The 72,089-nt window shown below is 32.5% G+C and overlaps 2 protein-coding genes across 2 annotated transcripts; one reads left to right on the plus strand and one right to left on the minus strand.

Annotated features, from left to right (window-relative positions):
• Window positions 1–49,009: 49,009 nt before the first annotated feature.
• LOC144837284 (uncharacterized) lies at window positions 49,010–56,610 on the minus strand. The gene is made up of 4 exons (XM_078692334.1): window positions 55,551–56,610; window positions 49,747–54,410; window positions 49,381–49,395; window positions 49,010–49,063 (listed from the first exon to the last, which is right to left on the minus strand). Exons 1-4 carry the CDS (start codon window positions 56,608–56,610, stop codon window positions 49,010–49,012), a joined length of 5,793 nt encoding a protein of 1,930 aa, XP_078548460.1.
• Window positions 56,611–59,413: 2,803 nt separating this feature from the next.
• On the plus strand, window positions 59,414–61,534 carry LOC144837285 (fibrocystin-L-like). The gene is made up of 4 exons (XM_078692335.1): window positions 59,414–59,420; window positions 59,789–59,926; window positions 61,006–61,254; window positions 61,406–61,534. The coding sequence occupies exons 1-4, from the start codon at window positions 59,414–59,416 to the stop codon at window positions 61,513–61,515; spliced, it is 504 nt and encodes a 167-aa protein (XP_078548461.1). The 3' UTR covers window positions 61,516–61,534.
• The last annotated feature ends 10,555 nt before the right edge of the window (window positions 61,535–72,089 follow it).

The raw sequence follows: 72,089 nt of genomic DNA on the forward strand, positions 1-72,089 counted from the left end.
GTTTTGAAGCTATTCTAAGCACTTTGGTGTTTTTGTGTTAAAATGTTTTTTCAAAAATCATAAAATGGTCTAAAACGTCTCCAAATGCGATTTGAAGCTATTCTGTACACTTTGATGTTTTGTGTGAAAAAGTTTTGTCGAAATGCTCAAAATGGTCTAAAACGTTTTTAAATACGATATTAAGCAATTTTGTGCACTTTGAGGTTTTTGTGTGAAAAGTTTTATTGAAATCCTCAAAATGGTCTAAAACGGTTTCAAATGTGATTTTAAGCACTTTGATGTTTTTGTGTAACCAAGTTTCATCGAAATGCACAAAATGGTCTAAAACGTCTCCAAATGCGATTTGAAGCTATTCTGTGCACTTTGATGTTTTTGTTTGAAAAGTATTATCGAAATGCTCAAAATGGTCTAAAACGGTTTAAAATGTGATTTTAAGCACTTTGATGTTTTTGTGTAACCAAGTTTCATCGAAATGCACAAAATGGTCTAAAACGTCTCCAAATGCGATTTGAAGCTAATCTAAGCACTTTGGTGTTTTTGTGTTAAAATGTTTTTTTCGAAAATCACAAAATGGTCTAAAACGTCTCCAAATGCGATTTGAAGCTATTCTGTACACTTGGATGTTTCGTGTGAAAATTTTTTGTCGAAATGATCAAAATGGTCTAAAACGTTTTCAAATAGGATATTAAGCTATTTTGTGCACTTTGATGTTATTGTGTGAAAAGTTTTATCGAAATGCTCAAAATGGTCTAAAACGGTTTCAAATGTGATTTTAAACACTTTGATGTTTTTGTGTAACCAAGTTTCATCGAAATGCACAAAATGGTCTAAAACGTTCCCAAATGCGATTTGAAGCTATTCTGTACAATTTGATGTTTTTGTGTAACCAAGTTTCATCGAAAATCACAAAATGGTCTTAAACGTCTCCAAATGCGATTTGAAGCTAATTTGTGCACTTTGATGTTTTTGTGTGAAAAGTTTTATCGAAATCCTCAAAATGGTCTAAAACGGTTTCAAATGTGATTTTAAGCACTTTGATGTTTTTGTGTAACCAAGTTTCATCGAAATGCACAAAATGGTCTAAAACGTCTCCAAATGCGATTTGAAGCTATTCTGAGCTATTATGTTTTTGTGTGAAAAGTATTATCGAAATGCTCAAAATGGTCTAAAACGGTTTAAAATGTGATTTTAAGCACTTTGATGTTTTTGTGTAACAAAGTTTCATCGAAATGCACAAAATGGTCTAAAACGTTTCCAAATGCGATTTGAAGCTATTCTGTACACTTTGATGTTTTGTGTGAAAAAGTTTTGTCGAAATGCTCAAAATGGTCTAAAACATTTTCAAATACGATATTAAGCTATTTTGTGCACTTTGATGTTTTTGTGTGAAAAGTTTTATCGAAATGCTCAAAATGGTCTAAAACGTCTCCAAATGCGATTTGAAGCTAATCTAAGCACTTTGGTGTTTTTGTGTTAAAATGTTTTTTCGAAAATCACAAAATGGTCTAAAACGTCTCCAAATGCGATTTGAAGCTATCCTAAGCACTTTGGTGTTTTTATGTCAACAAGTTTTTTCGAAATCACAAAATGGTCTAAAACGTCTCCAAATGCGATTTGAAGCTATTCTGTACACTTTGATGTTTTGTGTGAAAAAGTTTTGTCGAAATGCTCAAAATGGTCTAAAACATTTTCAAACTCGATATTAAGCTATTTTGTTCACTTTGATGTTTTTGTTTGAAAAGTTTTATCGAAATGCTCAAAATGGTCTAAAACGGTTTCAAATGTGATTTCAAGCACTTTGATGTTTTTGTGTAACCAAGTTTCATCGAAATGCACAAAATGGTCAAAAACGTCTCCAAATGCGATTTGAAGCTATTTTGTACACTTTAATGTTTTGTGTGAAAAAGTTTTGTCGAAATGCTCAAAATGGTCTAAAACGTTTTCAAATACAATATTAAGCTATTTTATGCACTTTGATGTTTTTGTGTGAAAAGTTTTATCGAAATGTTCAAAATGGTCTAAAACATCTCCAAATGCGATTTGAAGCTATTCTGTACACTTTGATGTTTTGTGTGAAAAAGTTTTGCCGAAATGCTCAAAATGGTCTAAAACATTTTCAAATACGATATTAAGCTATTTTGTGCACTTTGATGTTTTTGTGTAGAAAGTTTTATCGAAATGCTCAAATTGGTCTAAAACAGTTTCAAATGTGATTTCAAGTACTTTGATGTTTTTGTGTGACCAAGTTTCATCGAAATGCAGAAAATGGTCTAAAACGTCTCCAAATGCGAATTGAAGCTCCTCTGTACACTTTGATGTTTCGTGTGAAAATTTTTTGTCGAAATGCTCAAAATGGTCTAAAACGTTTTCAAATAGGATATTAAGCTATTTTGTGCACTTTGATGTTTTTGTGTGAAAAGTTTTATCGAAATGCACAAAATGGTCTAAAACGATTCCAAATGCGATTTGAAGCTATTCTGTACACTTTGATGTTTTGTGTGAAAAAGTTTTGTCGAAATGCTCAAAATGGTCTAAAACATTTTCAAATACGATATTAAGCTATTTTGTGCACTTTGATGTTTTTGTGTGAAAAGTTTTATCGAAATGCTCAAAATGGTCTAAAACGGTTTCAAATGTGATTTCAAGTACTTTGATGTTTTTGTGTAACCAAGTTTCATCGAAATGCACAAAATGGTCAAAAACGTCACCAAATGCGATTTGAAGCTATTTTGTACACTTTGATGTTTTGTGTGAAAAAGTTTTGTCGAAATCGTCAAAATGGTCTAAAACGTTTTCAAATACAATATTAAGCTATTTTATGCACTTTGATGTTTTTGTGTGAAAAGTTTTATCGAAATGCTCAAAATGGTCTAAAACGTCTCCAAATGCGATTTGAAGCTATTCTGTACACTTTGATGTTTCGTGTGAAAAATTTTGTCGAAATGCTCAAAATGGTCTAAAACGTTTTTAAATAGGATAATAATCTATTTTGTGCACTTTGATGTTTTTGTGAGAAAAGTTTTATCGAAATGCTTAAAATGGTCTAAAACGGTTACAAATGTGATTTTAAGCACTTTGATGTTTTTGTGTAACCAAGTTTCATCGAAATGCACAAAATGGTCAAAAACGTTTCCAAATGCGATTTGAAGCTATTTTGTACACTTTGATGTTTTGTGTGAAAACGTTTTTTCGAAATGGTCTAAAACGTCTCCAAATGTGATTTGAAGCTATTCTGTACACTTGGATGTTTTTGTGTGAAAAGTTATATCGAAATGCTCAAAATGCTCAAAAACTAAAACGTTTCCAAATGCGATTTGAAGCTATTCTGTACAATTTGATGTTTTGTGTGAACAAGTTTTTTCGAAAATCACAAAATGGTCTAAAACGTCTCCAAATGCGATTTGAAGCTAATTTGTGCACTTTGCTGTTTTTGTGTGAAAAGTATTATCGAAATGCTCAAAATGGTATAATACGATATTAAGCTATTTTGTGCACTTTGATGTTTTTGTGTAGAAAGTTTTATCGAAATGCTCAAATTGGTCTAAAACAGTTTCAAATGTGATTTCAAGTACTTTGATGTTTTTGTGTGACCAAGTTTCATCGAAATGCAGAAAATGGTCTAAAACGTCTCCAAATGCGAATTGAAGCTCTTCTGTACACTTTGATGTTTCGTGTGAAAAATTTTTGTCGAAATGCTCAAAATGGTCTAAAACGTTTTCAAATAGGATATTAAGCTATTTTGTGCACTTTGATGTTTTTGTGTGAAAAGTTTTATCGAAATGCTCAAAATGGTCTAAAACGGTTTCAAATGCGGTTTGAAGCTAATCTAAGCACTTTGATGTTTTGTGTGAAAAAGTTTTGCCGAAATGCTCAAAATGGTCTAAAACATTTTCAAATACGATATTAAGCTATTTTGTGCACTTTGATGTTTTTGTGTAGAAAGTTTTATCGAAATGCTGAAATTGGTCTAAAACAGTTTCAAATGTGATTTCAAGCACTTTGATGTTTTTGTGTAACCAAGTTTCATCGAAATGCACAAAATGGTCTAAAACGTCTCCAAATGCTAAGCTAATCTAAGCACTTTGATGTTTTGTGTGAAAAAATTTTGCCGAAATGCTCAAAATGGTCTAAAACATTTTCAAATACGATATTAAACTATTTTGTGCACTTTGATGTTTTTGTGTAGAAAGTTTTATCGAAATGCTCAAATTGGTCTAAAACAGTTTCAAATGTGATTTCAAGCACTTTGATGTTTTTGTGTAACCAAGTTTCATCGAAATGCACAAAATGGTCTAAAACGTCTCCAAATGCGATTTGAAGCTATTCTGTACACTTTGATGTTTCGTGTGAAAAATTTTTGTCGAAATGCTCAAAATGGTCTAAAACGTTTTTGAATAGGATAATAATCTATTTTGTGCACTTTGATGTTTTTGTGAGAAAAGTTTTATCGAAATGCTTAAAATGGTCTAAAACGGTTTCAAATGTGATTTTAAGCACTTTGATGTTTTTGTGTAACCAAGTTTCATCGAAAAGCACAAAATGGTCAAAAACGTTTCCAAATGCGATTTGAAGCTATTTTGTACACTTTGATGTTTTGTGTGAAAAAGTTTTTTCGAAATGGTCAAAATGGTCTAAAACGTCTCCAAATGCGATTTGAAGCTATTCTGTACACTTGGATGTTTTTGTGTGAAAAGTTATATCGAAATGCTCAAAATGGTCTAAAACGGTTTCAAATGTGATTTTAAGCTATTTTGTGCACTTTGATGTTTTTGTGTAAAAAGTTTTATCGAAATGCTCAAAATGGTCTAAAACGGTTTCAAATGTGATTTTAAACACTTTGATGTTTTTGTGTAACCAAGTTTCATCGAAATGCACAAAATGGTCTAAAACGTCTCCAAATGCGATTTGAAGCTAATCTAAGCACTTTGATGTTTGTTTGAAAAAGTTTTGCCGAAATGCTCAAAATGGTCTAAAACATTTTCAAATACGATATTAAGCTATTTTGTGCACTTTGATGTTTTTGTGTAGAAAGTTTTATCGAAATGCTCAAATTGGTCTAAAACAGTTTCAAATGTGATTTCAAGCACTTTGATGTTTTTGTGTAACCAAGTTTCATCGAAATGCACAAAATGGTCTAAAACGTCTCCAAATGCGATTTGAAGCTAATCTAAGCACTTTGGTGTTTTTGTGTTAAAATGTTTTTTCGAAAATCACAAAATGGTCTAAAACGTCTCCAAATGCGATTTGAAGCTATTCTGTACACTTTGTGTGAAAGAGTTTGTCGAAATGCTTAAAATGGTCTAAAACGGTTTAAAATGTGATTTTAAGCACTTTGATGTTTTTGTGTAACCAAGTTTCATCGAAATGCACAAAATGGTCTAAAACGTCTCATAATGCGATTTGAAGCTATTTTGTACACTTTGATGTTTTGTGTGAAAAAGTTTTGTCGAAATGGTCAAAATGGTCTAAAACGTTTTCAAATACAATATTAAGCTATTTTGTGCACTTTGATGTTTTTGTGTGAAAAGTTTTATCGAAATGCTCAAAATGGTCTAAAACGTCTCCAAATGCGATTTGAAGCTATTCTGTTCACTTTGATGTTTTGTGTGAAAAAGTTTTGTCGAATGGCTCAAAATGGTCTAAAACATTTTCAAATACGATATTAAGCTATTTTGTGCACTTTGATGTTTTTGTGTAAAAAGTTTTATCGAAATGCTCAAAATGGTCTAAAACATCTCCAAATGCGATTTGAAGCTATTCTGTACACTTTGATGTTTCGTGTCAAAAATTTTTGTCGAAATGCTCAAAATGGTCTAAAACGTTTTCAAATAGGATATTAAGCTATTTTGTGCACTTTGATGTTTTTGTGTGAAAAGTATTATCGAAAAGCTCAAAATGGTCTAAAACGGTTTCAAATGTGATTTTAAGCAATTTGATATTTTTGTGTAACCAAGTTTCATCGAAATGCACAAAATGGTCTAAAACGTCTCCAAATGCGATTTGAGGCTAATCTAAGGACTTTGGTGTTTTTGTGTTAAAATGTTTTTTTCGAAAATCACAAAATGGTCTAAAACGTCTCCAAATGCGATTTGAAACTATTCTGTACACTTTGATGTTTTGTGTGAAAAAGTTTTGTCGAAATGCTCAAAATGGTCTAAAACGTTTTTAAATACGATATTAAGCAATTTTGTGCACTTTGATGTTTTTGTGAGAAAAGTTTTATCGAAATGCTTAAAATGGTCTAAAACGGTTTCAAATGTGATTTTAAGCACTTTGATGTTTTTGTGTAACCAAGTTTCATCGAAAAGCACAAAATGGTCAAAAACGTTTCCAAATGCGATTTGAAGCTATTTTGTACACTTTGATGTTTTGTGTGAAAAAGTTTTTTCGAAATGGTCAAAATGGTCTAAAACGTCTCCAAATGCGATTTGAAGCTATTCTGTACACTTGGATGTTTTTGTGTGAAAAGTTATATCGAAATGCTCAAAATGGTCTAAAACGGTTTCAAATGTGATTTTAAGCTATTTTGTGCACTTTGATGTTTTTGTGTAAAAAGTTTTATCGAAATGCTCAAAATGGTCTAAAACGGTTTCAAATGTGATTTTAAACACTTTGATGTTTTTGTGTAACCAAGTTTCATCGAAATGCACAAAATGGTCTAAAACGTCTCCAAATGCGATTTGAAGCTAATCTAAGCACTTTGATGTTTTGTTTGAAAAAGTTTTGCCGAAATGCTCAAAATGGTCTAAAACATTTTCAAATACGATATTAAGCTATTTTGTGCACTTTGATGTTTTTGTGTAGAAAGTTTTATCGAAATGCTCAAATTGGTCTAAAACAGTTTCAAATGTGATTTCAAGCACTTTGATGTTTTTGTGTAACCAAGTTTCATCGAAATGCACAAAATGGTCTAAAACGTCTCCAAATGCGAATTGAAGCTATTCTGTACACTTTGATGTTTCGTGTGAAAAATTGTTGTCGAAATGCTCAAAATGGTCTAAAACGTTTTCAAATACAATATTAAGCTATTTTATGCACTTTGATGTTTTTGTGTGAAAAGTTTTATCGAAATGCTCAAAATGGTCTAAAACGTCTCCAAATGCGATTTGAAGCTATTCTGTACACTTTGATGTTTTGTGTGAAAAAGTTTTGTCGAAATGCTCAAAATGGTCTAAAACATTTTCAAATACGATATTAAGCTATTTTGTGCACTTTGATGTTTTTGTGTAGAAAGTTTTATCGAAATGCTCAAATTGGTCTAAAACAGTTTCAAATGTGATTTCAAGCACTTTGATGTTTTTGTGTAACCAAGTTTCATCGAAATGCACAAAATGGTCTAAAACGTCTCCAAATGCGAATTGAAGCTATTCTGTACACTTTGATGTTTCGTGTGAAAAATTTTTGTCGAAATGCTCAAAATGGTCTAAAACGTTTTCAAATAGGATATTAAGCTATTTTGTGCACTTTGATGTTTTTGTGTGAAAAGTTTTATCGAAATGCTCAAAATGGTCTAAAACGTCTCCAAATGCGATTTGAAGCTATTCTGTACACTTTGATGTTTTATGTGAAAAAGTTTTATCGAAATGCTCAAAATGGTCTAAAACATTTTCAAATACGATATTAAGCTATTTTGTGCACTTTGATGTTTTTGTGTAGAAAGTTTTATCGAAATGCTCAAATTGGTCTAAAACAGTTTCAAATGTGATTTCAAGCACTTTGATGTTTTTGTGTAACCAAGTTTCATCGAAATGCACAAAATGGTCTAAAACGTCTCCAAATGCGAATTGAAGCTATTCTGTACACTTTGATGTTTCGTGTGAAAAATTTTTGTCGAAATGCTCAAAATGGTCTAAAACGTTTTCAAATAGGATATTAAGCTATTTTGTGCACTTTGATGTTTTTGTGTGAAAAGTTTTATCGAAATGCACAAAATGGTCGAAAACGATTCCAAATGCGATTTGAAGCTATTCTGTACACTTTGATGTTTTGTGTGAAAAAGTTTTTCTAAAACGGTTTCAAATGTGATTTCAAGCACTTTGATGTTTTTGTGTAACCAAGTTTCATCGAAATGCACAAAATGGTCTAAAACGTCTCCAAATGCGATTTGAAGCTATTTTGTACACTTTGATGTTTTGTGTGAAAAAGTTTTGTCGAAATGGTCAAAATGGTCTAAAACGTTTTCAAATACAATATTAAGCTATTTTGTGCACTTTGATGTTTTTGTGTGAAAAGTTTTATCGAAATGCTCAAAATGGTCTAAAACGTCTCCAAATGCGATTTGAAGCTATTCTGTACACTTTGATGTTTTGTGTGAAAAAGTTTTGCCGAAATGCTCAAAATGGTCTAAAACATTTTCAAACACGATATTAAGCTATTTTGTGCACTTTGGTGTTTTTGTGTTAAAATGTTTTTTCGAAAATCACAAAATGGTCTAAAACGTCTCCAAATGCGATTTGAAGTTAACACTTTGGTGTTTTTATGTCAACAAGTTTTTTCGAAATCACAAAATGGTCTAAAACGTCTCCAAATGCGATTTGAAGCTATTCTGTACACTTTGATGTTTTGTGTGAAAAAGTTTTGCCGAAATGCTCAAAATGGTCTAAAACATTTTCAAATACGATATTAAGCTATTTTGTGCACTTTGATGTTTTTGTGTAGAAAGTTTTATCGAAATGCTCAAATTGGTCTAAAACAGTTTCAAATGTGATTTCAAGCACTTTGATGTTTTTGTGTAACCAAGTTTCATCGAAATGCACAAATTGGTCTAAAACGTCTCCAAATGCGAATTGAAGCTATTCTGTACACTTTGATGTTTGGTGTGAAAAATTTTTGTCGAAATGCTCAAAATGGTCTAAAACGTTTTCAATTAGGATATTAAGCTATTTTGTGCACTTTGATGTTTTTGTGTGAAAAGTTTTATCGAAATGCTCAAAATGGTCTAAAACGTCTCCAAATGAGAATTGAAGCTATTCTGTTCACTTTGATGTTTTGTGTGAAAAAGTTTTGCCGAAATGCTCAAAATGGTCTAAAACATTTTCAAATACGATATTAAGCTATTTTGTGCACTTTGATGTTTTTGTGTAGAAAGTTTTATCGAAATGCTCAAATTGGTCTGAAACAGTTTCAAATGTGATTTCAAGCACTTTGATGTTTTTGTGTAACCAAGTTTCATCGAAATGCACAAAATGGTCTAAAACGTCTCCAAATGCGAATTGAAGCTATTCTGTACACTTTGATGTTTCGTGTGAACATTTTTTGTCGAAATGCTCAAAATGGTCTAAAACGTTTTCAAATACGATATTAAGCTATTTTGTGCACTTTGATGTTTTTGTGTGAAAAGTTTTATCGAAATGCTCAAAATGGTCTAAAACGTCTCCAAATGCGATTTGAAGCTATTCTGTACACTTTGATGTTTTGTGTGAAAAAGTTTTGCCGAAATGCTCAAAATGGTCTAAAACATTTTCAAACACGATATTAAACTATTTTGTGCACTTTGATGTTTTTGTGTAGAAAGTTTTATCGAAATGTTCAAATTGGTCTAAAACAGTTTCAAATGTGATTTCAAGCACTTTGATGTTTTTGTGTAACCAAGTTTCATCGAAATGCACAAAATGGTCTAAAACGTCTCCAAATGCGATTTGAAGCTATTTTAAGCACTTTGATGTTTTTGTGTAACCAAGTTTCATCGAAATGCACAAAATGGTCTAAAACGTTTCCAAATGCGATTTGAAGCTATTCTGTACATGTTGATGTTTTGTGTGAACAAGTTTTTTCGAAATGCTCAAATTGGTCTAAAACGGTTTAAAATGTGATTTTAAGCACTTTGATGTTTTTGTGTAACCAAGTTTCATCGAAATGCACAAAATGGTCTAAAACGTCTCCAAATGCGATTTGAAGCTAATCTAAGCACTTTGATGTTTTTGTGTGAAAAGTTTTATCGAAATGCTCAAAATGGTCTAAAACGTCTCCAAATGCGATTTGAAGCTATTCTGTACACTTTGATGTTTTGTGTGAAAAAGTTTTGCCGAAATGCTCAAAATGGTCTAAAACATTTTCAAATACGATATTAAGCTATTTTGTGCACTTTGATGTTTTTGTGTAGAAAGTTTTATCGAAATGCTCAAATTGGTCTAAAACAGTTTCAAATGTGATTTCAAGCACTTTGATGTTTTTGTGTAACCAAGTTTCATCGAAATGCACAAAATGGTCTAAAACGTCTCCAAATGCGATTTGAAGCTAATCTAAGCACTTTGGTGTTTTTGTGTTAAAATGTTTTTTCGAAAATCACAAAATGGTCTAAAACGTCTCCAAATGCGATTTGAAGCTAATTTGTGCACTTTGATGTTTTTGAGTGAAAAGTATTATCGAAATGCTGAAAATGGTCTAAAACGGTTTAAAATGTGATTTTAAGCACTTTGATGTTTTTGTGTAACCAAGTTTCATCGAAATGCACAAAATGGTCTAAAACGTCTCCAAATGCGATTTGAAGCTAATCTAAGAACTTTGGTGTTTTTGTGTTAAAATGTTTTTTCGAAAATCACAAAATGGTCTAAAAGTCTCCAAATGCGATTTGAAGCTATTCTGTACACTTTGATGTTTTGTGTGAAAGAGTTTTGTCGAAATGGTCAAAATGGTTTTCAAATTCAACATTAAGCTATTTTGTGCACTTTGATGTTTTTGTGTGAAAATTTTTAACGAAATGCTCAAAATGGTCTAAAACGGTTGAAAATGTGATTTTAAGCACTTTGATGTTTTTGTGTAACCAAGTTTCATCGAAATGCACAAAATGGTCTAAAACGTCTCCAAATGCGATTTGAAGCTATTCTGTACACTTTGATGTTTCGTGTAAAAAATTTTTGTCGAAATGCTCAAAATGGTCTAAAACGTTTTTAAATAGGATAATAATCTATTTTGTGCACTTTGATGTTTTTGTGAGAAAAGTTTTATCGAAATGCTTAAAATGGTCTAAAACGGTTTCAAATGTGATTTTAAGCACTTTGATGTTTTTGTGTAACCAAGTTTCATCGAAAAGCACAAAATGGTCAAAAACGTTTCCAAATGCGATTTGAAGCTATTTTGTACACTTTGATGTTTTGTGTGAAAAAGTTTTTTCGAAATGGTCAAAATGGTCTAAAACGTCTCCAAATGCGATTTGAAGCTATTCTGTACACTTGGATGTTTTTGTGTGAAAAGTTATATCGAAATGCTTAAAATGGTCTAAAACGGTTTCAAATGTGATTTTAAGCTATTTTGTGCACTTTGATGTTTTTGTGTGAAAAGTTTTATCGAAATGCTCAAAATGGTCTAAAACGGTTTCAAATGTGATTTTAAACACTTTGATGTTTTTGTGTAACCAAGTTTCATCGAAATGCACAAAATGGTCTAAAACGTCTCCAAATGCGATTTGAAGCTAATCTAAGCACTTTGATGTTTTGTGTGAAAAAGTTTTGCCGAAATGCTCAAAATGGTCTAAAACATTTTCAAATACGATATTAAGCTATTTTGTGCACTTTGATGTTTTTGTGTAGAAAGTTTTATCGAAATGCTCAAACTGGTCTAAAACAGTTTCAAATGTGATTTCAAGCACTTTGATGTTTTTGTGTAACCAAGTTTCATCGAAATGCACAAAATGGTCTAAAACGTCTCCAAATGTGATTTTAAGCACTTTGATGTTTTTGTGTAACCAAGTTTCATCGAAATGCACAAAATGGTCAAAAACGTTTCCAAATGCGATTTGAAGCTATTTTGTACACTTTGATGTTTTGTGTGAAAAAGTTTTTTCGAAATGGTCAAAATGGTCTAAAACGTCTCCAAATGCGATTTGAAGCTATTCTGTACACTTGGATGTTTTTGTGTGAAAAGTTATATCGAAATGCTCAAAATGGTCTAAAACGGTTTCAAATGTGATTTTAAGCTATTTTGTGCACTTTGATGTTTTTGTGTGAAAAGTTTTATCGAAATGCTCAAAATGGTCTAAAACGGTTTCAAATGCGATTTGAAGCTAATCTAAGCACTTTGATGTTTTGTGTGAAAAAGTTTTGCCGAAATGCTCAAAATGGTCTAAAACATTTTCAAATACGATATTAAGCTATTTTGTGCACTTTGATGTTTTTGTGTAGAAAGTTTTATCGAAATGCTGAAATTGGTCTAAAACAGTTTCAAATGTGATTTCAAGCACTTTGATGTTTTTGTGTAACCAAGTTTCATCGAAATGCACAAAATGGTCTAAAACGTCTCCAAATGCTAAGCTAATCTAAGCACTTTGATGTTTTGTGTGAAAAAATTTTGCCGAAATGCTTAAAATGGTCTAAAACATTTTCAAATACGATATTAAACTATTTTGTGCACTTTGATGTTTTTGTGTAGAAAGTTTTATCGAAATGCTCAAATTGGTCTAAAACAGTTTCAAATGTGATTTCAAGCACTTTGATGTTTTTGTGTAACCAAGTTTCATCGAAATGCACAAAATGGTCTAAAACGTCTCCAAATGCGATTTGAAGCTATTCTGTACACTTTGATGTTTCGTGTGAAAAATTTTTGTCGAAATGCTCAAAATGGTCTAAAACGTTTTTAAATAGGATAATAATCTATTTTGTGCACTTTGATGTTTTTGTGAGAAAAGTTTTATCGAAATGCTTAAAATGGTCTAAAACGGTTTCAAATGTGATTTTAAGCACTTTGATGTTTTTGTGTAACCAAGTTTCATCGAAAAGCACAAAATGGTCAAAAACGTTTCCAAATGCGATTTGAAGCTATTTTGTACACTTTGATGTTTTGTGTGAAAAAGTTTTTTCGAAATGGTCAAAATGGTCTAAAACGTCTCCAAATGCGATTTGAAGCTATTCTGTACACTTTGATGTTTTTGTGTGAAAAGTTTTATCGAAATGCTCAAAATGGTCTAAAACGTCTCCAAATGCGATTTGAAGCTAATCTAAGCACTTTGATGTTTTGTGTGAAAAAGTTTTGCCGAAATGCTCAAAATGGTCTAAAACATTTTCAAATACGATATTAAGCTATTTTGTGCACTTTGATGTTTTTGTGTAGAAAGTTTTATCGAAATGCACAAATTGGTCTAAAACAGTTTCAAATGTGATTTCAAGCACTTTGATGTTTTTGTGTAACCAAGTTTCGTCGAAAAGCACAAAATGGTCAAAAACGTTTCCAAATGCGATTTGAAGCTATTTTGTACACTTTGATGTTTTGTGTGAAAAAGTTTTTTCGAAATGGTCAAAATGGTCTAAAATGTCTCCAAATGCGATTTGAAGCTATTCTGTACACTTGGATGTTTTTGTGTGAAAAGTTATATCGAAATGCTTAAAATGGTCTAAAACGGTTTCAAATGTGATTTTAAGCTATTTTGTGCACTTTGATGTTTTTGTGTGAAAAGTTTTATCGAAATGCTCAAAATGGTCTAAAACGGTTTCAAATGTGATTTTAAACACTTTGATGTTTTTGTGTAACCAAGTTTCATCGAAATGCACAAAATGGTCTAAAACGTCTCCAAATGCGATTTGAAGCTAATCTAAGCACTTTGATGTTTTGTGTGAAAAAGTTTTGCCGAAATGCTCAAAATGGTCTAAAACATTTTCAAATACGATATTAAGCTATTTTGTGCACTTTGATGTTTTTGTGTAGAAAGTTTTATCGAAATGCTCAAACTGGTCTAAAACAGTTTCAAATGTGATTTCAAGCACTTTGATGTTTTTGTGTAACCAAGTTTCATCGAAATGCACAAAATGGTCTAAAACGTCTCCAAATGTGATTTTAAGCACTTTGATGTTTTTGTGTAACCAAGTTTCATCGAAATGCACAAAATGGGCAAAAACGTTTCCAAATGCGATTTGAAGCTATTTTGTACACTTTAATGTTTTGTGTGAAAAAGTTTTTTCGAAATGGTCAAAATGGTCTAAAACGTCTCCAAATGCGATTTGAAGCTATTCTGTACACTTGGATGTTTTTGTGTGAAAAGTTATATCGAATTGCTCAAAATGGTCTAAAACGGTTTCAAATGTGATTTTAAGCTATTTTGTGCACTTTGATGTTTTTGTGTGAAAAGTTTTATCGAAATGCTCAAAATGGTCTAAAACGGTTTCAAATGCGATTTGAAGCTAATCTAAGCACTTTGATGTTTTGTGTGAAAAAGTTTTGCCGAAATGCTCAAAATGGTCTAAAACATTTTCAAATACGATATTAAGCTATTTTGTGCACTTTGATGTTTTTGTGTAGAAAGTTTTATCGAAATGCTGAAATTGGTCTAAAACAGTTTCAAATGTGATTTCAAGCACTTTGATGTTTTTGTGTAACCAAGTTTCATCGAAATGCACAAAATGGTCTAAAACGTCTCCAAATGCTAAGCTAATCTAAGCACTTTGATGTTTTGTGTGAAAAAATTTTGCCGAAATGCTCAAAATGGTCTAAAACATTTTCAAATACGATATTAAACTATTTTGTGCACTTTGATGTTTTTGTGTAGAAAGTTTTATCGAAATGCTCAAATTGGTCTAAAACAGTTTCAAATGTGATTTCAAGCACTTTGATGTTTTTGTGTAACCAAGTTTCATCGAAATGCACAAAATGGTCTAAAACGTCTCCAAATGCGATTTGTAGCTATTCTGTACACTTTGATGTTTCGTGTGAAAAATTTTTGTCGAAATGCTCAAAATGGTCTAAAACGTTTTTGAATAGGATAATAATCTATTTTGTGCACTTTGATGTTTTTGTGAGAAAAGTTTTATCGAAATGCTTAAAATGGTCTAAAACGGTTTCAAATGTGATTTTAAGCACTTTGATGTTTTTGTGTAACCAAGTTTCATCGAAAAGCACAAAATGGTCAAAAACGTTTCCAAATGCGATTTGAAGCTATTTTGTACACTTTGATGTTTTGTGTGAAAAAGTTTTTTCGAAATGGTCAAAATGGTCTAAAACGTCTCCAAATGCGATTTGAAGCTATTCTGTACACTTGGATGTTTTTGTGTGAAAAGTTATATCGAAATGCTTAAAATGGTCTAAAACGGTTTCAAATGTGATTTTAAGCTATTTTGTGCACTTTGATGTTTTTGTGTAAAAAGTTTTATCGAAATGCTCAAAATGGTCTAAAACGGTTTCAAATGTGATTTTAAACACTTTGATATTTTTGTGTAACCAAGTTTCATCGAAATGCACAAAATGGTCTAAAACGTCTCCAAATGCGATTTGAAGCTAATCTAAGCACTTTGATGTTTTGTTTGAAAAAGTTTTGCCGAAATGCTCAAAATGGTCTAAAACATTTTCAAATACGATATTAAGCTATTTTGTGCACTTTGATGTTTTTGTGTAGAAAGTTTTATCGAAATGCTCAAATTGGTCTAAAACAGTTTCAAATGTGATTTCAAGCACTTTGATGTTTTTGTGTAACCAAGTTTCATCGAAATGCACAAAATGGTCTAAAACGTCTCCAAATGCGATTTGAAGCTAATCTAAGCACTTTGGTGTTTTTGTGTTAAAATGTTTTTTCGAAAATCACAAAATGGTCTAAAACGTCTCCAAATGCGATTTGAAGCTATTCTGTACACTTTGTGTGAAAGAGTTTGTCGAAATGCTTAAAATGGTCTAAAACGGTTTAAAATGTGATTTTAAGCACTTTGATGTTTTTGTGTAACCAAGTTTCATCGAAATGCACAAAATGGTCTAAAACGTCTCCAAATGCGATTTGAAGCTATTTTGTACACTTTGATGTTGTGTGTGAAAAAGTTTTGTCGAAATGGTCAAAATGGTCTAAAACGTTTTCAAATACAATATTAAGCTATTTTGTGCACTTTGATGTTTTTGTGTGAAAAGTTTTATCGAAATGCTCAAAATGGTCTAAAACGTCTCCAAATGCGATTTGAAGCTATTCTGTTCACTTTGATGTTTTGTGTGAAAAAGTTTTGTCGAATGTCTCAAAATGGTCTAAAACATTTTCAAATACGATATTAAGCTATTTTGTGCACTTTGATGTTTTTGTGTAAAAAGTTTTATCGAAATGCTCAAAATGGTCTAAAACATCTCCAAATGCGATTTGAAGCTATTCTGTACACTTTGATGTTTCGTGTGAAAAATTTTTGTCGAAATGCTCAAAATGGTCTAAAACGTTTTCAAATAGGATATTAAGCTATTTTGTGCACTTTGATGTTTTTGTGTGAAAAGTATTATCGAAAAGCTCAAAATGGTCTAAAACGGTTTCAAATGTGATTTTAAGCAATTTGATGTTTTTGTGTAACCAAGTTTCATCGAAATGCACAAAATGGTCTAAAACGTCTCCAAATGCGATTTGAGGCTAATCTAAGGACTTTGGTGTTTTTGTGTTAAAATGTTTTTTTCGAAAATCACAAAATGGTCTAAAACGTCTCCAAATGCGATTTGAAACTATTCTGTACACTTTGATGTTTTGTGTGAAAAAGTTTTGTCGAAATGCTCAAAATGGTCTAAAACGTTTTTAAATACGATATTAAGCAATTTTGTGCACTTTGATGTTTTTGTGAGAAAAGTTTTATCGAAATGCTTAAAATGGTCTAAAACGGTTTCAAATGTGATTTTAAGCACTTTGATGTTTTTGTGTAACCAAGTTTCATCGAAAAGCACAAAATGGTCAAAAACGTTTCCAAATGCGAGTTGAAGCTATTTTGTACACTTTGATGTTTTGTGTGAAAAAGTTTTTTCGAAATGGTCAAAATGGTCTAAAACGTCTCCAAATGCGATTTGAAGCTATTCTGTACACTTGGATGTTTTTTTGTGAAAAGTTATATCGAAATGCTCAAAATGGTCTAAAACGGTTTCAAATGTGATTTTAAGCTATTTTGTGCACTTTGATGTTTTTGTGTAAAAAGTTTTATCGAAATGCTCAAAATGGTCTAAAACGGTTTCAAATGTGATTTTAAACACTTTGATGTTTTTGTGTAACCAAGTTTCATCGAAATGCACAAAATGGTCTAAAACGTCTCCAAATGCGATTTGAAGCTAATCTAAGCACTTTGATGTTTTGTTTGAAAAAGTTTTGCCGAAATGCTCAAAATGGTCTAAAACATTTTCAAATACGATATTAAGCTATTTTGTGCACTTTGATGTTTTTGTGTAGAAAGTTTTATCGAAATGCTCAAATTGATCTAAAACAGTTTCAAATGTGATTTCAAGCACTTTGATGTTTTTGTGTAACCAAGTTTCATCGAAATGCACAAAATGGTCTAAAACGTCTCCAAATGCGATTTGAAGCTAATCTAAGCACTTTGGTGTTTTTGTGTTAAAATGTTTTTTCGAAAATCACAAAATGGTCTAAAACGTCTCCAAATGCGATTTGAAGCTATTCTGTACACTTTGTGTGAAAGAGTTTGTCGAAATGCTTAAAATGGTCTAAAACGGTTTAAAATGTGATTTTAAGCACTTTGATGTTTTTGTGTAACCAAGTTTCATCGAAATGCACAAAATGGTCTAAAACGTCTCCAAATGCGATTTGAAGCTATTTTGTACACTTTGATGTTGTGTGTGAAAAAGTTTTGTCGAAATGGTCAAAATGGTCTAAAACGTTTTCAAATACAATATTAAGCTATTTTGTGCACTTTGATGTTTTTGTGTGAAAAGTTTTATCGAAATGCTCAAAATGGTCTAAAACGTCTCCAAATGCGATTTGAAGCTATTCTGTTCACTTTGATGTTTTGTGTGAAAAAGTTTTGTCGAATGGCTCAAAATGGTCTAAAACATTTTCAAATAGGATATTAAGCTATTTTGTGCACTTTGATGTTTTTGTGTAAAAAGTTTTATCGAAATGCTCAAAATGGTCTAAAACATCTCCAAATGCGATTTGAAGCTATTCTGTACACTTTGATGTTTCGTGTGAAAAATTTTTGTCGAAATGCTCAAAATGGTCTAAAACGTTTTCAAATAGGATATTAAGCTATTTTGTGCACTTTGATGTTTTTGTGTGAAAAGTATTATCGAAAAGCTCAAAATGGTCTAAAACGGTTTCAAATGTGATTTTAAGCACTTTGATGTTTTTGTGTAACCAAGTTTCATCGAAATGCACAAAATGGTCTAAAACGTCTCCAAATGCGATTTGAAGCTAATCTAAGCTATTTTGTGCACTTTGATGTTTTTGTGTGAAAAGTTTTATCGAAATGCTCAAAATGGTCTAAAACGTCTCCAAATGCGATTTGAAGCTATTCTGTACACTTTGATGTTTTGTGTGAAAAAGTTTTGCCGAAATGCTCAAAATGGTCTAAAACATTTTCAAACACGATATTAAGCTATTTTGTGCACTTTGGTGTTTTTGTGTTAAAATGTTTTTTCGAAAATCACAAAATGGTCTAAAACGTCTCCAAATGCGATTTGAAGTTAACACTTTGGTGTTTTTATGTCAACAAGTTTTTTCGAAATCACAAAATGGTCTAAAACGTCTCCAAATGCGATTTGAAGCTATTCTGTACACTTTTATGTTTTGTGTGAAAAAGTTTTGCCGAAATGCTCAAAATGGTCTAAAACATTTTCAAATACGATATTAAGCTATTTTGTGCACTTTGATGTTTTTGTGTAGAAAGTTTTATCGAAATGCTCAAATTGGTCTAAAACAGTTTCAAATGTGATTTCAAGCACTTTGATGTTTTTGTGTAACCAAGTTTCATCGAAATGCACAAATTGGTCTAAAACGTCTCCAAATGCGAATTGAAGCTATTCTGTACACTTTGATGTTTCGTGTGAAAAATTTTTGTCGAAATGCTCAAAATGGTCTAAAACGTTTTCAATTAGGATATTATGTGTGTGATATTTTGTGCACTTTGATGTTTTTGTGTGAAAAGTTTTATCGAAATGCTCAAAATGGTCTAAAACGTCTCCAAATGAGAATTGAAGCTATTCTGTTCGCTTTGATGTTTTGTGTGAAAAAGTTTTGCCGAAATGCTCAAAATGGTCTAAAACATTTTCAAATACGATATTAAGCTATTTTGTGCACTTTGATGTTTTTGTGTAGAAAGTTTTATCGAAATGCTCAAATTGGTCTAAAACAGTTTCAAATGTGATTTCAAGCACTTTGATGTTTTTGTGTAACCAAGTTTCATCGAAATGCACAAAATGGTCTAAAACGTCTCCAAATGCGATTTGAAGCTAATCTAAGCACTTTGGTGTTTTTGTGTTAAAATGTTTTTTCGAAAATCACAAAATGGTCTAAAACGTTTTTGTGTAACCAAGTTTCATCGAAATGCACAAAATGGTCTAAAACGTCTCCAAATGCGATTTGAGGCTAATCTAAGGACTTTGGTGTTTTTGTGTTAAAATGTTTTTTTCGAAAATCACAAAATGGTCTAAAACGTCTCCAAATGCGATTTGAAACTATTCTGTACACTTTGATGTTTTGTGTGAAAAAGTTTTGTCGAAATGCTCAAAATGGTCTAAAACGTTTTTAAATACGATATTAAGCAATTTTGTGCACTTTGATGTTTTTGTGAGAAAAGTTTTATCGAAATGCTTAAAATGGTCTAAAACGGTTTCAAATGTGATTTTAAGCACTTTGATGTTTTTGTGTAACCAAGTTTCATCGAAAAGCACAAAATGGTCAAAAACGTTTCCAAATGCGAGTTGAAGCTATTTTGTACACTTTGATGTTGTGTGTGAAAAAGTTTTGTCGAAATGGTCAAAATGGTCTAAAACGTTTTCAAATACAATATTAAGCTATTTTGTGCACTTTGATGTTTTTGTGTGAAAAGTTTTATCGAAATGCTCAAAATGGTCTAAAACGTCTCCAAATGCGATTTGAAGCTATTCTGTTCACTTTGATGTTTTGTGTGAAAAAGTTTTGTCGAATGGCTCAAAATGGTCTAAAACATTTTCAAATACGATATTAAGCTATTTTGTGCACTTTGATGTTTTTGTGTAAAAAGTTTTATCGAAATGCTCAAAATGGTCTAAAACATCTCCAAATGCGATTTGAAGCTATTCTGTACACTTTGATGTTTCGTGTGAAAAATTTTTGTCGAAATGCTCAAAATGGTCTAAAACGTTTTCAAATAGGATATTAAGCTATTTTGTGCACTTTGATGTTTTTGTGTGAAAAGTATTATCGAAATGCTCAAAATGGTCTAAAACGTTTTAAAATGTGATTTTAAGCACTTTGATGTTTTTGTGTAACCAAGTTTCATCGAAATGCACAAAATGGTCTAAAACGTCTCCAAATGCGATTTGAAGCTAATCTAAGCTATTTTGTGCACTTTGATGTTTTTGTGTGAAAAGTTTTATCGAAATGCTCAAAATGGTCTAAAACGTCTCCAAATGCGATTTGAAGCTATTCTGTACACTTTGATGTTTTGTGTGAAAAAGTTTTGCCGAAATGCTCAAAATGGTCTAAAACATTTTCAAACACGATATTAAGCTATTTTGTGCACTTTGGTGTTTTTGTGTTAAAATGTTTTTTCGAAAATCACAAAATGGTCTAAAACGTCTCCAAATGCGATTTGAAGTTAACACTTTGGTGTTTTTATGTCAACAAGTTTTTTCGAAATCACAAAATGGTCTAAAACGTCTCCAAATGCGATTTGAAGCTATTCTGTACACTTTGATGTTTTGTGTGAAAAAGTTTTGCCGAAATGCTCAAAATGGTCTAAAACATTTTCAAATACGATATTAAGCTATTTTGTGCACTTTGATGTTTTTGTGTAGAAAGTTTTATCGAAATGCTCAAATTGGTCTAAAACAGTTTCAAATGTGATTTCAAGCACTTTGATGTTTTTGTGTAACCAAGTTTCATCGAAATGCACAAATTGGTCTAAAACGTCTCCAAATGCGAATTGAAGCTATTCTGTACACTTTGATGTTTCGTGTGAAAAATTTTTGTCGAAATGCTCAAAATGGTCTAAAACGTTTTCAATTAGGATATTATGTGTGTGATATTTTATGCACTTTGATGTTTTTGTGTGAAAAGTTTTATCGAAATGCTCAAAATGGTCTAAAACGTCTCCAAATGAGAATTGAAGCTATTCTGTTCACTTTGATGTTTTGTGTGAAAAAGTTTTGCCGAAATGCTCAAAATGGTCTAAAACATTTTCAAATACGATATTAAGCTATTTTGTGCACTTTGATGTTTTTGTGTAGAAAGTTTTATCGAAATGCTCAAATTGGTCTAAAACAGTTTCAAATGTGATTTCAAGCACTTTGATGTTTTTGTGTAACCAAGTTTCATCGAAATGCACAAAATGGTCTAAAACGTCTCCAAATGCGATTTGAAGCTAATCTAAGCACTTTGGTGTTTTTGTGTTAAAATGTTTTTTCGAAAATCAAAAAATGGTCTAAAACGTCTCCAAATGCGATTTGAAGCTAATTTGTGCACTTTGATGTTTTTGTGTGAAAAGTTTTATCGAAATCCTCAAAATGGTCTAAAACGGTTTCAAATGTGATTTTAAGCACTTTGATGTTTTTGTGTAACCAAGTTTCATCGAAATGCACAAAATGGTCTAAAACGTCTCCAAATGCGTTTTGAAGCTATTCTGTACACTTTGATGTTTCGTGTGAAAAATTTTTGTCGAAATGCTCAAAATGGTCTAAAACGTTTTTAAATAGGATATAAATCTATTTTGTGCACTTTGATGTTTTTGTGAGAAAAGTTTTATCGAAATGCTCAAAATGGTCTAAAACGGTTTCAAATGTGATTTTAAGCACTTTGATGTTTTTGTGTAACCAAGTTTCATCGAAATGCACAAAATGGTCTAAAACGTTTCCAAATGCGATTTGAAGCTATTCTGTACAATTTGATGTTTTGTGTGAACAAGTTTTTTCGAAAGTCAAAAATGGTCTAAAACGTCTCCAAATGCGATCTAATTTGTGCACTTTGATGTTTTTGTGTGAAAAGTATTATCGAAATGCTCAAAATGGTCTAAAACGGTTGAAAATGTGATTTTAAGCACTTTGATGTTTTTGTGTAACCAAGTTTCATCGAAATGCACAAAATGGTCTAAAACGTCTCCAAATGCGATTTGAAGCTTTTCTGTACACTTTGATGTTTCGTGTGAAAAATGTTTTTTCGAAAATCAGAAAATGGTTTAAAACGTCTCCAAATGCGAATTTAAGCTATTGTGTACACTTGGATGTTTTTGTGTGAAAAGTTATATCGAAATGCTCAAAATGGTCTAAAACGGTTTCAAATGTGATTTTAAGCTATTTTGTGCACTTTGATGTTTTTGTGTGAAAAGTTTCATCGAAATGCACAAAATGGTCTAAAACGTCTCCAAATGTGATTTGAAGCTAATCTAAGCACTTTGGTGTTTTTGTGTTAAAATGTTTTTTCGAAAATCACAAAATGGTCTAAAACGTCTCCAAATGCGATTTGAAGCTATTCTGTACACTTTGATGTTTTGTGTGAAAGAGTTTGTCGAAAAGCTTAAAATGGTCTAAAACGGTTTAAAATGTGACTTTAAGCACTTTGATGTTTTTGTGTAACCAAGTTTCATCGAAATGCACAAAATGGTCTAAAACGTCTCCAAATGCGATTTGAGGCTAATCTAAGCACTTTGGTGTTTTTGTGTTAAAATGTTTTTTCGAAAATCACAAAATGGTCTAAAACGTCTCCAAATGCGATTTGAAACTATTCTGTACACTTTGATGCTTTGTGTGAAAAAGTTTTGTCGAAATGCTCAAAATGGTCTAAAACGTTTTTAAATACGATATTAAGAAATGTTGTGCACTTTGAGGTTTTTGTGTGAAAAGTTTTATCGAAATCTTCAAAATGGTCTAAAACAGTTTCCAATGTGATTTTAAGCACTTTGATGTTTTTGTGTAATCAAGTTTCATCGAAATGCACAAAATGGTCTAAAACGTCTCCAAATGCGTTTTGAAGCTATTCTAAGCACTTTGGTGTTTTTGTGTTAAAATGTTTTTTCAAAAATCATAAAATTGTCTAAAACGTCTCCAAATGCGATTTGAAGCTATTCTGTACACTTTGATGTTTTGTGTGAAAAATTTTGTCGAAATGCTGAAAATGGTCTGAAACGTTTTTAAATACGATATTAAGCAATTTTGTGCACTTTGAGGCTTTTGTGTGAAAAGTTTTATCGAAATCCTCAAAATGGTCTAAAACGGTTTCAAATGTGATTTTAAGCACTTTGATGTTTTTGTGTAACAAAGTTTCATCGAAATGCACAAAATGGTCTAAAACGTCTCCAAATGCGATTTGAAGCTATTCTGTGCACTTTGATGTTTTTGTGTGAAAAGTATTATCGAAATGCTCAAAATGGTCTAAAACGGTTTAAAATGTGATTTTAAGCACTTTGATGTTTTTGTGTAACCAAGTTTCATCGAAATGCACAAAATGGTCTAAAACGTCTCCAAATGCAATTTGAAGCCAATCTAAGCACTTTGGTGTTTTTGTGTTAAAATGTTTTTTCGAAAATCACAAAATGGTCTAAAACGTCTCCAAATGCGATTTGAAGCTATTCTGTACACTTGGATGTTTCGTGTGAAAAAATTTTGTCGAAATGCTCAAAATGGTCTAAAACGTTTTCAAATAGGATATTAAGCTATTTTGTGCACTTTGATGTTATTGTGTGAAAAGATTTATCGAAATGCTCAAAATGGTCTAAAACGGTTTCAAATGTGATTTTAAACACTTTGATGTTTTTGTGTAACCAAGTTTCATCGAAATGCACAAAATGGTTTAAAACGTTCCCAAATGCGATTTGAAGCTATTCTAAGCACTTTTGTGTTTTTGTGTTAAAATGTTTTTTCAAAAATCATAAAATGGTCTAAAACGTCTCCAAATGCGATTTGAAGCTATTCTGTACACTTTGATGTTTTGTGTGAAAAAGTTTTGTCGAAATGCTCAAAATGGTCTAAAACGTTTTTAAATACGATATTAAGCAATTTTGTGCACTTTGAGGTTTTTGTGTGAAAAGTTTTATCGAAATCCTCAAAATGGTCTAAAACGGTTTCAAATGTGATTTTAAGCACTTTGATGTTTTTGTGTAACCAAGTTTCATCGAAATGCACAAAATGGTCTAAAACGTCTCCAAATGCGATTTGAAGCTATTCTGTGCACTTTGATGTTTTTGTGTGAAAAGTATTATCGAAATGCTCAAAATGGTCTAAAACGGTTTAAAATGTGATTTTAAGCACTTTGATGTTTTTGTGTAACCAAGTTTCATCGAAATGCACAAAATGGTCTAAAACGTCTCCAAATGCGATTTGAGGCTAATCTAAGCACTTTGGTGTTTTTGTGTTAAAATGTTTTTTTCGAAAATCACAAAATGGTCTAAAACGTCTCCAAATGCGATTTGAAACTATTCTGTACACTTTGATGTTTTGTGTGAAAAAGTTTTGTCGAAATGCTCAAAATGGTCTAAAACGTTTTTAAATACGATATTAAGCAATTTTGTGCACTTTGAGGTTTTTGTGTGAAAAGTTTTATCGAAATCTTCAAAATGGTCTAAAACGGTTTCCAATGTGATTTTAAGCACTTTGATGTTTTTGTGTAATCAAGTTTCATCGAAATGCACAAAATGGTCTAAAACGTCTCCAAATGCGTTTTGAAGCTATTCTAAGCACTTTGGTGTTTTTGTGTTAAAATGTTTTTTCAAAAATCATAAAATGGTCTAAAACGTCTCCAAATGCGATTTGAAGCTATTCTGTACACTTTGATGTTTTGTGTGAAAAAGTTTTGTCGAAATGCTCAAAATGGTCTAAAACGTTTTTAAATACGATATTAAGCAATTTTGTGCACTTTGAGGTTTTTGTGTGAAAAGTTTTATTGAAATCCTCAAAATGGTCTAAAACGGTTTCAAATGTGATTTTAAGCACTTTGATGTTTTTGTGTAACCAAGTTTCATCGAAATGCACAAAATGGTCTAAAACGTCTCCAAATGCGATTTGAAGCTATTCTGTGCACTTTGATGTTTTTGTGTGAAAAGTATTATCGAAATGCTCAAAATGGTCTAAAACGGTTTAAAATGTGATTTTAAGCACTTTGATGTTTTTGTGTAACCAAGTTTCATCGAAATGCACAAAATGGTCTAAAACGTCTCCAAATGCGATTTGAAGCTAATCTAAGCACTTTGGTGTTTTTGTGTTAAAATGTTTTTTTCGAAAATCACAAAATGGTCTAAAACGTCTCCAAATGCGATTTGAAGCTATTCTGTACACTTGGATGTTTCGTGTGAAAATTTTTTGTCGAAATGATCAAAATGGTCTAAAACGTTTTCAAATAGGATATTAAGCTATTTTGTGCACTTTGATGTTATTGTGTGAAAAGTTTTATCGAAATGCTCAAAATGGTCTAAAACGGTTTCAAATGTGATTTTAAACACTTTGATGTTTTTGTGTAACCAAGTTTCATCGAAATGCACAAAATGGTCTAAAACGTTCCCAAATGCGATTTGAAGCTATTCTGTACAATTTGATGTTTTTGTGTAACCAAGTTTCATCGAAAATCACAAAATGGTCTTAAACGTCTCCAAATGCGATTTGAAGCTAATTTGTGCACTTTGATGTTTTTGTGTGAAAAGTTTTATCGAAATCCTCAAAATGGTCTAAAACGGTTTCAAATGTGATTTTAAGCACTTTGATGTTTTTGTGTAACCAAGTTTCATCGAAATGCACAAAATGGTCTAAAACGTCTCCAAATGCGATTTGAAGCTATTCTGAGCTATTATGTTTTTGTGTGAAAAGTATTATCGAAATGCTCAAAATGGTCTAAAACGGTTTAAAATGTGATTTTAAGCACTTTGATGTTTTTGTGTAACAAAGTTTCATCGAAATGCACAAAATGGTCTAAAACGTTTCCAAATGCGATTTGAAGCTATTCTGTACACTTTGATGTTTTGTGTGAAAAAGTTTTGTCGAAATGCTCAAAATGGTCTAAAACATTTTCAAATACGATATTAAGCTATTTTGTGCACTTTGATGTTTTTGTGTGAAAAGTTTTATCGAAATGCTCAAAATGGTCTAAAACGTCTCCAAATGCGATTTGAAGCTAATCTAAGCACTTTGGTGTTTTTGTGTTAAAATGTTTTTTCGAAAATCACAAAATGGTCTAAAACGTCTCCAAATGCGATTTGAAGCTATCCTAAGCACTTTGGTGTTTTTATGTCAACAAGTTTTTTCGAAATCACAAAATGGTCTAAAACGTCTCCAAATGCGATTTGAAGCTATTCTGTACACTTTGATGTTTTGTGTGAAAAAGTTTTGTCGAAATGCTCAAAATGGTCTAAAACATTTTCAAACTCGATATTAAGCTATTTTGTTCACTTTGATGTTTTTGTTTGAAAAGTTTTATCGAAATGCTCAAAATGGTCTAAAACGGTTTCAAATGTGATTTCAAGCACTTTGATGTTTTTGTGTAACCAAGTTTCATCGAAATGCACAAAATGGTCAAAAACGTCTCCAAATGCGATTTGAAGCTATTTTGTACACTTTAATGTTTTGTGTGAAAAAGTTTTGTCGAAATGCTCAAAATGGTCTAAAACGTTTTCAAATACAATATTAAGCTATTTTATGCACTTTGATGTTTTTGTGTGAAAAGTTTTATCGAAATGTTCAAAATGGTCTAAAACATCTCCAAATGCGATTTGAAGCTATTCTGTACACTTTGATGTTTTGTGTGAAAAAGTTTTGCCGAAATGCTCAAAATGGTCTAAAACATTTTCAAATACGATATTAAGCTATTTTGTGCACTTTGATGTTTTTGTGTAGAAAGTTTTATCGAAATGCTCAAATTGGTCTAAAACAGTTTCAAATGTGATTTCAAGTACTTTGATGTTTTTGTGTGACCAAGTTTCATCGAAATGCAGAAAATGGTCTAAAACGTCTCCAAATGCGAATTGAAGCTCCTCTGTACACTTTGATGTTTCGTGTGAAAATTTTTTGTCGAAATGCTCAAAATGGTCTAAAACGTTTTCAAATAGGATATTAAGCTATTTTGTGCACTTTGATGTTTTTGTGTGAAAAGTTTTATCGAAATGCACAAAATGGTCTAAAACGATTCCAAATGCGATTTGAAGCTATTCTGTACACTTTGATGTTTTGTGTGAAAAAGTTTTGTCGAAATGCTCAAAATGGTCTAAAACATTTTCAAATACGATATTAAGCTATTTTGTGCACTTTGATGTTTTTGTGTGAAAAGTTTTATCGAAATGCTCAAAATGGTCTAAAACGGTTTCAAATGTGATTTCAAGTACTTTGATGTTTTTGTGTAACCAAGTTTCATCGAAATGCACAAAATGGTCAAAAACGTCACCAAATGCGATTTGAAGCTATTTTGTACACTTTGATGTTTTGTGTGAAAAAGTTTTGTCGAAATCGTCAAAATGGTCTAAAACGTTTTCAAATACAATATTAAGCTATTTTATGCACTTTGATGTTTTTGTGTGAAAAGTTTTATCGAAATGCTCAAAATGGTCTAAAACGTCTCCAAATGCGATTTGAAGCTATTCTGTACACTTTGATGTTTTGTGTGAAAAAGTTTTGTCGAAATGCTCAAAATGGTCTAAAACATTTTCAAATACGATATTAAGCTATTTTGTGCACTTTGATGTTTTTGTGTAGAAAGTTTTATCGAAATGCTCAAATTGGTCTAAAACAGTTTCAAATGTGATTTCAAGCACTTTGATGTTTTTGTGTAACCAAGTTTCATCGAAATGCACAAAATGGTCTAAAACGTCTCCAAATGCGAATTGAAGCTATTCTGTACACTTTGATGTTTCGTGTGAAAATTTTTTGTCGAAATGCTCAAAATGGTCTAAAACGTTTTCAAATAGGATATTAAGCTATTTTGTGCACTTTGATGTTTTTGTGTGAAAAGTTTTATCGAAATGCTCAAAATGGTCTAAAACGTCTCCAAATGCGATTTGAAGCTATTCTGTACACTTTGATGTTTTTGTGTAGAAAGTTTTATCGAAATGCTCAAATTGGTCTAAAACAGTTTCAAATGTGATTTCAAGCACTTTGATGTTTTTGTGTAACCAAGTTTCATCAAAATGCACAAAATGGTCTAAAACGTCTCCAAATGCGAATTGAAGCTATTCTGTACACTTTGATGTTTCGAGTGAAATTTTTTGTCGAAATGCTCAAAATGGTCTAAAACGTTTTCAAATAGGATATTAAGCTATTTTGTGCACTTTGATGTTTTTGTGTGAAAAGTTTTATCGAAATGCACAAAATGGTCGAAAACGATTCCAAATGCGATTTGAAGCTATTCTGTACACTTTGATGTTTTGTGTGAAAAAGTTTTTCTAAAACGGTTTCAAATGTGATTTCAAGCACTTTGATGTTTTTGTGTAACCAAGTTTCATCGAAATGCACAAAATGGTCAAAAACGTCTCCAAATGCGATTTGAAGCTATTTTGTACACTTTGATGTTTTGTGTGAAAAAGTTTTATCGAAATGGTCTAAAACGTTTTCAAATACAATATTAAGCTATTTTATGCACTTTGATGTTTTTGTGTGAAAAGTTTTATCGAAATGCTCAAAATGGTCTAAAACGTCTCCAAATGCGAAAGGGAAGCTATTCTGTACACTTTGATGTTTTGTGTGAAAAAGTTTTGCCGAAATGCTCAAAATGGTCTAAAACATTTTCAAATACGATATTAAGCTATTTTATGCACTTTGATGTTTTTGTGTGAAAAAGTTTTGTCGAAATGCTCAAAATGGTCTAAAACGTGATTAAATACGATATTAAGCAATTTTGTGCACTTTGAGGTTTTTGTGTGAAAATTTTTATCGAAATGCTCAAAATGGTCTAAAACGGTTTCTAATGTGATTTTAAGCACTTTGATGTTTTTGTGTAACCAAGTTTCATCGAAATGCACAAAATGGTCTAAAACGTCTCCAAATGCGTTTTGAAGCTATTCTGTACACTTTGATGTTTCGTGTGAAAAATTTTGTCGAAATGCTCAAAATGGTCTAAAACGTTTTTAAATAGGATAATAATCTATTTTGTGCACTTTGATGTTTTTGTGAGAAAAGTTTTATCGAAATGCTTAAAATGGTCTAAAACGGTTACAAATGTGATTTTAAGCACTTTGATGTTTTTGTGTAACCAAGTTTCATCGAAATGCACAAAATGGTCAAAAACGTTTCCAAATGCGATTTGAAGCTATTTTGTACACTTTGATGTTTTGTGTGAAAACGTTTTTTCGAAATGGTCTAAAACGTCTCCAAATGTGATTTGAAGCTATTCTGTACACTTGGATGTTTTTGTGTGAAAAGTTATATCGAAATGCTCAAAATGCTCAAAAACTAAAACGTTTCCAAATGCGATTTGAAGCTATTCTGTACAATTTGATGTTTTGTGTGAACAAGTTTTTTCGAAAATCACAAAATGGTCTAAAACGTCTCCAAATGCGATTTGAAGCTAATTTGTGCACTTTGCTGTTTTTGTGTGAAAAGTATTATCGAAATGCTCAAAATGGTCTAAAACGGTTTCAAATGTGATTTCAAGCACTTTGATGTTTTTGTGTAACCAAGTTTTGCCGAAATGCTCAAAATGGTATAATACGATATTAAGCTATTTTGTGCACTTTGATGTTTTTGTGTAGAAAGTTTTATCGAAATGCTCAAATTGGTCTAAAACAGTTTCAAATGTGATTTCAAGTACTTTGATGTTTTTGTGTGACCAAGTTTCATCGAAATGCAGAAAATGGTCTAAAACGTCTCCAAATGCGAATTGAAGCTCTTCTGTACACTTTGATGTTTCGTGTGAAAAATTTTTGTCGAAATGCTCAAAATGGTCTAAAACGTTTTCAAATAGGATATTAAGCTATTTTGTGCACTTTGATGTTTTTGTGTGAAAAGTTTTATCGAAATGCACAAAATGGTCTAAAACGATTCCAAATGCGATTTGAAGCTATTCTGTACACTTTGATGTTTTGTGTGAAAAAGTTTTGTCGAAATGCTCAAAATGGTCTAAAACATTTTCAAATACGATATTAAGCTATTTTGTGCACTTTGATGTTTTTGTGTGAAAAGTTTTATCGAAATGCTCAAAATGGTCTAAAACGGTTTCAAATGTGATTTCAAGTACTTTGATGTTTTTGTGTAACCAAGTTTCATCGAAATGCACAAAATGGTCAAAAACGTCTCCAAATGCGATTTGAAGCTATTTTGTACACTTTGATGTTTTGTGTGAAAAAGTTTTGTCGAAATGGTCAAAATGGTCTAAAACGTTTTCAAATACAATATTAAGCTATTTTATGCACTTTGATGTTTTTGTGTGAAAAGTTTTATCGAAATGCTCAAAATGGTCTAAAACGTCTCCAAATGCGATTTGAAGCTATTCTGTACACTTTGATGTTTTGTGTGAAAAAGTTTTGTCGAAATGCTCAAAATGGTCTAAAACATTTTCAAATACGATATTAAGCTATTTTGTGCACTTTGATGTTTTTGTGTAGAAAGTTTTATCGAAATGCTCAAATTGGTCTAAAACAGTTTCAAATGTGATTTCAAGCACTTTGATGTTTTTGTGTAACCAAGTTTCATCGAAATGCACAAAATGGTCTAAAACGTCTCCAAATGCGAATTGAAGCTATTCTGTACACTTTGATGTTTCGTGTGAAAAATTTTTGTCGAAATGCTCAAAATGGTCTAAAACGTTTTCAAATAGGATATTAAGCTATTTTGTGCACTTTGATGTTTTTGTGTGAAAAGTTTTATCGAAATGCTCAAAATGGTCTAAAACGTCTCCAAATGCGATTTGAAGCTATTCTGTACACTTTGATGTTTTATGTGAAAAAGTTTTATCGAAATGCTCAAAATGGTCTAAAACATTTTCAAATACGATATTAAGCTATTTTGTGCACTTTGATGTTTTTGTGTAGAAAGTTTTATCGAAATGCTCAAATTGGTCTAAAACAGTTTCAAATGTGATTTCAAGCACTTTGATGTTTTTGTGTAACCAAGTTTCATCGAAATGCACAAAATGGTCTAAAACGTCTCCAAATGCGAATTGAAGCTATTCTGTACACTTTGATGTTTCGTGTGAAAAATTTTTGTCGAAATGCTCAAAATGGTCTAAAACGTTTTCAAATAGGATATTAAGCTATTTTGTGCACTTTGATGTTTTTGTGTGAAAAGTTTTATCGAAATGCACAAAATGGTCGAAAACGATTCCAAATGCGATTTGAAGCTATTCTGTACACTTTGATGTTTTGTGTGAAAAAGTTTTTCTAAAACGGTTTCAAATGTGAATTCAAGCACTTTGATGTTTTTGTGTAACCAAGTTTCATCGAAATGCACAAAATGGTCTAAAACGTCTCCAAATGCGATTTGAAGCTATTTTGTACACTTTGATGTTTTGTGTGAAAAAGTTTTGTCGAAATGGTCAAAATGGTCTAAAACGTTTTCAAATACAATATTAAGCTATTTTGTGCACTTTGATGTTTTTGTGTGAAAAGTTTTATCGAAATGCTCAAAATGGTCTAAAACGTCTCCAAATGCGATTTGAAGCTATTCTGTACACTTTGATGTTTTGTGTGAAAAAGTTTTTTCGAATGGCTCAAAATGGTCTAAAACATTTCCAAATACGATATTAAGCTATTTTGTGCACTTTGATGTTTTTGTGTAAAAAGTTTTATCGAAATGCTCAAAATGGTCTAAAACGGTTTCAAATGTGATTTCAAGCACTTTGATGTTTTTGTGTAACCAAGTTTCATCGAAATGCACAAAATGGTCTAAAACATCTCCAAATGCGATTTGAAGCTATTCTGTACACTTTGATGTTTCGTGTGAAAAATTTGTGTCGAAATGTTCAAAATGATCTAAAACGTTTTGAAATAGGATATTAAGCTATTCTGTCCACTTTGATGTTTTTGTGTGAAAAGTTTTATCGAAATGCTCAAAATGGTCTAAAACGGTTTCAAATGTGATTTTAAGCATTTTGATGTTTTTGTGTAACCAAGTTTCATCGAAATGCACAAAATGGTCTAAAACGTTTCCAAATGCGATTTGAAGCTATTCTGTACAATTTAATGTTTTGTGTGAACAAGTTTTTTCGAAAATCACAAAATGGTCTTAAACGTCTCCAAATGCGATTTGAGGCTAATTTATGCAGTTTGATGTTTTTGTGTGAAAAGTATTATCGAAATGCTCAAAATGGTCTAAAACGGTTTCAAATGTGATTTTAAGCAATTTGATGTTTTTGTGTAACCAAGTTTCATCGAAATGCACAAAATGGTCTAAAACGTCTCCAAATGCGATTTGAAGTTATTCTAAGCACTTTGATGTTTTTGTGTTAAAATGTTTTTTCGAAAATCACAAAATGTTCTAAAACGTCACTAAATGCGATTTGAAGCTATTCTGTACACTTTGATGTTTTGTGTGAAAAAGTTTTGTCGAAATGCTCAAAATGGTCTAAAACGTTTTTAAATACGATATTAAGCAATTTTGTGCACTTTGAGGTTTTTTTGTGAACATTTTTATCGAAATGCTCAAAATGGTCTAAAACGGTTTCTAATGTGATTTGAAGCACTTTGATGTTTTTGTGTAACCAAGTTTCATCGAAATGCACAAAATGGTCTAAAACGTCTCCAAATGCGTTTTGAAGCTATTCTGTACACTTTGATGTTTCGTGTGAAATATTTTTGTCGAAATGCTCAAAATGGTCTAAAACGTTTTCAAATAGGATATTAATCTATTTTGTGCACTTTTGATGTTTTTGTGAGAAAAGTTTTATCGAAATGCTCAAAATTGTTTAAAACGGTTTCGAATGTGATTTTAAGCACTTTGATGTTTTTGTGTAACCAAGTTTCATCGAAATGCACAAAATGGTCTAAAACGTTTCCAAATGCGATTTGAAGCTATTCTGTACAATTTGATGTTTTGTGTGAACAAGTTTTTTCGAAAATCACAAAATGGTCTAAAACGTCTCCAAATGCGATTTGAAGCTAATTTGTGCACTTTGCTGTTTTTGTGTGAAAAGTATTATCGAAATGCTCAAAATGGTCTAAAACGGTTTCAAATGTGATTTCAAGCACTTTGATGTTTTTGTGTAACCAAGTTTCATCGAAATGCACAAAATGGTCTAAAACGTCTCCAAATGCGATTTGAAGCTATTCTGTACACTTTGATGCTTCGTGTGAAAAATTTTTGTCGAAATGCTCAAAATGGTCTAAAACGTTTTCAAATAAGATATTAAGCTATTTTGTGCACTTTGATGTTTTTGTGTGAAAAGTTTTATCGAAATGCTCAAAATAGTCTAAAACGGTTTCAAATGTGATTTTAAGCACTTTGATGTTTTTGTGTAACCAAGTTTCATCGAAATGCACAAAATGGTCTAAAACGTTTCCAAATGCGATTTGAAGCTATTCTGTACAATTTGATGTTTTGTGTGATGTTTTTGTGTAACCAAGTTTCATCGAAATGCACAAAATGGTCTAAAACGTTTCCAAATGCGATTTGAAGCTATTCTGTACAATTTGATGTTTTGTGTGATGTTTTTGTGTAACCAAGTTTCATCGAAATGCACAAAATGGTCTAAAACGTTTCCAAATGCGATTTGAAGCTATTCTGTACAATTTGATGTTTTGTGTGAACAAGTTTTTTCGAAAATCACAAAACGGTCTAAAACGTCTCCAAATGCGATTTGAAGCTAATTTGTGCACTTTGATGTTTTTGTGTGAAAAGTATTATCGAAAAGCTCAAAATGGTCTAAAACGGTTTCAAATGTGATTTTAAGCAGTTTGATGTTTTTGTGTAACCAAGTTTCATCGAAATGCACAAATCAAAGCACTTTGGTGTTTTTGTGTTAAAATGTTTTTTCGAAAATTACAAAATGGTCTAAAACGTCTCCAAATGCGATTTGAAACTATTCTGTACACTTTGATGTTTTGTGTGAAAAAGTTTTGTCGAAATGCTCAAAATGGTCTAAAACGTTTTTAAATACGATATTAAGCAATTTTGTGCACTTTGAGGTTATTTTGTGAAAAGTTTTATCGAAATCTTCAAAATGGTCTAAAACGGTTTCAAATGTGATTTGATGTTGATGTTTTTGTGTAACCAAGTTTCATCGAAATTCACAAAATGGTCTAAAACGTCTCCAAATGCGTTTTAAAGCTATTCTGTACACTTTGATGTTTCGTGTGAAATATTTTTGTCGAAATGCTCAAAATGGTCTAAAACGTTTTCAAATAGGATAATAATCTATTTTGTGCACTTTGATGTTTTTGTGAGAAAATTTTTATCGAAATGCTTAAAATGGTCTAAAACGGTTTCAAATGTGATTTTAAGCACGTTGATGATTTTGTGTAACCAAGTTTCATCGAAAAGCACAACATGGTCTAAAACGTCTCCAAATGCGTTTTGAAGCTATTCTGTACACTTTGATGTTTCGTGTGAAAAATTATTGTCGAAATGCTCAAAATGGTCTAAAACGTTTTCAAATAGGATATTAAGCTATTTTGTGCACTTTGATGTTTTTGTGTGAAAAGTTTTATCGAAATGCTCAAAATGGTCTAAAACGGTTTCTAATGTGATTTTAAGCACTTTGATGTTTTTGTGTAACCAAGTTTCATCGAAATGCACAAAATGGTCTAAAACGTCTCCAAATGCGTTTTGAAGCTATTCTGTACACTTTGATGTTTCGTGTGAACAATTTTTGTCGAAATGCTCAAAATGGTCTAAAACGTTTTCAAATAGGATATTAATCTATTTTGTGCACTTAAATGTGATTTCAAGCACTTTGATGTTTTTGTGTAATTAAGTTTCATCGAAATGCACAAAATGGTCTAAAACGTCTCCAAATGCGATTTGAAGCTATTCTGTACACTTTGATGTTTCGTGTGAAAAATTTTTGTCGAAATGCTCAAAATGGTCTAAAACGTTTTCAAATAGGATATTAAGCTATTTTGTGCACTTTGATGTTTTTGTGTGAAAAGTTATATCGAAATGCTCAAAATGGTCTAAAACGGTTTCAAATGTGATTTGAGGCTAATTTATGCAGTTTGATGTTTTTGTGTGAAAAGTATTATCGAAATGCTCAAAATGGTCTAAAACGGTTTCAAATGTGATTTTAAGCAATTTGATGTTTTTGTGTAACCAAGTTTCATCGAAATGCACAAAATGGTCTAAAACGTCTCCAAATGCGATTTGAAGTTATTCTAAGCACTTTGGTGTTTTTGTGTTAAAATGTTTTTTCGAAAATCACAAAATGTTCTAAAACGTCACTAAATGCGATTTGAAGCTATTCTGTACACTTTGATGTTTTGTGTGAAAAAGTTTTGTCGAAATGCTCAAAATGGTCTAAAACGTTTTTAAATACGATATTAAGCAATTTTGTGCACTTTGAGGTTTTTTTGTGAACATTTTTATCGAAATGTTCAAAATGGTCTAAAACGGTTTCTAATGTGATTTGAAGCACTTTGATGTTTTTGTGTAACCTAGTTTCATCGAAATGCACAAAATGGTCTAAAACGTCTCCAAATGCGTTTTGAAGCTATTCTGTACACTTTGATGTTTCGTGTGAAATATTTTTGTCGAAATGCTCAAAATGGTCTAAAACGTTTTCAAATAGGATATTAATCTATTTTGTGCACTTTTGATGTTTTTGTGAGAAAATTTTTATCGAAATGCTCAAAATTGTCTAAAACGGTTTCGAATGCGATTTGAAGCTATTCTGTACAATTTGATGTTTTGTGTGAACAAGTTTTTTCGAAAATCACAAAATGGTCTAAAACGTCTCCAAATGCGATTTGAAGCTAATTTGTGCACTTTGCTGTTTTTGTGTGAAAAGTATTATCGAAATGCTCAAAATGGTCTAAAACGGTTTCAAATGTGATTTCAAGCACTTTGATGTTTTTGTGTAACCAAGTTTTGCCGAAATGCTCAAAATGGTATAATACGATATTAAGCTATTTTGTGCACTTTGATGTTTTTGTGTAGAAAGTTTTATCGAAATGCTCAAATTGGTCTAAAACGGTTTCTAATGTGATTTCAAGTACTTTGATGTTTTTGTGTAACCAAGTTTCATCGAAATGCAGAAAATGGTCTAAAACGTCTCCAAATGCGAATTGAAGCTCTTCTGTACACTTTGATGTTTCGTGTGAAAAATTTTTGTCGAAATGCACAAAATGGTCTAAAACGTTTCCAAATGCGATTTGAAGCTATTCTGTACAATTTGATGTTTTGTGTGAACAAGTTTTTTCGAAAATCACAAAATCGTCTAAAACGTCTCGAAATCCGATTTAAAGCTAATTTGTGCACTTTGATGTTTTTGTGTGAAAAGTATTATCGAAATGCTCAAAATGGTCTAAAACGGTTTAAAATGTGATTTTAAGCACTTTGATGTTTTTGTGTAACCAAGTTTCATCGAAATGCACAAAATGGTCTAAAACGTTTCCAAATGCGATTTGAAGCTATTCTGTACAATTTGATGTTTTGTGTGAACAAGTTTTTTCGAAAATCACAAAATGGTCTTAAACGTCTCCAAATGCGATTTGAGGCTAATTTATGCAGTTTGATATTTTTGTGTGAAAAGCATTATCGAAATGCTCAAAATGGTCTAAAACGGTTTCAAATGTGATTTTAAGCAATTTGATGTTTTTGTGTAACCAAGTTTCATCGAAATGCACAAAATGGTCTAAAACGTCTCCAAATGCGATTTGAAGTTATTCTAAGCACTTTGGTGTTTTTGTGTTAAAATGTTTTTTCGAAAATCACAAAATGTTCTAAAACGTCTCTAAATGCGATTTGAAGCTATTCTGTACACTTTGATGTTTTGTGTGAAAAAGTTTTGTCGAAATGCTCAAAATGGTCTAAAACGGTTTCAAAGGTGATTTCAAGCACTTTGATGTTTTTGTATAACCAAGTTTCAAATTATTCTGTACACTTTGATGTTTCGTGTGAAAAATTTTTGTCGAAATGCTCAAAATGGTCTAAAACCTTTTCAAATAGGATATTAATCTATTTTGTGCACTTTTGATGTTTTTGTGAGAAAAGTTTTATCGAAATGCTCAAAATTGTCTAAAATGGTTTCAAATGTGATTTTAAGCACTTTGATGTTTTTGTGTAACCAAGTTTCATCGAAATGCACAAAATGGTCTAAAACGTTTCCAAATGCGATTTGAAGCTATTCTGTACAATTTGATGTTTTTGTGTAACCAAGTTTCATCAAAATGCACAAAATGGTCTAAAACGTTTCCAAATGCGATTTGAAGCTATTCTGTACAATTTTATGTTTTGTGTGAACAAGTTTTTTCGAAAATCACAAAATGGTCTAAAACGTCTCTAAATGCGATTTGAAGCTAATTTGTGCACTTCGCTGTTTTTGTGTGAAAAGTATTATCGAAATGCTCAAAATGGTCTAAAACGGTTTCAAATGTGATTTCAAGCACTTTGATGTTTTTGTGTAACCAAGTTTCATCGAAATGCACAAAATGGTCTAAAACGTTTCCAAATGCGATTTGAAGCTATTCTGTACAATTTGATGTTTCGTGTGAAAATTTTTTGTCGAAATGCTCAAAATGGTCTAAAACGTTTTCAAATAGGATATTAAGCTATTTTGTGCACTTTGATTTTTTTGTGTGAAAATTTTTATCGAAATGCTCAAATGGTCTAAAACGGTTGATGTTGATGACTTCTATGAAGAAGATCTTGTTAACAATCTTGCCAGTTTGGTATATATAATAAGTAAATAGCTTTCTTTAACCATATTAAAGTATCACATAATCTATCCAGATTTCTTCTTTTTTCAGTTTCATATGTTTAGAAATGAGTTGAATTTTATTTAATTACCTATTCTTTTAATATCTAAACAATAATTAATTTTTTTTCCTTACAGGCAATTCAACCCTTCAAGCAGAAATTGTTAATGCAGCACAAACCGGTACTTTGTACGAGAGTCTTGAAGTTGAGGTTATTAGCAATGACCGATCCTTCTCCCCCAGCTGAAGACCCAACAAGGGGTGTGAGAGCAACAAATACAACAGGAGGTCCAAGTACAGGCAATGAAACGTAAGTCACATTTTAAGAAGTAATGAGTTGAAGTAGAGTTTTCTGTAGAGTTACTGTAGTGCATGGCTTGTATCGTCTTGTCCAAAGTCTTAAATTGTATTCTCATGTGTGGCGTGCAACAAACATAACCATAATGCCTATATCATTACAAACCAACATAACTAATTGGTTCACAGGTATTCTGAGAAGCAAGCTGAAGAAGAGGCATCTAGTGACCAAGGAGTAGAAATCATCTATCAATTCCAAAGCACAATGAGTATACGTTTACGGCTGATGCTATGGAGAACCATCCATTTGAGGTTCAGCCTTGCATCTCTATATTAGATACCAGTGTAGGTTTTAACACAATTCTTTCTAAACTCCAATATACTGTAGGCTATCAAGCTTTGGTAATACACCATAGGTTTGATACAAATATTCTACGAAAAAAAGGAATTATTCAATGATTTTTTTATTTTTTCAGGCTGAAATTGTGCAAAATCTGGGACATTCTTCACATCCATGGAAAATGCCCAGGAGTATCTGATGCAGAGCTCGTCAGCAACAACACTGTAGATATAATCCATGGCTGGGCCAACTTCACTGATCTTGCCATTAATCTGTCGGGAAGTGGTTACTTCTTTGAATTCAGCATTGTTTATTCCAACTCATCCACGCTAGAAGGTATCAACTCAACAGAGTTTTCTGTCATTGAGGGTGTTTTCCACATATCAATCGCAGATCAACAGTAAAAGTTTTGGAGAAATTTAAAGTTCAGTTTAATCTAATTGAAGATTTTACAACGGATATTGCAGAACATCTGGATTCCAAGGTTGGTGATTTTTTAATTAATTATAAGTCATTTTCAAATTGTCAATGCAGTTCTCTCTCTAAGTAACCATCCATCTTCTATTTAATACTGCATTAAAATTCAAAAATCACCATCAACTGTAGACTAGTGACGTATCCAATCTAAGAGCAACTTCTTTTTGAAGACTACAGTCCATTTCAAATTTTCAATGCAGGTCTCCCTCTATTTAACCCACTACCTTCTATTAATACTTCCCCCTACTTCCCCCAATTTTAAAAGCATACTCAATTGTAGACTATCGTATCCACTCTAAGAGCAACAAACGTTACTGTTACCATGAATAGGTATAATAAGTTCAATTTATCCACGGAGGCCCAGATCAACACAGGGTTGCTCTTCCCAGCTTCTCGAACTTCACTAAATTCTTATTGGATGCTACACATACAGATCCTCTCAATTTAAGATGCAGGCGAGCATGTTCATACATGCATACATACTGTACATTAATTAAACAAATATCCAGTCAAATGTGTGTACAACAGGGTCATTGTTTAGAAATTGAGCAACGCATTGCTTTTTCAACCTTTGACATCCATTGACAGTTTTCATTTGAGCACCCACAGCGCCTTAAACTTCTCACTAAAGCTTTTCTGGTAGCTACTTAAAATCTATCCGTTTTAAAAGCAGGTATTTTGAGTCTCTAAGATGAGGAGTGCCATAATCTGTCTTCATATACAAAATGAAGTTTGTAATTGTTAAATATACAGTATATGTTGACATAGTGTGGACACCTTCTTCATCTAGACTCCGATATCCCAGCTCAAAGAGCTCTATGCGAGGAAACACAATGAGAAAAGTTAAGAGACTAAGGGGACGACCCAAAATCACATCAAAATTATAGAAAATGAAAAAACAAAAATAAACAAGTCTATGCACACTTTGGACAATAATCGCTCTGATTGGGGAAGTCTTGTTAAGTGCGCTATGTCGCAAGATGTTCAGCGTTCGTGATAGTGATATGTTTGCGGTACAGAACGATCACAGCATGTTGATTGAAATGTGGAGAAAAACGCAACCGTTCTTTTCATATTGATTTCATCATGCAACAATATGTCAAATAATTTGACCATACACCTACCGTGTATACGTTTATGTACTGTATGTAAGTTTTTTTTTAATATTGTGAGTTATATTAAATATTTGTGTTTCTTTGTAGAGCACAATTTTCTAAAATAGAGAAAATGGCACTGCCTGAGAAGGTACCTTAAGTTAAAATGTCAGACTATGCGAATGAATCTAAGGAAGAAGAGTGCTAGCAGTGGATCTAATCAACTATTGTAAGTATTAAGCCTAAGAAATAAATATTTAGAATATTTATTCTTTGTGTTGAAGTATACAGTGCCAGTAACTACTGTTTATGTGTACACTAAACTGTTTGCCAGTCCAAACTTCTAGCATTCTCTTTATTTGCCTTCTTTCCTTCTTTGGAAACTTAAGATTATATAATCGTTGGGAAAACTAACATTATCAGCTCTATCACTCATTATTTCTGGTCATTAATGGTGATGATTTTTATATTTTTAATTAATAAACAATTTATTGAATCATGGCAATGATTGTTATTAGATTGAGAGAAAATAATTATAAATAGACCACCATGGTTCCTTAGGCAGGATGCTTTACTCTCATTGCCTTATTCTTCGGATGAGATGTAAAGCCGTTGGTCCTGTGTACTTAACAGTGCACATTAAAGAACGTGGTACACTGTTTGAAAAAAGTAGGGGATTGTCTCCCGGTGTGCTGATCTGGTAGGCGCTGCACTGCTGGCTGTCGAGGGTCCGTGGAGGGCCTAATCCGAATTTCCTCAGTTTCCAGTAAAGCTTGAGGACCAGAATAATACATTATAATAATACAGGTTGTGTTAAAATACTTCTATAAAGGAACATTCTTACATTGGAAAGTGTTAGTTCTGTAATTGTAACTTTTTTCCCCTGAGGTTTTTGTCTGGCATTTATTCATTCGATAGTGACACTTATTTATTTGTTTCAGATTTTTATGAGCCACATTATTCAGTTGCTTTCTTGGATATTGGAGAAGTTACTGTAGAAAGTCCATCGTTTGTACGTGAATATACATTTCATAATGGCTTCAGTCCTGCTATCGGGATGCAATTCAGGATAATGTAATTCACCACACAGTTGGAGCAGGTAAGCAATACCAAAATACTTCTCTTTTTTTTATATAGTAACTTACATTTTAGATTTTAGACAACAACATCGGGGTGATGCCATTTGTCATTGGGCCATCTTCTCTTAGTCATGAAGCTGTTGATAAGTATGTGTGAGAATGTAGTCATCGTTTATAATTGGTACAAGCCTGTTCTTTGATTGCGATGAGTTACAGGTAGGTTCAGTAAGAATATAAACATTTGTAGCATGTTACAAACCGAATACTGTAATTAAGCAATTATGATGAATTAGATTAGATAATGTATAAATGTAAAAATCATAATGAATGGAACAATGATAATGACGATGAAATAAAAGTGGGAAACCCAAAAAAGACACAAAAAAAAGATATAAACATTTTCAATAAATATGAACATTTTTATTATTCATTTTAAAAGATTTTATTTCTGTTTTTCAAATGTTATTATTTTGTCAGTTTGGGGAACTATATTTTGCATTCTGTCAAATAAAATCAATGTATAGATATTATATATGCATACCTGACTTTCATAAGGAAATTTGTCAAAGGACTTTCTTACTCTTCTACCTTCTTTTTCTTAACGTGTACTGATAATGCCTTGTGTAATCAGTCACGTAATTTATAAATTCTGATTAAAATATTACATTTTCCCATTAACATTTTCATGTAAATATTTCAGAATCAACCGGAGAATGCAGGTCAAAATGCAAAACAGTGTGCACCTTGTGGTCCAGACAATGGAAATGCTGGATACGTGAGGGCAAATTTCATGTCTGGTGATAATGGTGCTCCATTTTTTCCATTTCATGGTATACATAATTACCCAGCTATTGCTGGAAGCACAAGATTGCAAGGTATGTAAAAGCATGACATAATCTGGTCCTTACTTGGACAAACCTAGTCCTTACTTGGACAAACCAGTTGAGTTCTATTGCAGGAAACGCATACTCATACTGTTTACACGTGAAGCTGAATGCTTATTTGGATATTACATAAAATTGCCATTGTATCCAAGTTATCGCCACTGTAATGTTGAGGTTGTCCCTTAGTACTGTTTTATCATAAAATATGTCTATAATGTCGGAATACATTTTTGGTGAAACTTACCAAATGAATATATTTCAACATACTTATTCATTTACAAATAAAGGTATTTTGCTCTTTCTTATCAATAGATGTCACATTCGCTCATTTTGATAGTGCGTGTAAGAAAGATCATTACGCTACTATGACCAATCCATCAAATGATGATGGTATCCACCCAATGTCCGCTGTAGGTACTGTACAAAGAAGGTAACAGTCAGAGACAAGAACAGGGTTTACATACATATACCTAATTTAGGGTAAGTACTAATAGTATTTATCCTATATATCTACGGACCACTTGCATTTATCCAAGTTACGTAAATGTAAATCATTGTGTATCCTTACTTGCTAGTTGCATTATTTTCATCAACCTAGTACACTTACCTACAATACTTTTTGTAATGTACCGATTTACAATACAAATAAGTGAGAGAGAGACAAGTTCTGTTATAGTTGAAAGCTAGCACTGAAGTGTTTATTCTTTATTCTACATCTACTATATATAATAACAATATCGGTAATGGGTAATTAATCTGTCAAGGTGGAATGTTTAGTGGTCTCAGCAGAGGGGTCTACTTTAGCCATTAGTGACCATTAAGTAGCCAGGGTTATATAGAAGTGGGTTAACATAATATATATGGTAACAGGTGAAGGAAGTATAAATAATTGGTAGCAAGTAATATTAATCAAGTTCAATACATTACATTCCCTCCCTTCTATTATAAACAATTCTAAGCTATTTATTTATAATTGAATCAAAGCAGCACTGTACTAAGTTATGGTTTAATAACACTTTAAATGTATATGGTATAATGCACTGTATAAAGTAAAATATAAGATCAACATTTTAAATTGTCCAGTAATAATGTCCATAAAAGTTTCTATATTTCAGTTATTAAAAATGTCCGTATCTTTCCGGCGGTTTTCTATCGCGAGTAAGGTATACTCTTCGCTGAGCAGTAATAGACTGTGCTTCGACAGTCGATTGTGATGTTTCCACTGTTCAGATTTGGATTAATGAGCATTGGAGGTAATTGTGGAGGATCATTTTTGTTTGTAAGCTGTTTATCCTGAGTTTGAACAGGCCTATCAGAACGCTTCCTGATATGGTCGGCATGACGACGACAAACTCGTCCATCTTCTAGTTTTATCTTGAATGAGATGCGACCGGATTTTAATATTATTGTTCCGGGTAACCATTTCAGATTTTGTCCTCTAAAGTTCTTTATATACACCTACTCTCCTTCTACAAAAGTGCGTTCTTTGCATGGCGATCATGGGCTAATTTCTGTTTTTCAAGTTGAGTGATAACACGATCTGCTTGATAAGGGTGTAAAAGATCAATTTTCGGCCATTCAGTAATTCTGCTGGTGTTTTGCCAGTTGTGCTATGAGGTGTATTTCTATATTTAAATAGGAATCTCGAATTGTTTTTTTTTAAAACTTTATTTGGTAATCAAGGTTAAAAAACAATAAAATATAATACATAGAAAATAGAAAAACAATTGCACGGATAAAACAGGCCTTGATTACAAGGAATGCCAAGAAAAGTTAAAAACTTATTTCCACTTGGGTCCTAAAAACAAGAAACTGATAACAAGGACATACAAATTACAACATAAGAATCTTGCGACTTTTGTTTCGATATATCCATCTTTCATACGTTTCATTGTTTCTTTAAATGTGCGTACAGCACGTTCCGCAAGACCATTCGATGATGGGTGATATGGGGCTGTTAAAGAATGTCTTATTCCATTTCGCTTTACGAACGTATGAAATTCATCACTGGTGAAACATGTTCCATTGTCGGATACTATTTTATCTGGCAATCCATGCGATGCAAATATAAGCCTGAGCTTATCCACTGTGGTATTTGTCGTTGTTGGAATTTACCGGAATTACCTCAAGCCATTTTGAGTATGCATCGTATTAAAAACATTTTTCCAATAAATGGTCCAGCATAGTCGATATGTAATCATGACCATGGTCTATTTGGCCAATTCCATGGGTGCAATGGTGCTTTAGGTGGTAAAGTTTGATTGGATTGGCATGTATCGCACTGCTTTGATATGTCTTTGTCCATATTAGGCCACCATAACGAATCCCTAACAAAACTTTTCATTCTGACAATTCCAGTATGACCGTCATGTAGTGCTTGTAGCAACTGTTTTCTACCAGGCTGTGGAACAACAATTCTATTTCCCCACAAAATACATCCATCTTGTGTAGAGAGTTCTCTTTGTCAGATCCATCCAATATGGTTGCAAGTTTTCAATTTTTGGATTAGTATTGGGCCAACCCTTTTCAATGTAGTAAAGAACTCGAGAAAGTGTTGGATCTTTAACCGTCCAACCTTTAATATCTGCTGTGGAAACTGGAGATTGGTTCATTGGCTCCATCAATAGAACAGTTTCGGCAGGTTGTGGAATTGATTCTGGTTTTCCTGGCAATGGTAATCTGCTTAAGGCATCCGCATTGGCATGGGACTTTGTCAGTTTGAATCTTAATGTATATTTGTATGTACCTAATTTCAGTGCCCAACGTTGGATTCTAGCTGATGCTTGGCTAGGCACAAGTCTGTCCTCATTAATAAGACCCCGCAATGGCTTATGGTCTGTTACCAATGTGAAATGTCTACCATAAATGTAAGACTGAAATCGCGTTACTCCGAAAACGCATGCCAAACCTTCTTTCTCAATTTGCGAATACTTTTTTTCCGCTTCTGCAAGTGTTCTAGATGCAAATGCGATTGGTCTTTCTGTACCGTCACTTTGTCGATGTGCTAACACAGCCCCAATTCCATATTGAGATGCATCACACGATAATATTATTTCCTTTTTTGGATCATAATGTGCAAGTACTCTGCAGGAAAGTAGCAATTCCTTTGATTTATCAAAAGTAGATTGTTCTAAATTTGTCCAGTTCCAAGCTTTATCCTTACGAAGTAAGGCATATAACAGAGCAATTAAGTGTGTTGGATAAGTTTGGTAAAAACTTCATAATAAGATAATATAATCCCAAATAAGCTCTGAGTTCTGTCAAGTTTTGAGACGCTGGAGCATCTTTAATTGCTCTCACTTTGGCGTTTGTGGGATGCAATCCCTCTTTGTCGATCAGGTGTCCCAAATAACCAACAGATTTAACCATAAAAACACACTTACTCTTTTTTAGACGAAGTCCAGCATCTGCCAGTCGCTTTAGAACGGTTTCAAGAGTTTCGAAATGCTCAAAGTCATTTTTTCCTGTAATTAATATATCGTCCAGGTATACTGTAACACCTTTAATTCCTTGTAATAGTCCTTCCATGACACGCTGGAAAATCGCTGGTGCTGAAGAGACTCCAAACGGCAACCGTGTATATTGTAAAGTCCCTTTTGAGTGTTGATTACAACATATTTTCGAGAATCTTTATCCAAGAGTAATTGTTGGTACGCTTGTGACATGTCCAATTTAGTAACTTTTTCTTCGGGGCAAAGGATACTGATCAACTTTGGCTGCTTTATTGGTTATCCGCACTTGGCAGATAACCCCTTGTTATTGTCAGGATCTTTTTTTGGTTATCCGCACTTGGCGGATAACCCCTTGTTATTGTCTTTTGTCTTTTTTTTTTTTTTTTTCTTTCTTATTCTTCTTTCTTTCCCAGAATTTTGTTGCGCGTGTATCTCTAAATCTTCTCAACATAACAGTGTATAACTTTATCAAAAGATTGACCTCTATCTGAAGATGTCGTAATAAGGTTTTCAGTCCCGTGCGAGTTGCGCAGCGTAAGTTACGCGCAATTTTATGAATTTCGCGTATTTAACATAGGTTAAAAACCAAAAGTCATTTTGTATTGACACTTGGTGAAAATTTAAGTCATATCAAGGGCAAACTTTCTATGGATTAAAAATTGCATGTCTCAAACAAAGTTACGCGCGCACGCGCGTTTAAAATTTCAAAATGCGAAAAATCAATTTCTAATCAACTTTCTATGCGTTTCATGTCATTTTGAGCATGTAAAAAATTCCCACGCGCGCGCAAATTTTTACGCGCGCTGTGCGCACGTAGCGTTAAAACATGCTTTTTTCGCGTGATTTATGTTTTTCCAGCCATGTCTAGTAATTTTACCAACTTTTAAACAATTTCGAATTAAAATCACGTCATACGAGCACGTGGAATTAGATAATTTACGCGCGTTTTTGATGAAAAAGTTCAAAAATTCGTCAAAATTATGCCTTTTTTTAAACAGTCATAGATTCTAAACTACATGGTTAATTTTATTTTTTATTACATATTCTGAAAGTAGATGAGTTGTAGATATCGAATCATGCATCGATATGGCTAACCCGACATTTTGACGTCATTGTATGGCCACTCGAATATAAAATAGAGGATTTTTGTCTCTTACGTCATAGCTCATCACATTTAATAGAGCGCATCTCCACTTATCGGTATTCCATTTCCCGTTATTTTTTTTATATTAGGGAGGTTTCGCAACCTTACGAATACGATAACGAAAACGGCTACGTCATACATTTGTGAAACTTTTGAGCTGATCCCCATTTCATATTCGTAAAGCGTATTCGTGTTGACGAATATCACCAGTCATATTCGTAACTACAAAACGAGTATAGTTTTTGATCTATTTTGCACATTTTGCATTTGAATTAGGAATGATTCATGATTATTATATAATTATAGCTTTATTGAAAGTAATTTACTAAAGTAATTTACTAAAATGCCAGGTCAATTTAGATAAATAGCAGTTTTTAAAGTCCTCACTCGCTTTGATGTTACGCTAGGCCTAGGCAGCCAAGCACCAAGCAACACGTACCTGCGCTTCGCTCAAATTTACCGCAGTCATATTTTGGACGCGCCTCGATATTTCGTTGCCATGCGAAACAGATTTTTTGATGGCTTACGAAAACGAATACGTGTGCGTGACGTATCCGTTTTCGTTATCGTATTCGTAAGATTGCGAAACCTCTCTATTGTCTAGGTCAATCAATTACCTTTCGCATGATTTACCATTTTAAAAATTTTGATGACGTCATCATGTTCAAAAGCGTCAATAACTTTGGTCACTTTTTTTCATCTATTCTGCACTGAATGTAGTACGTATACAATATAGTGTTATGCTTAATAATTCTGTATTCTGTAGACGTGACACAAAATAGAGAGCACACTAAAATTGTTCCAATGGCATAATCGTTTTTCTGTGCTCAATATTCTAACGTATGACGTGCACGTGCAGTTTGCGTGGCGGATAACCCGAATTCGTCAAAGTGACGAGTTCAAATCTAGTTGGTTATCCGCACTTGGCGGATAACCCCTTGTTATTGTCAGGATCTTTTTTTTTTTTTTTTTTTTTTTTTTTTTTCTTTCTTATTCTTCTTTCTTTCCCAGAATTTTGTTGCGCGTGTATCTCTAAATATTCTTAACATAACATTGTATAACTTAATCAGAAGATTGACCTCTATCTGAAGATGTCGTAATAAGGTTTTCGGTCCCGTCCGAGTTACGCAGCGTAAGTTACGCGCGATTTTATGAATTTCGCGTATTTCATTTAGATCAAAAACCATTAAACCATTTAAATTGAAACTTGGCAAAAGTTGAATTTATATCATGCGCTAATTTTCTATGGAGAGAAAAGGGCATGTTTTACAGAACGTTACGCGCGCACGCGCGTTTAAAATTTTAAAATGCGAAAAATCAATTTCTAATCAATTTTCTATGCGTTTCATGTCATTTTGAGCATGTCAAAAATTCCCACGCGCGCGCATATTTTTACGCGCGCGTGCGCATATAGCGTTAAAAACATACTTTTTTCGCGTGATTTATGATTTTCCAGCCTTTTCTAGTAATTTTGCCAACTTTTAAACAATTTCGACTCAAAATCACGTCATACGAGCACGTGGAATTGGATAATTTGCGCGAGTTTTTGATGAAAAAGTTCAAAAATTTGTCAAAATTATGCCTTTTTTTTAACGGTCATAGTTTCTAAACTACATGGTGTAGTTTATTGTTATTACATATTATGGAAGTAGATGAGTTGTAGATATCGGTTCAAGCATCAATATGGCTAACTGGACATTGTGACGTCATCGTATGGCCACTCGAATATAAAATATAGGATTTTTGTCTCTTTCGTCTTAGCTCATCACATTTAAGAGAGCGCATCTCTACTTATCCGTATTCCATTTCCCCCCATTGTTTTATATTGTCTAGGTCAATCAATTATCTTTCGCCTGATTTACCATTTTTAAAATTGTGATGACGTCATCATGTTCAAAAGCGTCAATAACTTTGGTCACTTATTTTCACCTATTCTGCACTGTATGTAGTACGTATACAGTATATAGTGTATATACTTAGACGTGACACAAAATAGAGAGCACACTAACATTTTTTTAATGTTTTGTCGTCATATTTCATCACTTCACTATAGAGTGTGCATCTTGGTTCATTATGTTCTCGTTGAGATGAATTGCCTTCCGAAAGTCTTTAAAACCTACTATCTCAGTTAAAGTCAAAATCTTGTACCAAAGGATATAATAACTATTATGATAAAACTAATAACATCACACCATAACTGTTAAAAATATAATCTTTTATTTCATATTGAAATATGTATAAAATGTATTTATTTATAACAATTACTTCCTATTTGAAGAAATGTAACAAAAAAGATAAAATTTGACATATTTGTCAACATAAGTCTGTTTTTATCAGACTCTATAACTCAGTATGTCGGTCGGTCGGTAAACACTAACTCAAATGAGCGCGCGCGACTGCAGCCCGTATACGGCTATAAATTAGTGTTGGTGATGAGTAATTGTAGCTATACTTAGTATATACATGTTAATTTGTAAATAGTCGTGGATTGGTTAAACACATATTTATTGATACGTAAAAGATTCTTATTTTTCAATTCTCTCTATAATAACTACATTAAATCTTATATCAATAATTGAATCCTTTGCCGCGATTAAACAATTATGAAAGAGCGAATGACTGCATTAATGAATTCCTAAAATCCCGGATCCCATTTTGTTTGAAGAGATGAATCTATTCCATTGAACACCTAAAACCAAAATAAATTTAATTGATTATTCATATGGAGAGCAGCAACAACATATTATAAAACCAATTATAAAACTGAAATTAGGTATAGGCGTATTGGTAATCGAATAAAACAAAATCGTATTTCTTTCTTCTGTAAATATCTGTAACTTTTTATTTTTAACATTAATTGAATACTGGTAGATACTGTAAGATTAGTATGTAAAACTACATACTTCTAGTTCATGTTCAAAATCAGAAACTTATTCATAGATAATATAAACAAAGGTCCCTATATTATTCACATAAAAAAGATAAAAATGAGTTTACTTAACTCACCTGATATTGTTTCTCCTAAAAAGGAGAATGACATGGGTTGAAGTTAGATATTATTCACAGCCTCTCATGGACAGATAGCCACAATGATATCCAATTTATTTTTATTTTGTTCATGTTTTGTATAAGTTATTATATTATTCTTTTTGTTTGTCTTTTTAAGTATTACTTCCCAGTATATAATTAGATAGAATATTTTGATGTTGCACATGTTGTGATAAAGCCTAAAAGTAGTTCATTTTCATAATTGTTAAAACAATTAATTAATACTATATATATAACATATAAACATAATCCAAGTAATTAAAATCATTGAAATTAAAATTTAATTTGAATGGCTTCATGATAGCTATAATAAACTGGAATTACTTCAGCCTGTAATGAATCAAGACCTTTGCTATAGACATGATCAATCAATGTATTGTTTTCAGTGGTGGAACTTGTAACATGTTGTTGGTACTCATTTTCTGACATTAAATGATTTACTCTAGAAGATTGTTTGAAAAGATTTTCATTAAAATCACCCATTACAATACATTTTGTACTCATTTTATGTAACTCTTCCAAATGTTTTCTCAAATTTAGACAGAATTGATTAATATCATAACTTGGGGGTCGATAAATTACTGACACGGCAACAGAAATCGGACTTGTTATTAAAAATGAAAGTGCTTCTATATCATTATTACATATGTTTAATCTGCTTGAAGACGTGTTCTTGGCATACACTGCAACGCCACCATGAGCCTGATGTTTTATTTTGGAACTGAGGTCATTTGTATTAGAATACGAATCATACCTTGTTTGGTGATAAAATTTATACGGCTCAATGCGTACGTCAAAAACATCATCATCCTTGTTCAACCATGTTTCAGTTAGACATATGATATTAGAATTCATAAACAAATCATTACAATGAAGATCAACAAAATGTTGTTTAAGTCCTTGAATGTTATGTAACATTATTGAAAATCTAGAATCCGAATCATGACCTTGTTTATTACATTGTACGTATGAATCCATATTATTTAAGCACTTCTTTATGTTTGGATCACAATAAATCAGACTAGGTTTAAAATTTTCAATAGTAAGTCCAGATATTGAAGTAACACGACTGAGGCCTACATATGCTTGTCCAGGCGTAAAAGTATCTTTAAGGCAAACCACTGCTTTATCCATTGTCATTCCTTGCACTTTATGAACTGTGCATGCATATGCTAATTTGAGAGGAAATTGTTTTCGACTGTATTTTTTCCCCAAAGATTCTTTAAACATTTCAATTGCCTGAATACCAATGTCATTATTGTCAAATTTTACTTTAATAGATACTGGTTTGGTGTTATGGTCAGGTTTGACTATTTCATCAACATGTCCCATACATCCATTCGTTAAGCCTTTTTTAACATCTACATTTTTAATCAACATCACTCTGGCATTAATTGCAATCCACAAATAATTTAGTAAACTAGTTTGACGTGAATTCCGAGGTTTGTCACAATTTTTGTTCTGTTTCTTGCTGTTTACTACACTATCTTCTGCTTCAATGCATACAATGTCTGTACAGGTTTTGTGCAACATTTTTTTATTCCATTCATCAACTTGTTTGTTGCGTGGGTAAATATGAACAGCATCTTCACATTCTTCACCTGTTTCACGTGATTTTAGAACTAATAAATCGTTATCAGACAAACAATCATGTTTTTCTTTTGTACGCAATTTGTTTAACAATAAAGCAAATTCTTTATCTTCTTTTTGCCTCATGATTTGATCTAACTGTACTTGCTTAAAGTTATCTATCCACAGTGAGCTTTCCAATGTGTCTTTATATAACGAACTGCCCATCACCGGGGGTAACTGATAAAAATCACCAACAGCAATTACTGAAATGTTACCAAATGGACTATCATTGCGTACTTGTTTTATTTGCCTTAATCGTCCGTGGATATACCAAAGTAACCTTTGATTTACCATTGATATTTCATCTATAATAACAATTTGCAACTGACCCAATTTATTACGAAGTGCACTTATTTTTTCTTCTCCAAGTGGTTGATATGGAAGTGAGATATTAATCGGGATAGACAAAGCACTATGTATTGTTTGGCCTTTAATATTATATGCTGCAATCCCTGTAGGAGCTAATTTTAATAATGACAAATCATCGGGATTTTCCATAATTTTTCCAAGAATACGTGTCGCTTCATTATAAATACAATTTACCAAATGACTTTTCCCTGTACCAGCGCCTCCAGTTATGAAAGTGTAAAATGGTTCAGGTTTTTTACCATTAACTTTGTCTAAACACCATTGTCTTGTCTTATAAAATATATGTTGTTGTTTTTCATTTAAAGATCGAATCATTTTGTTCAATTCTGGCCTTGGAATATTAGATGAATTAGACTCTACTTTAGATGTATGGTTTTTTTGAAGTCCAAAATCTGGAATGAAATATTCATTTTCTTCATCATCAACGTCTACATTTGGCTTTGGGTTGTCTAACCTTTCTTTTTCGCTTTCTGGACATAATAGGCTCCATGCATCTTCTTGTGGTCCAAATTTTGATAAAAACTCTTTTGCTTCTTCAACATCATCAGCACTTTTTTCATATTGTTTCATGTTTCCATTAACTATGGAATTTACAGTTTGCAATTTACAGCCGCATAATTTCACACATCCTTTCTCATAAAATTGTTCATACGTTTCAAAATTTGGTGGTTTTAACTGTTCATCTTTTCGAAATGGTAGAAATAACTGAAGTATACTCAAAAAATATTTCTCAGGTGCTGCATCCATTGGAAATCGAGGGTATCTTATTATAGCATTGCTAGTTCTTGTTCTTTTTTGGATGAATCCCAACTGTTTTTTTAATTGAAATACATTCTTTTTTTGTTTATTTCCTTTCATTTCTGATGAACTCAATATTCTATATTCTGAACAAAATTTTGCAAGGCACATTTTATTAAATTCAGAACTATTAGGTCGAGCTTTATATTTGTCTATTTTATTTGGTAACCATGCACTTACATCATCATCTGCTTTGTTTTTAATTACACTTAGTGGTAAGCTCATTCTAACAGGATTAGGTCCTACTGGGATAAATTCAACTTTCCTTGAACATTCTTTTAACCTCAAACTACAAACACGATAAATACTTTCTTGTGCAGACACTTCTCGATTATTCATATACACATTACCAAGTTTTCGTAAACTTTGCCTAGCATCTTCATTGCCTTCTTTCACTTCTGATGTTGCATGAGATAATAGTAAGCCCATTTCACGTTCAGATTTCGACATATATCCTATAACGTAAATAATACATGCATACACATTTGTAATATACTGAATATCCATATTAGCATTCCATGCTCTCAATAAGGAAGGATTATATTGATTTACCCACACATCTTGAGGGTTTCTCTTTATAACAATCTTTTCCTCAGTAGCTACACAATTATTTGCTTTCTCAAATGCACTCTGTGTAATACCTAAACTTTGGAAAAGTTCTATTGCATTTTTATATGTTCCTTCATTACTCACAGCATCTTTTACTGAGGTTAATAGCTCCATTGCTTGTTTATTGTCATCATTATCATCACTTTTTTTATCCGCAATTGTAGGTCTCATAACAAATGTATTTCCAGAAGGTTGTCTGGGGAAGTTAAATCTGCAGTTTGTTCCCTTTTTTTTACATGATTTAGAATGTCTTTTACTGTGAATTTGCACACTTTTAACAATTTCATTCAGTTCAGGATTTACTTTTTCACATGGCACAGCACAAGAAATGTATTTATCGACAAAATTAATAACTTCGTTATCTTTATCTGTACCAAAAATAGGAGCATTTTCAACCCATACTAACATATGAACATGTGGACTTCCTCTCATTTGAAATTCAATTCGGTAAAAATAATCTATGACTTTACCAATAGGCTGTGCTTCAGACAAAATTACATTTTTCAAAAAAGTATGAAAGCGTTTGTCAAACATTCTGGCAACAGTCACTGGATTTGATTTCAACAAATTACATTTATCTGCCCATTCCAATTCTTCAATGTTTCTTTGGTCTCCTGACTGACTTAACAATGTCGTCATTATTTCTTTCCAACGGAAGTCAGCACTTGAGAATGAAAGAAAAAATGTTGGCTTTCCAATCTGTCTAACCATTGCTATTACATCTTTCTGTGTAGCTTGCCAGTACGGTGGAGTTCCACGAATTTGTTTAAAAAATTTATAACCCCTATCAGATTTTAAAATTTCCTCAATTTTGTTAACATTTTTTAAATCGGATACAGTAACTTTACTAAAATCATCCTTTTTACTTGACCCTTTTCGCAATGCAATGGAAATACTTGATAAAATCTGTTGAAGTTCATATAAAGATTGAGCATAAAATATGAATTCTGTATTTTGTGCAAACCTGTTATCTATATGCATTAATCTATTGTGAAAATAACGTCCAAGTGTTATTTTAACATCTCTCGTATCATGGAATGTTGGTTGGCCTGTTGGAAATAACACTGGAAATGATTTTGCTTCATTGCTTTTATTACTTAACAATGCAATAGGACTATTATTTTCACACGGTGCACAACAAATTATGTCATTAAAATATTCATCAACCAAATTTTGTCGCCTGTCAACAGGTTGAAGACTTGTATCAAAGGTAGCACCACATAATCGGTCTTCTATTTCTTCTTCTTCTTCTTCTTCTTCATTATTTTCTATACATGTTTGATTTTCATCTACATTAGTATTTGTATTTTCGATATTTTTTTCAGATAAATAATTGTGCCATTCTTCATTAATAGCTATATCAAAATAGCACTTGTTATGATCTTGTAGAAATCTAAGTGCTTGAATAACATTGGCAGTATTAACAAATTTATATTTGTAATAACCTTTGTAAGACAACTTTCGCTTCAATTTTACAGATATTAATTGATCATCAACCTGTGGTCTAGGCAGCATTTTAACAGTTTCAATAGTATTTGAAGGTACACATACAACAGGTCCATGTATTCCATGCTGTCCACCTTTAGGTAAATTCATTAATTTCATAAAAGGAATGTTCAGTCCAATCAAATGCTGCTCTAAATTATTTAAACACCTAAGCTCAGGAGGAATATCGTGTAGTTGTAAATTGTTTGAATTGGCTTCTGCAGGGACTTTCCCATTTAACAATTTCCTGTGGCATGTGAAACAAATCCATAAACGACATCTTGGTGATTCGATAAATTGACAAGGTTTATTACATTCATTGTTGCAAATATGCAAATACTTTTCATTTATACAAGCCTTATTTTTGTATTTAGCTTTGGTACACTTCATAACTTGATCTTTGAATAACATTTTAAAGCATACACAACAAACATATTCAGGACCACGAGAAACTGTTTCCCTGAAATTTTCTAAAACAAACTCAAAATTACTGTTTTCTTTTTTCTTTTTTTCCCTATTTTTCATGTTTTTCTTCATAATATTTCTTCGAAACCCTTCATCACCATGATACTTTTCTGTAAATCTTTGCTTACACCTTTTCTTAATACTTTGACGAAATTTTAAATTCCCTCGATATTTCTCTGCCAATTTTTGTTTACAGTTTTGTCGAAATTCCAAATTACTCCGATACTTATCTGCCAATTTTTGTTTGCAGTTTTGACGAAAATTCAAATTACTCCGATACTTACCTGCCAATTTTTGTTTGCAGTTTTGACGAAATTTCAAATTACTCCGATACTTATCTACCAATTTTTGTTTGCAGTTTTGACGAAATTTCAAATTACTCCGATACTTATCTGCCAATTTTTGTTTGCAGTTTTGACGAAATTTCAAATTACTCCGATACTTATCTGCCAATTTTTGCTTGCAGTTTTGACGAAATTTCAAATTATTCCGATACTTATCTGTCAATTTTTGTTTACAGTTTTGACGAAATTTCAAATTACTCCGATACTTCTCTGCCAATTTTTGCGTAACGTTTTTTCTGAATTTTGAATTATTACGATACTTCGCTGCTAATTTTTGCTTCAAATTTTGTCTGAATTTTGAATCATTGTGATACTTTTCTGCATTTCTTTGTTTATTATTTTGTCTAGTTTTATGTCTAAATATTATATCATTATTGTATCTATTCTTCAATTTTTCTTTCAAATTTTGCGTAAATTTTTCATTACATTTATAATTTAACAGATTATTGACTTGTTTGGTTGTTCGATAATCCAAATCAATATTGTAGTTATGTCTCGCTTTATTTCGTACTTTTATATTATATTCAGGTTCACATCTATACATTTTGTGTTGTCTTTCTCTGTTTTCTTTCCTTTTTTGGAATTTATAATCATCATCAGCATATCTTATTTGTTGTGCCTCTTTTACTTTACGTTTCTTTTCTTCTCTGTATGCAGGATCACTTTGATATTTGTTTCTATTTTCATTTTTTTCTATTGAATTATCTTTTTTTTCTCTTCTTCTTTTCATTCTCTGACGATTCTTTTCTTTTTGCTTTCTATTTTCATAAGATATTTTTCTTTTCCTTCTCAATGTTTTTACTTCACTTCCAGAACAAGGTCCCTCAACAGTTTTACTCTTTTTGTGTTTTGGTTCTATGTCTTCAAATGTGTGACATTCTTTTCTCATTTGCTTTCGTTTCTGTGTTGTATAATTCTTTTGGGATGTCACATTCATATCAACTTGTCCTGTTGTTTCTTGAAAATTATTTTGACTGACATTGACAGATTCTACTACATTAAAATGCACATTCATGGTGTACAAAATATATATACCATTATTAGTTGTAACATCATCTATTCTTCCCGGCTTTTTAGCAGAAAACAATTGCCACGTCAAAAGTTGATCATTAAATGAATAAATATCTGTATTAAGCAAGTTTGCCATTGCACTTATTTCAGTATTGGATGCCCACGTTCCATTATCCATTACTCTTTTTTTAAACACATATTCCTTAACTGATCTATATTCGTGACTAAATGTATTAATAAATAAGTCATCAGTTTCCAATAAATGATTAGTAATTGCTCTTCTTAAAAGTAAATGATTATCTTCAGTCCCAGAAATAATGTATGAAATTGCACGATAAAAACAATTACCATCACCTGTAATATTCGTAATTTTAAGAGGATGTCCAATCTGACTAGCTCTGTTAACAATCTGACTAGCTCTGTTAATACCACAATTCCTTTCGGTATGTTCACAATGAATGCCTACTTCCCCCATGTTTTTATATTGTCTAGGTCAATCAATTATCTTTCGCATGATTTACCATTTTTAAATTTTTTGTGACGTCATCATGTCCAAAAGCGTCAATAACTTTGGTCACTTATTTTCACCTATTCTACACTGTATGTAGTACGTATACAGTATAGTGTTATACTGTATATACTTAGACGTGACACAAAATAGAGAGCGCACTAACATTTTTTCAATGGCATAATCGTTTTTCTGCGCGCAATATTCTAACGTATGACGTGCACGTGGCGTTTGCGCTGCGGATAACCTAACTCGTCCGTAGTGACGAGTTCAAATCTAGTTTACAGTAATTTTGTAGTCACCACAGATCCTAATGGTAGATTTATCTGCCTTAAGTACCGGAACTATTGGTGCAGCCCAGTCTGAAAACTGTATAGGTTCAATAATGCCTTCTCGTTGTAAGCGATCAAGTTCGTCATCTACTTTCTGTCGCAAAGCATACGGAACATTTCTGGCTTTGCAAAATTTTGGCATTGTCTCTTTATCAACATACATTTTTGCTTCAGTACCCTTAAGGGTACCTAGTTCATCTTTAAATATTTCTTGGTATTTACCAAGCAATGAACTTAAATCTAATTGGTTTATTACCTTGATTTGTTGCCAGTCCAACTTTATAAACTGAAGCCAGTCTCGACCAATTAGGGTAGGTCCATCTGTTCGCACAATCGTTAACGGTAATATTGTAGTAGTACTCTGGTATGTAACTTCAGCATTAATTTTACCCAAAACATCCATTATTTGTCCAGTGTACGTACGTAGCTTAACTGACGATGGCTCAAGTTTTCTTTCAGGCCATAATTGCCTAAATTTCGTCTGCGACATTATTGATACCGCGAGGCTCCTGTGTCAATTTCCATTTCAGTATCCAAACCATCTAACAGTATCTTAACTTTCATAGGTGGAGGACTAGACGTGGTCTTTATTCCAAATAATTCTTCATACATTCTGTAGCTATGTTGCTTGGTTCATCGCTTGGCTCATCTGCCACAACATTTTTAACTGTTCGGGGCTTCCCCTTCTTTTTGCTAAGACAAACAGATTGAATGTGTCCTACCTTGTTACAATAATGGCAAGTTGTTTGCTTAAAATAACATTTGTCTGGCAAATGGTTATTCTTTCCACAGCGAAAACATGGTTTCGACTTCTTATTTGTATTTGATGTAAATTTTGACTTCTTTTTGTAAGCAATTTTGTTTACATTTTCAACTGCAGCTGCGCCAGATCTCTTACATTTCTTGTTGCAGTTTCGATGCTAGTTGCAATTTCAACAGCTTTTTCCAGTGTCAGTGCTTTTTCTGCCAAAAGACCAAATTCCGTGATTACGGACGCCAAAAACTAGACGATCTCGTAACATTGTATTGAGCGAGGCTCCAAAGTTACAGAATTCTGCCATCGATCGAAGCGATGCCATAAATTCAGGCACTGTTTCATTATCACGTCGAAAGCGTGAGTTGAATTTGTATCGCTGTACAATTTCACTAGGCACTGGACTGTGATGCCCATTCATAGCTGTTACCAGCTCATCGAATGTTTTATCCTTGGGTTTTTCTGGTGTAACCAAATTTCGTAAAAGCTTATAAGACGATGGGCCAATAACTGTTAACAGTGTTGCTTGTTTCTTCTCCTCTGTAGTAATTTCTTTTGCCTTGAAATACAAGTTACTTACTTACTTATTTGTTTTCATAGCTATCCCCAATATTGGGGACATTTCGCCGTCATTGACATTATGTTGACATAGCACAACTTTTCTTAATTTTATGAGAGACGTTAATTTTGATGAGAAGGTCATGGAACACTAATTAATTTTAAAAACAACTAAAAACCTGGGACCTGTAACCCTGACGGGTACTCTCCCTCCGGGTCAAAGGGATCCCGAAACTCATCGGTGGGCAGGGGCGCTCATCTCCCTGTTCAGGACTATTCCTGATGATTACCCAACCTATTTACATTTAAAATTAAAATTAAACATCAAGACATAACTTAATCAACTTAATGGCTACTGGACATAGTAGTTATTGTCTTCTATAAAAGATGCTGGAAGCACTTCCTTATATAGTTTTCTCGGTCTAGTTGACTAGCGTTTATAGTTCTCTGAAGTATACTTGGGCTCGGTCTTCCTATCAATTTACTTTTTTGGTCATAAAATGTAAGAACTTCGCAGGGATCATAGTTCTGTCTCCGAATACAGTGTGAAATCCAGTTAGATTGCTGTAGTTGGTAGAATATCGTGTTGGTTATTGCGTAGAGCCTCTGGTTATTGACAACGTACCGCCAATCAGTTTCCTGTTGTTCTTCTTCTTCCTCAGACTCTAGTCTAAAGTCTAAACGCTCAACAAACTGTGACCAATCTTCCCTTCCTTCAATAAATTCTTCAATTTTGCCAATAAGGGCCATTCTCGTCGCCACTGTAGTGTAATGTACCGATTTACAATACAAATAAGTGAGAGAGAGACAAGTTCTGTTATAGTTGAAAGCTAGCACTGAAGTGTTTATTCTTTATTCTACATTTACTATATATTATAATAACAATATCGGTAATGGGTAATTAATCTGTCAAGGTGGAATGTTTAGTGGTCTAAGCAGAGGGTCTACTTTAGCCATTAGTGACCATTAAGTAGCCAGGGTTATATAGAAGTGGGTTAACATAATATATATGGTAACAGGTGAAGGAAGTTTAAATAATTGGTAGCAAGTAATATTATTCAAGTTCAATACATTACACTTTTCATTTAATCTTAACAGTAAAGTTAATCTTTCTGATTGCGTGGAGATGGATTGTGATGCATTTAAGAAAGCAATGATCAGAGATGAAGATGGTGGAATTCTAGGAGGATCACGGCCTGGTTATGTTATTCCTGATTCTCCATACGAGTGGGATAGAGATCCGAAACGTGGACTTAAAATTCCTTATGATGAAAAATGTCCACATAAAGGTTGGTTGTCTGCTTTAATGTTGAATTTTAGCTTTTGTAAACTGTGATTCTTCCCTAAATCTTCCTCCTATTAAAGTTGCACTCTTGAAACAAGACCAGTCCATTCACCGAGACTGGGCACGCAATTTTATTGTGGCATCCCTTTTTTGAGGAGTAGGAGAATCACTGTGTTGTAGCTGTGATCTTTTATATAATCTGCTCTTTTCATTAAGGTATCATTGGTACAGAAGTCTGCATATGGCATGAATCTTGGCAGGCTTTTGAATGCTATGACTATGATTACGCTATGTTGATTATTGAAAGTCTTGATCCTGACACAGAATTACGACGTCTTCACCAATCGTCATTGGGTCTAACGGTTATGTTGATTTGATCAATGGACCACAAGATCACGGCTGGTGTCATGGGTACACATGTCAAGAGCGCATCAGCACATTTATGTCTATCGTTGCAATTGGAGAGACTTATGAGATGTATATGAGAGTTCAACGAATCCTCAAACGCTATGACTTCATTTCCTGAACACAGCTCCAGATCAGAAAATAGTTGTCGGCATCTGGTATGCCAATCCTCAACGCTTAGATGTGTACCATCAAGGTCACTATGTCATGTCAAATAACGGGCAGCTGGATGGAGATATGTTCATATACAATACAATACAATACAATACAAATCTTTCTTTATTCTGGAGTAGCTCTTTCAATACACAAGTACTGGTCTCCCAAGAGGTCCAAATTTGGAAAAAAATACAAGAAGAATAAAAGTAAAAGCTATATTAAAACTATGTACAATAGAAGTTATACAAGATGTTTAAATTCAACTTGACTAAGTGTCTCATAATTTTTACGGATATGTACAGGAAGATTATTCCATAAGGTTGATGCTCTATAATTAAACATTCTCTTTCCATAAATATTGTTCCATGCTGGAACATTTAGAGTTTTTGTTGATTGACTTCTTGTATTTTTTGTGTGAAAAGTGTCCATAAATTTGAATAGATTTGTTAAATAAGATGGTGCTAAACCCTGTAGGCATTTAAATAGCATAATTAATAAATCATTTTCCCATCTGTCATGGACACTCTTCCATTTTAGTGAGGACATCAATTCTGTTATAGGGGTGTACATATCAGCATAAAGAATGATTCTAGCTACTCTATTTTGAAGTACTTGAAGACGATTAACAAGTTCTAAGTTACAATTTGACCAAACATTACTACAGTAATCAAAACAAGGTAATACTATTGCATTAGCAAGTAGTCTTAAAGCAAAATTTGGAATATAATATCTTAATCTACGAATAATACCGATACGTTGTGATACTCTAGAAGCTACTTGTTCAACATGCTGTTTCCATGACATAAGTGAATCAAATGTAAGTCCAAGATACTTAAAATTGTCAACTCTTTCGACATCATTGCCATTAATAGAAAGAGAAACATGGGTTCCAGAAGATCCAAACGATCAGTTCATACCAACTCCTGACTCCAGCATTTATGGCGAGAACTATTTTGATCGCGATTGGCAGACTCTTTGGATACTTATACGTGGTAGTGACCCAATTGACATCATCACTACACCGGTTATAATGGTTGACTTTGGTGTGGCTCCTGTTGATGTTGATGACTTCTATGAAGAAGATCTTGTTAACAATCTTGCCAGTTTGGTATATATAATAAGTAAATAGCTTTCTTTAACCATATTAAAGTATCACATAATCTATCCAGATTTCTTCTTTTTTCAGTTTCATATGTTTAGAAATGAGTTGAATTTTATTTAATTACCTATTCTTTTAATATCTAAACAATAATTAATTTTTTTTCCTTACAGGCAATTCAACCCTTCAAGCAGAAATTGTTAATGCAGCACAAACCGGTACTTTGTACGAGAGTCTTGAAGTTGAGGTTATTAGCAATGACCGATCCTTCTCCCCCAGCTGAAGACCCAACAAGGGGTGTGAGAGCAACAAATACAAGCAATGAAACGTAAGTCACATTTTAAGAAGTAATGAGTTGAAGTAGAGTTTTCTGTAGAGTTACTGTAGTGCATGGCTTGTATCGTCTTGTCCAAAGTCTTAAATTGTATTCTCATGTGTGGCGTGCAACAAACATAACCATAATGCCCATATCATTACAAACCAACATAACTAATTGGTTCACAGGTATTCTGAGAAGCAAGCTGAAGAAGAGGCATCTAGTGACCAAGGAGTAGAAATCATCTATCAATTCCAAAGCACAATGAGTATACGTTTACGGCTGATGCTATGGAGAACCATCCATTTGAGGTTCAGCCTTGCATCTCTATATTAGATACCAGTGTAGGTTTTAACACAATTCTTTCTAAACTCCAATATACTGTAGGCTATCAAGCTTTGGTAATACACCATAGGTTTGATACAAATATTCTACGAAAAAAAGGAATTATTCAATGATTTTTTTATTTTTTCAGGCTGAAATTGTGCAAAATCTGGGACATTCTTCACATCCATGGAAAATGCCCAGGAGTATCTGATGCAGAGCTCGTCAGCAACAACACTGTAGATATAATCCATGGCTGGGCCAACTTCACTGATCTTGCCATTAATCTGTCGGGAAGTGGTTACTTCTTTGAATTCAGCATTGTTTATTCCAACTCATCCACGCTAGAAGGTATCAACTCAACAGAGTTTTCTGTCATTGAGGGTGTTTTCCACATATCAATCGCAGATCAACAGTAAAAGTTTTGGAGAAATTTAAAGTTCAGTTTAATCTAATTGAAGATTTTACAACGGATATTGCAGAACATCTGGATTCCAAGGTTGGTGATTTTTTAATTAATTATAAGTCATTTTCAAATTGTCAATGCAGTTCTCTCTCTAAGTAACCATCCATCTTCTATTTAATACTGCATTAAAATTCAAAAATCACCATCAATTGTAGACTAGTGACGTATCCAATCTAAGAGCAACTTCTTTTTGAAGACTACAGTCCATTTCAAATTTTCAATGCAGGTCTCCCTCTATTTAACCCACTACCTTCTATTAATACTTCCCCCTACCCCAATTTTAAAAGCATCTTCAATTGTAGACTGTCGTATCCACTCTAAGAGCAACTTATGTTGAAGACTAGCCAAAAGTACCTACAAGTCACTCCCATAAAAATCCAATTACAGACTACTTTCAAATTTGATTTCATCGGCTGTATAAATCACCTCAAATTAAAGACAACCTCCAGAACAATTGGATAAATATTGGTCAAACATTGGTCAAACAAGGATAAATATAATATTCTAGGCTTTTCCTTAGGCTTTTTGTCTGGCACTTACTTGTTTTGGGTTCAGGCAGTCTTTAATTTCAGTATTTTGCAACTTAATAACAAGTTGTGTTAAAACACTTCTATAAGGGAACATATTAAGTGGATTGTTTTTAATAACAGGTAATGATCACAAATCACAGGAGATCAGGAAAGTGCTAGATATGCACAAGCATGTGATGCGGTATATGCCCAAAATAAAAAGCAGGCAGCAGAGACTTCGAGGCCACAAGAACAGCCAATAGCCAAGGACATATCAACCTTGAAGAATTATAATGCAATTGCTGTAGTTGCGGGTGAAAACGTTTTAAACACGGCACATCTTTAAAAAAAAAAAATAGGCATTGTTGCTGGTACAATGCAAACTTCACTCTCACAAAGCATAAACACCTTAAAAACCAGAATCTCACCAAAACCTAGATTATCTCAAAATATTTCCTGCCCTTTATATAGTCCGTACAGCTTATTACCCACACAGTACATATCTTTTACTTACCTGTTCTGCCAGTAGGTAATTGAAAAATCAGCAAATTTTGTCAAATTAACAAGTGGCAACACTTGTACAGGTAAGAAGAATAAGAAAACTTAATTTTTTTTAATTAATTATTTTATTGTGTTTTTCTATAGGAGATAACCCAGAAGCCTAGAAGTAGAAATGAATACTTTTACAGGTAAGCTTTAATATAGTTTATAAACAAAGTATGTAAAATGAGAATACTTCTTTTGCTAATAGAAGAAACAATTCCAGAGTGCCATAAAATCAAGACCATATATTTGTTGGTTCTAAACATGGAAAAAAATTTTATGGTAGATCTTAAGTTCTTCAATGCAATCAGTGCAATCAAAGTACTTAATGTACAGATAGATATTAGGAATATATTAAATTGTTAACTTTTCATTTATTATTGATCAGCAGATGAAACTTTTAAAGAAGAAGAAAACATCACAGGTAAGCTTATAAAACATTACTAATAAAAATCTATACCAGCTGGTGCTGAGGTGAGGTGAAATTAAGATTGAATCTTTCTATGAAGTTCTTTTTTAGTGTTAAAATTAATTAATCCATGTCCCATTTTCCATTCCAATCTGTCCCTGTGTCATAAGAAATGTTTAAGAGTTGTGCAACTGTAGATGCCGGAAATGGCACTTATCAGACACAAATTAGATTTTCGTAAACATTACATTCTTAACATTTTATTGTTGTTTATCAGCAGATGATGCTGATAGTTATGGACAACTAGAAATTGCCACAACATCAGGTAAGTCTACTACAATATTAGCAGCAAAACATTTGAAAACACAAATGTACAATGTATCAAAAACGAAAATGTATAAAATATTAATGTTATAAATTGTTTTTGTTTACTACTATAGGAGATGACCTACACAACCATGACGATCTCACAGGTAAGTTTAAATTTAAAAAGGTTCGTTCTTCACATGCCAAAGAGCATTCAATTGGTTAAAGAGCAGTGCATATATATGATTAGACTGGGTTCCAGCCCGTAAATAGTAAAGATAAATAATTTGGCACATATGGTATGATAACCTACGTCATTCTTATCGGATGTTTGCGGGCATGCAAATCGATTTCTTCACATATTTCCCCAGTGCGTAAATCTGAGTATTATATTATACGTATAAAACACCATATGTGCCAAAATTTACGGGCTGGAACCCAGTCTAATATAGGATGGATGTCTGAGGTTGTCATATGTACCTGTAGGCCTATACTTCTGTATTTAAGCATTTTAATTGGAATATTGTTGAACATTAAAGGGAAAGAGATCAATATAGTGTTATTTTTGAACAAGTACAGTAGTTATAAAATATGGGCCGGTTGTTGGTCGCAAATATTCAATTTCTCGATTCCAAATGGATAGCTGTTATGTGACATCAAAATAGGACAAATTTAGGACAAATACATCTGTATTAGAGATGATAGAATAATTGCATTTTTGTTTTTCTCATTTTGCAGGCAAGAAAGAGGTAGCGAAATTGTTGACATCAAATCCTGGATTCTCAATTCAAAATTGGATAATTATAAGGATGAAAGTTAAGAATGAAAAAATGATGCTGATGAGTTTTTTATTTTAAAAGGTTTGAAAATAGATATAACATAACGTATGTTAACGTTCTGATTGATATACTTGTTTTTAATAGTGTTACCATATCAATTTGTCAGGCTGTTGCACCTAAGGGCGCGTTTATACAACACGCTATTACACGCATATTCAACACGCCTACGAGAAGTGTGTTCTATAACATCGAAGAGATTCCGTGTAATGAGATTTTAATTGCAAAAAAGGCTACTTGGCTGAATCCTAACATTTTGTGGATTCCCGGTTGCTGTTATTATAAATAATAGTGTAATTTGATATTTGGGCTACAATAGTCTATAGATTATAGCATGGATTAATTAGTTTAAACTAATTGATACATGGTTATATACTACAAGTTGATCAATTTGGAAATGTTTGCAATATTAAAAGTGTAATTTGATATTTGGGCTACAATAGTCTATAGCATGTATTAATTAGTTTAAACTAATTGATTCCGTAAATCTTCTAATTGTAACCCTGGGTTATTATTTTTTGATTGTTTTTTAGGGTGGGTTACTATTAGAAGTGGGTGGGGGGGGGGGGAAGGGGGATTACTATTGGAGTAGTGGGTTATTATTACTAATCTTAAATTAGGCACCTGAAAATAGTAAGGCAAAGGCACCTGAAAATAGTAACCCACCCCAACTTTTCCGGTCAGCAAATCATAGAAAAATAATAAAACAGTACGAATAAATAAATTTGTTTGAACTTTATTTTATAAACTCAAAAACACTCAGTCCTCCCGAGATCAACATGCATTATCTCCTTATTTTCAAAATATTGCTGCATAATAAACGACCAGTCTTAATGTCATTTTTTCAATAGTTTTTGTGACTCTAATAATAACCTCCCCAATGGGTTACTAGTAGTAGTAGTGGGTTATTATTATAGATTGACTTATAAGTTGGGTTACTACTAGAAGGGGGGGTTACTATTAGAGTGTGGGTTACTATTAGAATTGACGGTACATGGTATAATACAAGCTGATCAATTTGGAAATGTTCACAATATTAAAGTGTAATTTATTAAGTTATTCAGTGATTAAATATTTCAAAGTATTTCAGCTAGAATGTCAATGTTTCTAATTTATTTTTCTTTACATTATGATCATTTATTTATACATAAAAATCATCACATATAAGACAAGAACAATTGTCCTGTAATTGATCCTGCTGGAGATAGATTTCATACATGTTAAAAACGTCAAATGTTTAAAAAAAAATTACCGGTATGAATATGAAAATATGAAGCACAATTAGTGTAGTATGTTCCTTAATAAAATTCTTAAAATTAATACTGTAACAGACTGAAATTAGGAACTATCCAGTGTATGTTAGATTCAATAATTAATAGTATTCCTAACACAGTACATTACTGTAGCAGCTTTGAGCGAGTAGCCAGATTTCTAATTCTTACATGATTGTACAGTAGAACAAATCATCAATAAAATAATCCAATACTTTTACTGGATTTGGACATCAGATGAATCTAAAGATGTTAAAAACCACATGGACAATTGTTATTTAAATATTTTCAACGTCATGACAATACAAATTACATATTTAGAATATGACATCAACTAAGAACAATATAGCCATAGAAAATGAGAAAAACTGCAATCAGCTGCCCAAGAACATTTACTCCATCAACACATCAGACACTAGGCCTATATGAAAAGGAAAAAGACATTATTAATGTTAACACAACGAGTACCAGACAACATAACTCTTTTGGGATCATTTCAGCCACCAGTTATTGCGGCCGTCAGTTATGCCAGTACATTTTTTATTTTTTTTTATTTTACATGTGCCAATAAGTATGTGTGATTTTTATAAATAAAGTTGTTTTGTTTCCGTTTTGGTTTTATTCTGCAAATTGTGTTTTTTAAATGTTGGAAATTAGTTTATTTATTATTAGTTACCATTACCAATATTAATAATTAATATTCATTTTATCGATTACAGGATTATGGTTTCTGTATCAAGTTATAAACTCCAAGTGCATAAGAAATGAAGAAGTACAATTAAAAAAACGGGAAATATTGTGTTTATGAGATGAGCCTTGTTGTTTGGGGTATCATGTATAATAATGATATGCAGAAATAAGAAAAGACGTAAAAAAAAGAAATATACGATTAATTATTATAATTAATCATTAAAACTAGATGTTGGATTAGTAAAATTTGTTTTGTATTAATTAGACACATTGATTAGTATTTATCGGCTGTTTAATAATTAATTAATATTTACTATATTCATAAAAACATTGCGCGGCTGATACTTGACTAGATACTAAACTAGTTTAATGGCCATTTAGTTCTGTGTTTATTTATGGCTATTTGGAGGCCTCCTTTTGTTTGGTGCGCATACAAATGTGGGCCCGATCATCCGTTTAACACCCATACGCGAATCCTGGGCGAATATCTACTAGGCCTATTCTAGGCCTACCTAGCTAGGCTTAGGCTAGGGCCTAGCCTAAGAAAGATAAGCTAAATAGGCCTAGCTGGGCCCCTAGGCTAGTTATTTAATTTTGGCCCTAATTAATAGCGATATACAGTACTATGCGGCGACTATAATAGGCTAGACCTAACCTTTTAGCTTAGCTGACTAGGCCTATGCAACTAGTTTTTAAAATTGGTACCAACTCACCTCACGCCCAGCCAGGCGGCAAAGGCCGCATCACTTAGACCTAGGCTAGGCCTTCTAGGCCTAGACTAGAAGACACCGACAACAAATTAAAAGACATGCCTCTAGGACCTAGGCCTAGAATTATTTATAAATTTGGTGAAACAGAATTTAACCATTTAATTATTTTGTTTTATATAAATTGTAGCCTTAAGGATTGACAGAAAATAAACTTAGATAGGGGTCAATCGGTTGATTTTACTTCCCTCTTTTTAGTGTAAAATGGCCTTAAGGGTAATATAATAAATTCCCCTTAGCACAGCGATTGTGGTATGAAAACGTTAACCCATTGACCCCCAAGTTTATTTTGCTCCCCTGGGACCCAAAAAGCATATGTCACATAATTAACCCTAACTTTTTTTCTAAACACAGACATTAAAAAAATTAAAAAAGAAAAATAATGGAAAGGACATTTTATTTTCAAATATGTTATCAAATTTGTGTTACAACTTATTTTGGCGGAGTATGGATTATGCAAATTTTAGAAATATTTTAGGAAAATTATTAAAAATTTGTAATTTATCTTTGACTACCAAATGCACAAAAAATATTAAATATTTCATAATAAAACTCATCTCTTCATCAGAACCTATTTCTTCTCTTCAAAATAAGACCAAACTTGACCATTATGAATGACCGGTTTCGAAATTATAAAGAAATTAGTAGACTGACTCATCCGACGATGACCATATGGGGCCTAGGCCTATCGGGAGCCGCCCCGAGAGCGTCGTCGCCGCTGTTTGTTCACCGGGAATGTTACAAAAAACATCCCGAAAGCGAATTGGAATTCGCGATTGTCACGCGCACCAGCATCCCTCGGGAGCTTAGTCCGCTATTTTAGATGTGTAGCTTGCAGAAAATTAGACGAAAATCCGTCGAAAACTTATGAAATTAAAACAAGTTTGGTATCAAAATGTTTGTCAAAAGTTATGCTTCAATAAACTGACCTTTGCGCAGAGTTTGAACAAATATTTCATGCCCATAATGCATCTGACATGTCAGGGTTCATATTACAATCAAAGGTAAACAATATGGCGCGGCCCTCGTGAGGACATGGTCACGACTTTTCTCCGGTAGAAAAATCGCATTTTTACATGGAAATATGACGATTTAGACACTGTAACTGATACATAATCTTTATTTATTATACATTTATTGTATACAAGCTTCAAAATAGTGATTATTACAAATAAAGATGGATTTTAGACGATTTTACGTTGTATGTTTAGGCCTAGATTCATTCAACGCGCCTGTCGCGTTTCGAACAGCGTGCTTCGAAAAACGGTTATATTTTCGAATTTTATTTTCAAACTAACTTCAACAATTGTTTTTATATATTTAGAAGCATATTTTTTTAAAAAAAGTTGTGAGTATTTTGTATAATTTGTTGTCACGATTCATGCACAGCAAACTGCGCATGTAAATTCGATTTACTTTTTTTTTGTTGATAATTTGTTTACAATGACCTTGACTTTTAACCTCATGAGCGCTTTAAGCGCTTATCGTGGTGAATCGTTAAGGGGAAAGACAAAAAGGGTTATATCTGCCATTTTACCTACAAAATAAAAAAAAAGTTTGTATCGTAATTGGAATCATTAACATATATGTTGAAACGCAAAAAAGAATATATTTAGCCGATATTTTGGTTTAAAAAGGTTGGAATACCATCTTTCCCACTACACCTGTACAAACCCATTTGCATAACAACGCCGACATACCACCAACGATGAGATATAAATTCTTTTCTAAACACGTAACGAAGAGAACTATAATTCCTTTTTTTCTGACATTCAATTGTTAGTCATTCGCGGCGGTCAACGCGCCACACTGTTGAATTTTGATGTTGTTAATCTTTTACATTATATTATCCTAAATTAACCTGACTCTCTAAATATCTCTCTTTCAAAATAAAAGAAAAGCATTTTATATTTATTTAAAAAAAAAAGAAATCCGTAGAGATTCGAACCCCAGCCAGTAGAGCTGAGAGAATTCAATCCAAACGATAGTTACTAGAGCACTACCCGTTATGCCACAATGTACACGAGTAATAAAAGGTGACAATAGTATAGTCTTATACGCGCTTCATATTACGTCATTCTAATCGTTACGTCATAAATTTGCATATTCATGACGTAATTTTGAGGAAACGAATCTAGTTTTAACCTTGCTATTAACCAGAGGGCCGGATAGCTCAGTTGGTAGAGCGTCGTGGAACACGATTATCGTGGGTTCAAACCCCATGCCGGTCGGTGGAAAAGAGTTAAAGCTATGCGAGCTTCTGTGTTTGGGGTTCACAGATTTAAACGTCCCCCTTTCCACCACACATTATGAGGCAATAACATCAAAGCATCTGATGTGTGGTACCCCCAAGGCTGTGAGAGAGCCTTACCGTGCTAGAGGCAAGGGAGCACACCATCATTTTTTTTGGCTTCCCGCCTCTTTCCGATCTCGTAAATTTTATGTTTGGCGCCCTCAATTTTAAGAACACCTAAGTTATGTCAGAAAATTAGGAACAAATAAATAGAAATGTGTAAAGATGCCGATGCCTAGCCTGGCTAGTGTATTCTCTCTATTTATTTAAATACATATGCATTATTGTAATAAATAATTTCACAATTTCTGTGTGAATTATTAACTTTGAACAAACAAACATTATTTCAAACCATGTACTACATTTTACTGTGTTTGATCATGAATAAATGAAATGAATTAAGTGAATAATTGATCATGAGAAATCAAAACAACTGATACAATGAATTAAATGATGAACAACAGCAGCCATCCAACCAACCCATTGATTGCTACTCCTATACAAATATTGTTCAGTTGGTATGCCGTGCGTTATTATGCAAATGAGTTGGTGCAGGACGGTGTAGTGGGGAAGATGGTATTGTTATTCATTGCGGTCAACACGCCACACTGTTGAATGTTGATATTGTTGATTATTCAAATCTTGTAAGAAAAACTATTTCTCCGGGCGGGAACCTAGCAGATCCCCTCATTTAGTTTGAAAGAAATCTCGAAAAGAAATCCATCTGGAAAAGATCTACACACATGTTCTAGCTATTCCAAATCCATTATAAAAATAATACCATTTATAATGCAAATGGCGAATGTAAACAAAAACAGACGTTAAGGCGAAATCGCAAAATTATATTTGTTGACAAATGTTATGGACATTTTAATTCACGTTCATTCCCCTGATATAGTATAGTTTAAACTACACACTGTTCTAGGTATTCCAAATCCAGTATAAATTATAATACCATTTATAATGCGGCGATGTAGGCCTAGGCCTAAATGGCGAATGTTAAAAAAACAGACGTTAAGGCGAAATAGTAAAATTATATTTGTTTAATTAATTTTAATTCACGACTGCTTTAATCTCACTCTTCCCTGATTTAGTGTAGTCAAAACTACTATCACACATGTTCTAGCTATTCTAAATCCACTAAAAAATAATAATACCATTTATAATTTGCAATGTAAATGGCGAATGTTAAAAAAACAGACGTTAAGGCGAAATAGTAAAAAGAGCTGTCCCCAATTAAACGAGGGGTTCTACTATAATATAAATGTAGGCCTACACTATAATAGCTTATGAGAAGAAAAATTTACTACACAAATGTTATAATGTAAAAGAAAAATACTAGTATCAGGTTTTTTTTTTTAAATAACTTAGGCGCACTTTTAGTAAAAAAAATGTTGTAAATGTATAGTAGAACCATAGGCATCATATTTTGAAAAATAAAAAATGTCCAAATCATCTAAAATTCTAGTAAATTACCCAATTTTTATACTAAAGATAAATAAATACATATAGAATTATTGTACCAAATTTGAACAAAATTGAAGTTGGTTAAGTATTTTTCCACGATGGTTTTTGAATGATGTTTTTACAGTTTTATTTTATCCAAATAATACTAAATTTCTATCACTAATAAAAATCTAACTTTTCGATATAGTGTATTACAATTTTGGAATTAAATACTCTTTTATGAGTGGAACACACTTATGCTATTAAATATTAAAATGTAATGTAATTATTAGTCATTAATTAGATATTACTTCACTTTTTTCCCCGTTATTTGAAACCTACGCGAAATAATAAGAGAGGACGCTGTTTTACTGGTAATAGATATGGTTATTATGTGTTGTATTCTTCCGCTCGAGTATTCTTTAACCCCACAGACTACATCGCCCAGATAAATAGCGAGATCCTAAATATTTTTGTATTCTTATACTATAGGAAAGATGATTCCATTTTGCTAAAGGAACCTTTAGAAATACAATAGCTTTATTTATTTGCAGTTTATTCAACAAGAAACGGAAACTAAATATCTAAATAAAATAATAAAGTATAGACATAATGCATTAAATTAATAAGTACTTTTAGTACGAGAAAATGTATTATCAATGGGCAAAATGTGTAGCATTG

Source organism: Antedon bifida, chromosome 3 (genome assembly GCF_963402885.1).
Source record: "Antedon bifida chromosome 3, ecAntBifi1.1, whole genome shotgun sequence".
NCBI lineage: Eukaryota > Metazoa > Echinodermata > Crinoidea > Comatulida > Antedonidae > Antedon > Antedon bifida.

Excerpts from the sequence above, each read along its gene's own strand:
- LOC144837284 (XM_078692334.1), bottom strand. The coding sequence starts at position 56,610 with ATGGGGGAAGTAGGCATTCATTGTGAACATACCGAAAGGAATTGTGGT. Across the intron at positions 54,411-55,550 it reads TAATCTGTTAAATTATAAAT|GTGGACAGCATGGAATACAT; the intron begins GTAATGAAAAAT and ends ATTTACCTAAAG.
- LOC144837285 (XM_078692335.1), top strand. Across the intron at positions 59,927-61,005 it reads TCTTCACCAATCGTCATTGG|AAAGAGAAACATGGGTTCCA; the intron begins GTCTAACGGTTA and ends TGCCATTAATAG. Across the intron at positions 61,255-61,405 it reads CAGTTTGGTATATATAATAA|GCAATTCAACCCTTCAAGCA; the intron begins GTAAATAGCTTT and ends TTTTCCTTACAG.